The sequence below is a fragment of the Adiantum capillus-veneris genome, chromosome 16, assembly GCF_014529385.1.
Source record: "Adiantum capillus-veneris isolate H3 chromosome 16, ASM1452938v2, whole genome shotgun sequence".
Classification (NCBI taxonomy): domain Eukaryota; kingdom Viridiplantae; phylum Streptophyta; class Polypodiopsida; order Polypodiales; family Pteridaceae; genus Adiantum; species Adiantum capillus-veneris.
The window spans coordinates 74,995,626-75,067,714 of NC_140946.1; the positions used below are offsets into that span (position 1 = coordinate 74,995,626).

Below are 72,089 nucleotides of genomic sequence, written 5' to 3' on the forward strand. Positions count from 1 at the left end.
AACAAAGAGTAATCAAGGTAATACCATGCGATCCTGTTTCTAAAGCACGAGATGCCAAGAGGAGGAAAAGAATGAGGGAGATGGAAAAGAAAGAGGCAACTGAGAAGGAAGCACAAAGAGTGCAAGAAGAGCAAAGAAGACGGAGAGAGCAAGAGGAATGACAGAGAGCCGAGGTCAAGAGAGTGCATTTGGCACTTACAAGCACAAGAAGAGGCATAGAGAAAGGCGGGAGAGGATAGAGATCAAGCCACCCAACAAGCAAAGGCTGGGAGCTAAAGGCCTTCGAAAATACCTCAAAGAGCCAAGCAATGTGCAAAGGGAAGAAAGGACAAGGTAAAGCCTGAAGAACAACAATCCCAAGAGGAGAGGAGGAAAAAGTATAAAGATGATCCTACTCAATGGGCTAGGTAGGAGGCTCCTCCACCGCCACCAACGTCACAAAAAAAGAGGAGATGGAAGCCAGACACAGTTGCTTTGCGGGAGATTAGAAATATCAACAGGGCACTGAGCCAATCATACCCAAAGCAGCCTTCTCTTGGGTGGTGAGAAAGATAATGGACGAATATAGCGACTGTGTTACACGTATACAACGTGCAGCTTTACTGGCCCTACAGGATGCCGCCGAAAACATTTTGGTACAGTTGTTTCAGGATAGCGTTTCCTGTATGGTGCATGCTAAGCGTGTAACATTGAAAATATGGATTTAGCTTTAGCAATCAATTTACAAAATGAAGGATGTCTTCATCAGAAATAGTTTATCCCCTGACCTCTCTCTTGATGAGATTTATAATCTTTTCATATAATATAAAATGTCGAATTTCTACCATTCCGTGCAATTGTTTAACTTGATTTTGTACATTGTTTTTTATAAGTATTTGAATTTTTGGGTATGTTAAATTTAAACAAACCACCAAGGCACACGACTCGTCTGGCAGTGTCGACATGCACAGAATCTCGAACATGCAGCCACTCATCGGCCAGGGGTACATCTTGATGATTCTTTTGCAAAACCGGGCAACAGGGGGGGGCATACGGGGTCAACCGGACCACATATGACTACGACAGCACCCAACGGAGTTAGACGGGGCAAAAAAAGCCCCTGTACGCCACGACGTGCAGGGAGTAGATCCAACATTTTTTTTGGATCTGCTCCCTATGTGTCGTGGCGCATAGGGGCTTTTTTTGCCCCGTCGAGCACCGTCGTGGTCATATGTGGTCCGGTTGACCCCGTACACCCCCCCTCCCCGTCGCCCCGTTTCGCAAAAGAATCATCGAGATGTGCCCTCCGGCCAACGGGTGGCTGCATGTTTGAGGTTCTATGCATGTGTTGTAGAAATGAAATTTATTGGACAATATGGAAAAAAAAAAAAAACAAGTACTCAATGTTGACAAAAACAATTATTCTATGTTGATTTGGATATTACATCATGGTCGATTAGTTTTACTATGAATTACATCTGTGGGTATGGGGCAAATGGCAGACTTGACGCCAAGGAATTTTACAATTTCGTCTGGGTTTGTCAACCCTTGACCTAGGATCAAGGCATAGTGGGAGAGGACAGAGCCTGGGTGCTTGCCTGTAAAGGTGTACATGGTTGCTTCTCCGTCCACCAATATACATTTGTGAGCATTTAGGGTGAGGGAATCTTCTACGAATATGGCACTTAATGCTTTGAACTTTAGCAGCTCCGTAGAACCATTCTTGGAGAAATCTGTGTGAGAAACTCTAAGAAGCAGTGGCCCCAAGTGGCTCAAGTAGTGCCAAAGCGAGCTATCCCTACCCATGGGCACATTGTGTGAACCTCTAGTACGCATTGCAAACTTATCAACATGATATGCCGTTTGCAAAGCATTTTAATTGACTTTGACACTTGTAGTAAGGAATAATAGACAATCTACCAGGTTAAGATTTGTTTACCTCAGTTTCCTCATCCTTCTCTTCAAAATTTTTCTTTGTAAGATCGATGCTAGATCGATCATCTCTACCAATCACGATCAGTGGTTTGTGTGGATAAAAAGCGCTTTCCGGTACGCTTTTGTGGAAAGAGGCACATGATTTGATTTCCACAAGTGTACTTGCTACTATTTACACCAAGTTCTGTTTGTTTTCATTGGGGAGGAAAGAGAGGCTTGCTGGGAGACCTTGGTCAAAGTCAATTTGAAAATTGACTTTCTCTTCCTTTCCACTGGGATCCTTCATGCCCGCATAGATAGCAGGCACTGCGAGCAACTCATCTTCTTTGAGTCCTGATGTTTTGGCGATGTTGTCAAGGAACAGGAAGTGATGATCATTGACCACCATTGCATGCAAAGTGAGAATTTGGAGGTCTAGAACCTCCTCCAATACCTCATCTCCCTCTATCACCCAATCTTCCTCCTCAGTGGAGCTAGGATCTTGCAAGAGGACGAGTGCCATAGATGCTTCAGTCTGCTTATCGATCTCTTCGATAACTTCATTTGATTCCTCCACAATGGTTACAAGTGGTCTTTGGTTGACCTTTTTTTTTTATTTTCCCTTACCCATGCCCTCAAGCACAAGTAAGACCAGAACCATGTCCCAAGAAATGAATTGGGTGCCTATGCACCCCATGCCCAAATCTATGAGATCCTCTTCATCCTCTATCATGTAGTCCTGTTCCATGAGGCCTTTTAATAAACCTCAACAAGCAAAGGCGAAAGTTCTCGTCGATCACATAGAGATGCTTGAGGAAATCCACTGGCAACCACACCCTATCGGATCCCGCGAAGATTACGGCATATTCTTCCATGTGATGCACCATGTAGTCAAGAAAGCTTTTGAATGCCTCCTCATGAAGGTTGGCAATGGTCTGCATGTCAATTGTCCCCTTGAACACACTGAGTGGTTCATGTGCTCGATCTGCAAGTCCTACCTTTTCTAATTGTGTGAGAAGTGCATCAGTAGACGTTGCCATGGGTTCATTCGCGAAGAAGATGCGAAGAGAGCTTAGAGCTGGAGTTTTGTGAATGTGAGAAATGAAGTTTAAAACCTAAAAAGTCACTTTTTAAAAAGCACTTAAAATTAACGTCAAAATAACTTAAAACTATAATTTTTAAAAAAATCATGCGACAAAGCATTGAAAGACACCAACATTGAAAACATTTGTGCTCCATATCAAAGAAATTGCACGTTTCAATCGAAAACTTGAACAAGTTGAGAAGAAACAAGTATGTGCAGAAACGAGATTCAAAACACCGTATGTATTAAAGGGAGAAAAATCCTTGTCAGTTACAAGCTTTTACAAAATACATCGCGAAAACGGAATGTTTTAACACAGAAAGCTCTTCTCTTTTATGGAGCGAACAACCTTTTCATTGATTACCATTCTCCCATCGTTAGCTTCCATCTTCTATAGAAAAGACCATCGACAAGATTTGCTTCGCAATATGGTTTTTGAACACCACCACATTGTCATCAACTATACAGAGCACTTGATTCTATCTTCCTAGTGGTTGACCACCTTAGTTTCCCATCCAACTGCAAGGAATCCGTTGATTCATTATTGCTTGCACATCCACCTTGATTCTCCTTTTGGTTGCTACGATCAAGGCACTGTCTGGCAGGCCATTCCAAACTCTCCAAGCTTGGCAAGTGAACCAAAAATAGATTACCATACCCATTTTGCCTAGGTGTGACATACGTATGATTATTAAAAAAAAGTCACGTGAGGCAATCTCAGAGGATGGACAGCCATCATAGAGCAACTTGCCAAGCTCACTGTGGATGGCCTCAAAAGTTAGTGTGAAGGACTCTATTGGGTCCCACTCTACAAAATCAGATGGAAAAACATCTACAAACATGAACAAGCAATGGAAATCTTACAGTCATCAAAAGCAACACACAAGGCAAAAATACTAAATAGATGACCAAAAAACTTGAAAGAGGAGTAAAATTACAATTTGCAGGAAACCTCAATGGAGCCACTGCTATCTTTAGCTTTAGTTGTGAAGCAACATACACATGTTGCACCTTCGCAAGCCTCTTGCTGCCTTGTGTTTGCTTGAACTCCATGAATCTTCCCTTCCAATGGTGTGCTCGCAAAGCCATGTGTCTCCTTGAGACCTTGTGTGCACCTCTTGAGTTGGGCTGCATTGTCACCCACATCATTCATTTGAACTCCATCGTCACCCAATATCCATTGTCGTCTTGTACATTGCTGCATGAAATGGAGTCAATGACACTCCTAGGTCATCGAGTACTTGATGATGCTATGGGAAATGTGGCACAACCTGTAGACAAACACTTATGATTAGACATTGCACATCCATGTTCTCAACTGTATAAAGAGCAAGATTCTTGATGGTACACAAAGGTGAAGGATGCCACTTACTACTATACTGCTCCACCTGCTTGTTGGCTTAATGGGGAAGATAATGTTGCAAAGCTTGAGAGGGTAGTAGATCATCTCTAGAGAGCTTAATGGAGAAGGAGCAGGAAACATGTTGAGGAAAGAAAGAGGGATGATCTAGAAGGGGGATATGCTGCAGATCTTCATCTTTAGCTAGAGGTGTTTAGTGAGGCCCATGGAGAAATGAAGAACTTCACCTTGAAGAGAATGCATCCCTCAAGAATGCAGTAAGCTTGAGGAGGGAAAGGTGGTTCAAACTTCTGCTACAGAGCTTTTGGGAGGGAAAACTGAAAGGAAGGAAAGAGAAGCAACTTGCAAGGTGAAGTGAAGAGAAGTGAGAGATGGTACAATAGAGAGAGAGGGAGGGAATGATCAACACATTTTTGGAGGGACCCCTTTTAGGAGAGAGAGGGGGAGAAACTGGCAGCCACTAGCCTGATAGAAAGGATTGGATTTTACTCAACTATTTAGAGAAAAGTTTAGTTTTTTGAATTTATAAGAGATTTTCTCTTTATATTTTATAAAAGAGTACAAGTTTGACCACTTACTTTTAGGCCCTACCATACCCACCATTTCAATCCACATGGCATCCACCCATTTGTCCCTTCCATAATCTCCTTTTGAATCCCATGGCAAATAAAGAGGCCCCCTTAGACCCCATTCCCTTCCTAATGGGCTTGAGAACTTGAAATGGGCCATAATATCTTTTTGCTTGTTTAGCATAACAATTTTGGTAACCCGTTGGGGGTCCTTGTGTTCCCTTGCATGTAGTGAAACTTAGGCATGCTTTTGAAAACTTGCAATACCCAATCATTTTCTTTGAGGTTCAAATCTCGTCTTTGCTTATCAGCAGCAATAGCCTTTTGCTTTTGTTGCATGATGGATATAGCTTCTTTAATTTTTTGAAAAGATTCTTTAGGATCTTTGCTATACTCATCAGCAAAAAATATGTTCCCAAGTGTCTTTTTTGTCAATGGGACCTTGGGTCTTCCTTCAATTACCTCAAAGGGTGCCTTTTCTGTGGAAGTATGGACAATGTTATTATACGCATACTCTACTAAGGGTAAATAATTTTCCCATTGATCTCGTTGATATTGTACGCATACTCTACTAAGGGTAATTACTTTTCCCATTGCTCTCTTTGATCTACTTTCTTAACATAGGCTTTAAGTAGATCAACGATGGTTGAATTTTCTATCTCACTTTGGCCATCCGTTTGTGGGTGATAGGCCGAGGAGAAGAGACCCTTCCAAAAATTTCTAGTCATTCTTGTATCTCTAACAGATACTATAGATGTTGATAAACCATGTTACGTAAAGACTTGTGAGATAAAGAAGGTTGCCATATGGTGTGCTTTAATAGTCTTTTTGACCAATATAAAATGCGCTTGCTTGCTAAATCGGTCTACTATTGTACATATTCCCATATTCCCATGTATGGACTTGGGTAATCCAAAGATGAAATCCAAGGATATACTTTCCCATGGGAATTAGGTATGTGGCAATGGCTAGAGCAAGCCATGCTGCTTCCCTCTAACATACTTTGTCTTTTAACATAAAATGGATTTGGAAACATAATCTGGTATGTATGCCTTCATTGTTTGCCAACTAAAATACATCTCTACTCCCTTGAGAGTAGCTTCAATCCCTCTATGTCCCGCATACGGTGGAACATGAGATTCGCACATAACCTTTTCACGTATATTATCTGTAATGCATAGCCTATTTCCTTAGAGAAGATAACCATCTTGCACGTTGTATCGTTCCTCTTTCTTCCCTAGTGCAATAGCTAACATTACATCTTTGAAGTCTAGATCTGTAGCGTGCTCATCTACCATAGAGGATAGATCATTATGAGTAGCTATTGATATAGCATTCACCCTTGACCTTTGTGAAAGTGAATTGACCACTTGGTTGTGCTTACCATCTATATGAGCAATATGAAAACTAAACTATGAGAGAATATATTTCCATCTCATTTACTTATCATTTAATTTAGTTTGCATCAAAAAGTATTTGAAACTTTAACGATATGTGCACAAAACAAATGGAGTACCTAGGAGATAGTGCTTCCAAGCATCTAGGGCATGTAAAAAAGCTAAAAGCTCTTTTTTATATATGCCTAGATTCTTTTCTTGGTGGTCATCCAATCTCCTACTTTCGTGGCATGCCCTTTTTGAAGCAAAACAGCTCTAAGGCATTGAAGGGTTGGGTAATATTAGAACGGGTTAGGAGATAAGCTTTGCCTTTAAATTTTCAAAATATTCATTCTCTTTTGCATTCCATATAAATTTAACATTCTTCTTAGTCAAATTATACAATGGACTTGCTATAAGTGAGAATTTTTCTATGAAGCATTTATAGTATGCACACATCCTCTATAAAGCTTCTTAATTCATGTAGATTTGTTGGTATATGCCATTCTTTTATTACCTCCAACGTTGCAGGGTCCGTTCGGATCCCTGCTTGAGAGATGAGATGACCTACATGTAGAATCTCTTTTAAGAAAAACACACTTTTCTTTTGATCAATGTAAATATTATTATCTCTCAAAACTTGAAATATTACCTAAAGATGTTACTTATGTTCCTCAATAGTCTTTGAGTAGATGATAATGTCGTGAAAGAACACTCCCATGAAGCTTTGATGAGGTCTAAAGAGCCTTTCCATCATTTGATTAAAGGTATCTGGCACATTGGTATGTCCAAAAGGGAGTCAAGAATTCATATAGGCCGAAAGTCATTCGAAAGTCCATCTTATGAATATCTTCAGGCATTATCCATATATGATGATAGCCACTTTTGAGATCTATTATACTAAAGTAGGTAGACACTTGTAGCTTATGAAGTAGATCTTCTATCATGAGAATATGGAATCTTTTCTTTATGGTTATCTGATTAAGCGCCCGATAGTCCACACACATTCTATAAGTGCCATCTTTAGAGGCCAAAAGTCGTTCAAAAGCCCGTCTTATGAATATCTTCAGGCATTATCCTTATCTGATGATAGCCACTTTTGAGCTCTATTATACTAAAGTAGGTAGACCCTTGTAGCTTATCAAATAGATATTCTATCTTGGGAATATGAAATCTGTTCTTTATGGTTATCTGATTAAGCAACCGATAGTCCACACACATTCTATAAGTACCATCTTTCTTTTGTACTAATAGAATGGGTGAACAAAATGGAGATGAACTAGGCATGACCATTCCCTTTTTCCACAAGCTCCTTCAGCTGCCTCATAATCTCCTCTTGTTGAGCCACTGAGAGTCGATAAGGAGGCTTATTAGGAGGTGTGAGCTACCAGGTAGAAGTTCTATAGAATGATCATCTTGTCCCCTTTTGGGAGGTAGCTCCCTAGGAATGTCATTCGTAAACACACCTTGAAACTCATTTAGGAAACTAGAAAGTTTTAATTCCTCTTTACTTTCATTTTAAACTTCATTAGGAACACATGCATCTTTCTTAGACTCCTTGACAAAAACCATGTAACGAGAAAGAGAGCTTTTCATTACTTTGTCTAAAGCTTGAGACTGTATAAGGGGTATAGTGTTGCCTGCAATATTAACATTGCGGTGCAACATCCTTGCCTCGATAGAAAAAGAGGATTTTTCTCTCTAGAAACTTCATAGTGGTAACCATGCAATCAAACCATGGTGCCCTTAGGATAACATCTTCATGCTTGAGTGGAGAGATGAAGACATATTCTTTATCAACATAGCTTTGCACATGGAGCCTTAGCTTCCCAATCAGCGATGTGACTAAGATCTCTTGCCCTTTGAAAGCTCCATTTGCTTGTACCACATCTCCCATCTCAAAGTCGTGAATTCCTAGCTTTGTATCTAGCTGAACAAAAATGAAGTTGTGGGTAGAGCCACGGTCAAACAATATGAAAGCATCACGCTCTCTTATTTTTTCCTAAGTATATGAGAGTGGTGCTCCTTTTCAATGGCCTCCCTCTTTTAGAGCTTCCACCATGGTGGCTCTAGGAGGGTCATTATGTTTACTTCTCTTAGGACATGCCCCTGATACATGACATTGCTCTCCACACTTAAAACATTTGTTATCTTTACAATAATGTTGAACCTCTTCAGGAGAAAGTTTATTTTTACCTTTGTAGCCACTTTCTTTTGCCTTTCCTTTGTTGTTGTTGTTGTTAGCCTTGGGAGAATTCTGTATTGCATTGTTCTTCCCCTTTGACTCAAATTTTTTGGCTTCTCTTGGCTTTGAGCCCTTCTTGGTCCCTTGTTGGAAATGAATCCTCAAAGCAACTATAGTATGATGTATGAATTTCATAATAGTTTTAGGTCTTTGTGAGTTGATATACTCACTCATCTCCTCAGATAGGCCAACACAAAATTGTTGCTTTTATTCCGAAAAGCCTACATTTTTTAGACAATGGATTTGAGATGCAACTCCCAAAACTTATCCACATACTTTTGGATAGACTCGTACGGGGCCATCTTCAAGCTTTGCCATTCCATGAGAACTTTGTCTTTGGCATCACTTGGAAGGAATTTCTTGTAATGGCAATCCTCAAAGCTTTCCAATTCTTTGGAGCTTTACCTTAACTACGTAGGCTTGCCCAATATTTATGGAGTGACTGTTGGAAATGCATGGAAACATTTTAGAGCTTTGAAGATTCCGAGAAATCTTCATCTCCAAAAGCCGCATCAAATTGTTGGATAAAGGCCAATACTTGGTCAGTTGCTCTGAGGTGCCATCGTAGGTAAGAAAGCTAATGTTCTTTTCTCCTTCTTTGAATTTCTTCAACTTACATGACCTCTTCCATGCCGCATAGCTCCTCCATTTACCCCTTCCCTTCTCTCTCTTGGGTGGCAAGTTGATGTCCTCCAAGTCGAAAGATGGTGATGATGATGAAGAGAAAGAGGAGGAAGCAAGCAAAGATGGTGACCACTTTCTTTGCTTCCTCTTGATTGGATTTCTTTCTCCTTTCTTTGAATTAGCATGGGAGGGATTGCATGTTGACTTCCTCTTCATTTTGGAAGGAGTAGGTGATTGTCATGCCCACTATCTTCTTGGAGAAACATCACTTTCAAAGGTAGGTGGAGAGTCACTTTCATACCTCTATCTTGAAAGTACATGGCACATGTCTTCTTCTCAAACAATTTTCCTTGGAGGTCCTTCCAACATCTCCTCCTCATTACCCAAAGAGACTTCTCTTTTGGAGGTCTCACTAGGAGGCCTCATAAGAATTCTCTCTTCTCAGGCATTTGCGGGAACTTGAGCTTGAAGGGCTCGAATTTGGCTTTGAACCTCCACTTGTAAAATAGGGTTTCCCATTGCTTCTTGTAACTGATCAACAAGGTAGTTGAAAACTTTGTAACCATCATCAAAAGCTATACCATGAGCCAAATCTAAGCTGTCAATATTAATTACATTTTCTTGATTATGTTGGGCCATGATTAAATTTTCTTATATGTGTATGCTAAATCTTTCCTTGGCACTTCCAAAACTTTGACTACCACTCCTCTTATTCCTTGAAAATTAGCACTCGATTAACTACACCCATGGTTTAGAATATTATTAATTGCAAAGAGTACTGGAGTGGATTTAACAGTGCGAGGTTGACACCAATTCCTATCAACCTTGCTAATAGCTCCTATGAAAGAAGAGAGTTTTCCTTTAAGAGAGGGAGAGATATCAAGGATAACATAGGTTATGTCGAGCTAAATTCTTTGCACAAATACACATTAGAAGCACTTTAACCATACACATAATTCAAAAAGAATAACTAGTTGAGATTGATAACTCGATGAGGATTGGATTTGCTTGGAGCCGGTCCTCCCTTCATAAGGACTTGTTTTATGATCCTCTCAAAAGAGAGCTTTGTTACAATACATGTTTGTGCTCTTGCAAAGATTTTCTTGAATCAAGAAGATAGTGTCTTAAAGATTCCATGGTAAAACCCTCTTTCCCAAACCCTAAACTCCCTAGTGGGGAAAAAGGAACTATGGGAAAAAAGGAAGATGAAGGTGGAGAGAAGTATTTTTCAAGCAAGAGAATTGATATTCCATGTACACTTGCTCATGAGTAAGATCTTATCATAGCTTAGTAATATAATAGTAGGGATAGAGAAGAAGAAACTTCCATTGGCTTGGATATGCATCCACAGCAACGAGCTTGAGCATAGAGTCCGTCTCTAGAGCTCCCATGAGAGAGAGAGAGAGAGAGAGAGAGAGAGAGAGAGAGAGAGAGAGAGATCGCTTTGCCAATCTTGGGCACTTGAGAGAGTGTGTGAGAGGAGCAAGAGCCTAAAAAATGCAACGAGCCCTCTCTTTATATAACTATACAAGTATGCAACTAGACTTGAATTAGAATGCTTTACACTTGACCAATGAAGTGGGAACACCTCCTAATGTAACTTGATCATGTCCAACACTTGTCCCCACTTGCCTTGCATGCTAGATCCCCCCCCCCCCCCCCCCCCCCCAGCGTCCTGCCCCTTCTTGGGACTCATCTTGGCAAGTGTAAACACTACACACACTTGTCGAGCTCACTCAAAGCAAGTGTAGGTTACTTTGGACATGTGGCTTAGTTAAGCTTAGTAAACCAAGACTAGAGTCAACTTACTAAATGAGGAAGGGCTGCTCTAACCTTAGTCTTTAGCTTTTCCCTTTCATTTAATAAAAACCATGAACTTACCTTTTAATTAATTAACTCGGGTGCAAGACTTTTACACAAACCTTGGAGGCTTATGAAACTGATCCAGGGCTACAACCTATCTGCTAGTTTAGGACCTGCTAAATTACGATAAACTTTAGAAACAATAAAACTCACCCTTTGAGCTTTAAAATTTTCACCTCCTATGCAAAATCTTTGCACGCTACTTTAGAGGTGACTCCAAGATACTCCCAGAACATGCTAAAAGGGCTTCTAACAGCAATATTGATAAGGGTGATATCACGCACAAGAGCGCCACATGAGATCCAACCCATGTGCTAACAAACTCTTATGAATACTCTTTAATCCTTGTTCTTTGAAGTCATTTTAAGCATGCCAAAAAAATGAAATCAACATTGGGAAATAGCATTTTAAATTAAAAGAAAATGTTTTCTTTCTTTTCAATTTTTATAGGAACACATGCTGTTTTCATTATTGAGAAACAACATTTAAAAAGAATTGCTTTCTTTCTCTTAATTTTGAAAGGGACACAGGTCAAGCAAACAAATTTGAACGACTTTCACCATATGGATACTAAGACCTTTAGCGGGCCAAAAACTAAGGACCAAAAAGATAGTATCACCTACTAGCCTAATATGTACCAAAACCGATTTCCCAGGCCCCGCCCCGCCCCCCCCCCCCCCCCCCCCCCCCCCCCCCCGCCCCGCCCGATGGAATATTTAATTTGAGATCGTAGCACCTGCAGAATGAATTTGAAGTCGTCGAGACTCGACTGAAGTCGAAATCAAATCAATCATCACTCAAACGGAGAACGCCATATGCATGCGGCATAACGCAACGGTAACAGAAGAGCCACAGATTTCTTCCTTTTGCATCTTGAGGAGGATCGATAAGCTACCGTTCCAGAAAGAGTTCTGCGAGCTTATCCACCATGAAATTCAATGCAAGTGTGGACAAGTTGATGAAGGTAAGTTTTCTGCTTTTTTTTTGCAACATAGCCGAGAAAGAAAACGTTTAAGACTTGTGTTCGTTTGTTCTCGTCAGAGGATGACTGCAGATCATCTTGCGGGCGATATTTTGCTCTCACCATTGCGTGAACTTGTGTGTGAGCCTGTCAAAGAACGAAAGAGTGGAAATTCTGAAGTGGCATTAGTAGTGCCGCGTTCAAGAAAGGAGGCTCAACATGATAGCAAGCGGTCTACAAGTATCAAGAAACACAAGAAGGCCAGTGCTAAACACGCCGACAATGAATCACTTGTGACACATCGTATGGCTTTTAAGGGGGAAATGAAACTTGTGCAAGAGGATGCTATGGTTACTTCAGACATGAGATCCAGCCCATCACACCCAGAAACATCTCTATGTCCACCAACATGCAATGGGTTGATGAAACCTGCCACTAAAATGCCGATTATAAGAGTCATACAGCAGGAATGGGTGTGTTGCGACAGTTGCGAAAAATGGCGCCTCTTGCCTCCTGGAGTGGGAAGCGCACAGCTTCCAGAACAGTGGACATGCAAGATGCTTTATTGGCTGTAGGTTAACTGTTCCAACTTTTACTGTTGAAATGATTTATTTACAAATACAAAGAGTTTTGCTTTGAACAGATGGAAGTCCCCTGTTGATACATGTCTTTGCTGTCACTAACTTCACATATTTTTGCAAACAATGCCAGACCAGGTTTAAACCAGTGCAAGGTATCTGAGGAAATTACAACGAATTTAGTAGAGCCGCACTATGATGCAAATGTTGAGCAATCCAGACTACCCATTTTACGTTTATCACAACACTGTGGCAGAAGTCAAGACATCAAAAGGTCAAGAACAGAGCCAAGCAACAAAATTGGTTTCGACCCTGGTCTGAAAGAGAATGAGTCATTGACAGCCTCAATTCAAGCTACATCACCTGCAAAACTAAAAAAGCCATTAATTCGGGCAAAAAAGGTTGTCACAGATGACGGCCATTGGAGTGACACAGAGATGAGGGAGACAAATTTGATTGAAATTGAGGTTATAAAGCTTGAAGATGAAGAAGAGGCTAAGTGCTTACGGGGAAATGATGGTATGCTTCTCTTAATATCAATGTAGATTTTATTGTGATGAAGTTTATAATATGTTCTGGACTTCCTATATCCAACAGGGTTAGTTTATGATCACTCTTCTCTCGGGTTTACGTCATCAGAAGCAACTAAGTTGAAACAGCAGACCAGACAAGTATAAGAAATTAAATCAAATATTTTACTTGGTCTTTTTTTAAAAATTTTAGGTTATTTCTTTTGATGAATGCCTTCTCAATTATCATATATATGCCCTTTAAACAGGTAAGTGGCCCCATTGACGATAAGGCACTTTACATGTACATGAAAGCTGCAATAAGGTTCCTTCAAGCGGCCGCTTTATTAGAATCCGGTGGTGCAAAAAGTGGCAATGAGGAGCTGTTAGTGAACATCTACGTAGAGGCAGCCAGCCTTAGCCAGTAAGCCAGATTACTGTGACCTATTCAAAATGTTTTAGGCACTTGGTAACTTAATTGGTTTGTGAGAATCAGGACGTTGTGGGTTTGTTTGTTATTCACTTAGTTGATGGTTTCAGATCAATTTATCACTTGCTATCTTTATGATGTGGTTCAGAACTTGTTTGACGTATTAATCATTTTTGCAGGCTATGCGCCGATATGTATGAAACGAATGCAGAACTGGCAACTGCCATATTGGCTCACAAGTGTATCTCTTGCGCTAATTTGAACCTTATACAGTTGATTGGCTCTTTCGTACTCTCTGATGCTGATAAGCTTCATTCGTTACAACAGCGAGATACATCAGGTTACTAGCTTGCGCATCTTTCGCAAAGCAGACAAAGACTTCATACATAAGAGAACAGTGTTAGATCTTATTAATATGTGTATGAACATGCTTGTGCTTTTTGTATATGTCTGGTTTGATTGGTAACAATGCCTACTATGAATTAGTTTCAGCACATTTTATTGAACACAGGGGTTGCTTAAGCTGATGTTTTGTTGGAAACTCGCTTTAAACTCCTCAAGCCTCTTGAAACTAGTAGCCTCTTAGTTCAAAACAAAACAAGGCGTCTCGAGACAAACATAGGGACTGCCTTTCACTCTGGGTGGGTAGAGAGAAGGGAACTTTAACTGCCGTTGTCTTTACAATGTCACAGCGCCGGATTACTTGGCATTATTCTCAACGGCCCTGGTTCATACTTTGTGACTCCAACATACCACCTTAAGCTTGGAGTCCTTGTACATATGTTTTGATTTGTACGGCTCCTTGAGGAGAGGCTGACCCAAGCATCTTCAAAGAGCCACGGTACTCTTCAATATAGACATCTCATTTGTCCAAAAATAAAAGAGAAGAAAAAGAGAACTTTTAACGTTGTAGGAACTATCCCAAGAGACCTCAAAGATCTATCCAGAGAGAGAGAGAGAGAGAGAGAGAGAGAGAGAGAGAGAGAGAGAGAGAGAGAGAGAGAGAGAGAGAGAGAGAGAGAGAGAGAGAGAGAGAGAGAGAGAGAGAGAGAGAGAAATGAAATGTTATATTAACGTCTTCAAAAGGCCAAAGTGACCTATGAGACCAGAAAGTTACAATGTGGTGGATCTGATACAAAGTCAGAGTAACAAGATGACAAAATGACAGAAACGACAAAGTGACAAAATAAAATACTATGGAATCTCGCTAGGTGTGAACTAAGCAGCTAAACAGCTAGCTGGGATAGCTAGATCACAGGATATCCAGCATTGGTCGCTTGCGGATCTCATCAATCTCCTCCATGGTCAGTAGTCTGACCGGGCGTTGTGCATGTCGAGCCAAAGTGATCCGAATCCTCTGATGCAGCCTCCGTCGATGCTATGTAGTCCTCCACAGTCGTGGGCGTCTGGAGAGAGCATCTCTCCAGCTTACGGAGGGTGGTTTTGTGACGAGGCCCAGATACATGGACACCTACTTGTCTCATGGGATACGATGTGCTATTGGCCAGATACGCACATCCTTGCACCACAGAGAGAGAGAGAGAGAGAGAGAGAGAGAGAGAGAGAGAGAGAGAGAGAGAGAGAGAGAGAGAGAGAGAAATGAAACGAAATGTTATATTAAATGTCTTCAAAAGGCCAAAATGACCTATGAGACCAAACCGATACAATCTTGGTGGATCTAAAACAATGTTTGTACAAAATTAAAACGAAGTAAAGTGAAAAACTAAAATCTTAATTGCTAGATGTGAACTAAGCAGCTAGCTGGAACCAATCTACTAAAGGGAAATGGCATAACCAATCTACCACACTTGGGTGATAAAAAGGTTATAGCACTTTCCTCTTTTGATTAACACACTCACACACACACCCGAGAAGAAGAGAATTTTTAACGTCGTGGGAAACTATCTCAAGAGACCTCAGAGATCTATCCGACAAGAGTTGAACTCAAGACTTGTTATTCTAGAGGGAAACAATCTACCACACTTGGGTGATAGAAAGGTTATACCATTTTCTCTTTTTATTAGCACTCACCCCCCCCCCCCCCCCCCCCCCCCCCCCAAGAAGAAGAGAATTTTTAACGTCGTGGGAAAATATCCCAAGAGACGTGTGTGTGTGAGAGAGAGAGAGAGAGAGAGAGAGAGAGAGAGAGAGAGAGAGAGAGAGAGAAAGAGAGAGAGAGAAATGAAATGATGTATTAAAGTCTTCAAAAGGCCAAAATGACCTATGCGACCAATCCGTTACAAACTTGTGAATTTGGTACCATGTTTGAGTACAAAAAAAGAGACACTAAAATGAATCTAGAAGTGCTACTAGCTTGAATTGTGTGGGGTATGTGTGATCACTAATACAATGGGTGCCCAATACAAGAGAAAGATACAATGGGTGATGAATCCATCCTCATCTTTACTTTGGATGTCCAGATAGTATGGTTGGGATCCTCTGTTATAGTCTCTGTCGATGCTGTGAAGCTCCTTTTCCTCAGTCGTGGGCATCTCGATCTCCCTAGCCTCAATGCTCGGTCAATGAGAGTACAGCGGGTGTGAGTATGAGCTGAGCTTTACAATGGTGGTTGCTCCTCTATCTGTCCAATTTTTGGTGTGAAGAAATCAGTAATCTGTTCGTGGGATTGTCTCTCTCCAGATCTCCTCAATAAACTCTCTGTGTGTCTGTGTAACTCAAGTAGATACAGGCCAACACATCTCTGGTCCTGATAGCTCATGACTCTCGAGAAGGATCCGAAGCCTTCTTTGAATAGACAGTGGAAGCGATCCCGTATCTCGTAATACACTGTGCACTGACATATATAATGTGTCTCGGTCTCTGGCTCTGTATGGCATAGGCGACATATCTTGCTAGCTATTGGTATCCCTCTGAATCTACCAGTCTCAATCTCAAGATGGTGTGAACTTTGAAGGTATGGAAATGGCACACCGTAACCCATGGGATAGATGTGTATCCATATAGCTGGGTCGAATCACAAACCCATCCCCTGCCAGTTGGAGAAGATGCTCTCTATAGAAAGCCATCTTCGTGCCCAACTCCTGTGTCGGCTCTATCCATGTCCTCCTGGTGTCCAACTAGGTTAGGTCCTGGCGAATGAGTCTAGTAATCTCCATGTCACAAGACGGGCACCACGTGCCAATAGAAAAGACCAGACTGAACAGACTTTAGCACTTCAATAACAACTGAACTGAAAGAGAGACGACACGGAGTGGCGGAATTCCACCCGATAGAGTATTGGCCCCAAACCTTGGCGCCCCTTTCTGTATTTCTTTATATTGCATCATCAAAGTACAAGCCGGTACTCCAGACTTTGCACCTTCTCCAGGAAGCATGCCAGAGAATGAGCCCTAGCCTCATATTTAAAGGCTCTTGGCCTAAAAAGCAGTTACAGTAAAAAGCTTTTAAAACTCAAAAGCTTCTGGTCCAAAAGCAAAGCCAAAAGCTGCCAGCGCAAATCACGGAAATCCGTACAGCCTGCCACGTCATCAGCCAGCGCAAAACGCGGAAATCTGCCCTTAGGGTTAGGGTTTTTGCAATTTTAGGGTTTCTGGTAGCAGAATTAGGGTTTGCAGGTTTTAGGGTTAGGGTTTCCAGAATTAGGGTTTCAGTAGTTAGGGTTTCTGGCAGAAATTAGGGTTAGGGTTTCTGCTCTCAGGCAACCACGTCATCACTTTGTGACACTTCTTCTGTTACTTGTTCTTCTTAGTGTTTAAACTTTAGGCCCCTCGGCCGGTAGCTCCGTTCTTCAGTAGGTCGACACGTCAGCAGTTTGTTACATCTCCCCTTCTTGAAAGAGAGTAATCGTCCTCGATTACAACATATCTACAAAACAACTCAAGTTAGCTCAAAAATTTTCGAGGGTCATTCCGAGGGACAATCACTTTGCTCTTTTTATTAAGGAGTTAGCTTCTTCTTTCTGCCCTTTTGATCAAGGGGTTAGCTTCTCCTTTCGGCTCTTTTGATCAAGGAGTTAGCTTCTCCTTTCTGCTCTTTTGATCAAGGAGTTAGCTTCTCCTTTTGTCCAGATTGGAACTCTTGATATTTCGGCGTAGTAAAATTAGCCATCACACTCAGACCGTACTGATCTTCCACGGTCTTGATGCACTAAAAAATTACATACCCAGGCAATCTCATCCAATTAGGAATATTCAGTAATTGACACATCACAATGCAACACAAATGCTCACATATGCATGTTACAAGACATAGAAACATAAAGCCGCCGATGAACACTCTCCCCGCAAATAACCATCCAGGTCCGGGCCATGAGCTGTTCAACGACTTCCTCATCACTCCTCCCGCAAATAACCTAAAAAGGTCCGGGCCATGAGATATAGAGGCCTTTTACAACCAAACGCCCCCCAGACCGTAGCCTGTGTCGTTTGGAGGTGCTGAGAGTAACCATTGTTAATACTCCTCCCGATAACCATCTAGGTCCGGGCCATGAGTAACAAGAACAATACTCCCCCCGTAAATAACCACAAGGGTCCGGGCCATGAGTAAAAACAACACTTTTCAATCATTCAATACTCCCCCCGCAAATAACCACAAGGGTCCGGGCCATGAGTAACCACTGTCACAAGATGAGACCACGTGCCAATAGAAAAGAACAGACTGAACAGACTTTAGCACTTCAATAACAACTGAACTGAAAGAGAGACGACACTGAGTGGTGGAATTCCACCCGATAGAGTATTGGCCCCAAACCTTGGCGCCCCTTTCGGTATTTCTTTATATTACATCATCAAAGTACAAGCCGGTACTCCAGACTCTGCACCTTCTCGAGGAAGCATGCCAGAGAATGAGCCCTAGCCTCATATTTAAAGGCCCTTGGCCTAAAAAGCAGTTACAGTAAAAAGCTTTTAAAACTCAAAAGCTTCTGGTCCAAAAGCAAAGCCAAAAGCTGCCAGCATAAATAACAGAAATCCGTATAGCCTGCCACGTCATCAACCAACGCAAAAAGCGAAATTTGCCCTTAGGGTTAGGGTTAGGGTTTCTGGCAGCAGAATTAGGGCTTGCAGGTTTTAGGGTTAGGGTAGGGTTTCAGCAGTTAGGGTTTTTGGCAAAAATTAGGGTTAGGGTTTTTGCTCTTGGGCAACCACGTCATCACTTTGTGACATTTCTTCTGTTACTTCTTCTTCTTAGGGTTTAGGCCCCTCGGCCGGTAGCTCCGTTCTTCAGTAGGTCGACACGTCAGCAGTTTGTTACACTCCACCCGTGTAAGAGACAACGATGGTGCATCAAGGGAGTACTGGAAGGGAGGCAAGCTGTCCATGCTAAAGCCATGTATCTGGAACTATGATGACATCTGTGCACACCAGCATGATGTGTCCTCCTGTAAAGCTAATTGTCTGGAGGACTCAAGTGCCTGGTAGTATCCTATAAGCTGTGCATAAAGGAGACTGATCTGGTAAGCGCCTCTATCTCCATAGGGGGGGCCGCTAGCTCCGCTCTAATGATCTCGGCATGGAGGCCTTGGCTCTAATTAGTTAAGAGATCATAGATACCAAAGGCCTCTCCATACCTCTCCACCTATCTTGGCACATAGAGTGTCCCCAAACCTGAACCCCACAGAGCATAGCTGAAGCCACCAACGTATCAAAGAGCGAGAGCTTTGTTCGGGGTTCTTGGAACTGAATCTGCAAACACATCCTCTCCAATCTTCCCAAGGCCACATATGCTCTGGTCAGTCTAGTCTCAGCTGCTCTCTTCAAAGAAAACTTTGGCCCATTGAAGACTACCCCAAGATAAGTGTATGCATCTGAGAGACGTATGACGTCTAGGATTTCGCCTACTTTTCAGGTCTCAATCTCAAGCTGGTGTGAAGATGTTCGTATTTGACCAATGGCACACCGTAACCCATGAGATAGATGTGTATCCATATAGCTAGGTCGAATCACAAACCCATCTCCTGTGATTTGGACAAGATGCTCTCTATAGAAAGCCATCTTCGTGCCCAACTCCTGTGACGGCTCTATCCATGTCCTCTTCGTGTCCGACTGGATCAGGTGTGGAGAGTTGGATCAGGTGTGGAGAGAGAGAGAGAGAGAGAGAGAGAGAGAGAGAGAGAGAGAGAGAGAGAGAGAGAGAGAGAGAGAGAGAGAGAGAGAGAGAAAATGTACCTTTAAAATGGCTAAGGGTAATCACGCTGTACATGGCTAAAACTCCCTCGGCATACAGCCTCCCTTTTTGCTGAAAGGCAGTGCCAAGTAAAATGCTTAGATGTCATCAGCCCAAGCTTTGACTCTACTGTAAACGGATAGCGAATCTTGCATACAAAAAAAGTAACCAACATTTACAGGAGCTAAGAAAGGATTGAGATTGAGTAGTGGGGCGTTGGCATTAGAGTTACTAGGGAAACGCGTTCCCTAGGGTCTGAAACGCCGGAACGACGTTCCGGCCAGTCACTGGTGCCGGGAACGTCCCCGAACGGCAGGGCGTTCCAACGGACAATTTGATACCGGAACGGTTGGGAGGGAGGGGAACAAGCCGGAACAGGGTGGAACGGTCGGAACGGCACAAACGGACAGATTTCCACCAACGATCACAAACGGGCAGATTTTAGGGGGTTTTGTTTTTTGGCAGTCCTTATAATTTGTTCCCCCCTCACCACTTTCCTTTACAAATTCAACAAGCCTCAAGGCTCTCTCTCTCTCCTTTGCTCTCAAGCTCTACCCTCAAGCTCGCAAGCTCTGGCTCCCTTGCTCTCAAGCTCTACCCTCAAGCTCTTTCTCCCTTGGGCTTGCCCTCAAGCTCTATTTCCCTTGCTCTCAAGAAGTGAAGCCTCTCTCTCAAGCTCTCTATCTCAAGCTCTCAAGGAGTCAAGCGGCAAGCCTCTCTCTCAAGCCCTCTCTCTCTCTCTCTCTCTCTCTCTCTCTCTCTCTCTCTCTCTCTCTCTCTCTCTCTCTCTCGGATAATCCATGGCCTCTTCTTCTCGTACAACCCCTTCCGTTCATGCAGGCAACACTTAAAAGACGAAGGAATGGTTGTGGTGGGATGAAGTGACTTCGGAGGGCATCTTGTCGGCGGCGGGAAGTGCTTGTGCATGGGCATGCAAGCTATGCTCTTACACGCGGAAAGGGGGGCATGACAAAGTGAGGGCACACTTTCTTCGGGTGCCGGGACATGAGGTGAGATTTTTCACCAACATAAGCGTCGAGAAGAGGAAGGAGCTTGAGGAAAAGGATTGGCAATTCAACCATAAATCCAAGCCCACACGCAAAGGTATCGACCCAAAGACCCTCATTTTCCCTTCTTCTCCTCTACCCAGTGCCGGTGGCAGTGGATCTTCATCAGGTTTGATTCGTTGCCAAAGGACCCTTGCCGCCTCTTGGGACCCAAAGAAGAACGAAGAGGTGGATGCCGTCGTGGCCCGATTCTTCGATTACGACCATATCCCATTTGTCATGGCTTTGTAAGCTTTATCGATCGTCTCTCTCATTTCTTCCGTTATCGTCGTTTCCGCCACGATGATCTCTAAATTTAAACTATGAATAATCATACTAACCTCTTCTATGTGTGATCGAAATAGGTTGGAGTATTGGAAAGGTATGGTGCAACGGATAGGAGAGTATGTCATTGGCTATGTGCCGCCATCTTCAAAGGCTCTCCGAACCACTTTGCTCGATCGAGAGAAGGCGATCGTGGAGCAAGCAACGCTTAATATTCAACGGCTTTGGGCAAAACATGGCGTTTCCCTCATTGTCGACGGGTGGAGCGATACAAGGAAGAGATCTATCCATGGCCTCGTTGTTGGGTTTGGAAGCAATGGGCTCAAGGTGGCTTGAAGGTGAAGGCAGCCATAGCTCAGACAGTTAGAGAGAGAAGAACACACTTTTGAAAAAGTGGACTCAATACACATAAAAGCTAGTAATAATACTTTTGCATAGTGTATGTACAACATAGGCTCGGGCTTTATTTATGCATAAAGCTAGAGTGGCTATCCGGCTGATAACTCTCCATGTAGCGCTTCTTAGAAGCTTACAACTCATAGGCTAAATGTCAATAGCAAAAGGTAAGCACATGTAGAGGTATTTCCCATAGTCGCTGAAGAAGGACATGCCCATCTCAACATTCCTCCCCTTAGGCATGGACTATACTGAAGCAAGCTGGGTTGAGACTCAATGCCACACAGGCAAGCAGTCACACAGACTGGGTTAGTCACACAGACTATGGCAGTCACACAGACTTAATCATGGTCTCAAACAGGCATGGTGTCACACAGACTTAAGGATTCCTCTCCTTAAACATGAAAGGCGAAGGATAACCATATCTATAATTTTCAGTGTCTACTCTTAGTAGCACCTCCCCTTGCTCCTAGTCGTCTTCATCATTTGATATGGTTTGCTGCTGCCATTGCTGTAGCCTGTGCATAAATTGACGATAGCTTCACCTTTGGTTTAGTGCTTGACAAAGACATTCAGCATACATGACAGCGTGCGAATGATGTCAGCACGAGGGATTCTTTCGAGGAAGGTCTTACCTCCAGATATAATTGGGGCAATGTCTAGTCCTCTCATATCTCTTGTAGATAGTTTCGGCAGACATAATGAAAGGCAAGGGTTTTTTATCATGCCTTGAGTGCAAGAGAAAATAAAATGCATAATAAAACGAGAAGTATGCAATGCTTTTGTACAGATGCAAAATAAGCTTGTGCAATGCTTTCGAAACGATTGAGATTTGAGAGAATGCGCGAAGTCGAAAGGTTTCAAAAAACTTTGAAGCTCGATTGTGTGCCTTGAGTCGAAGCTTTTAGCCGCGCATACTTTGAAGTTGAGAATTAGACTTTGAAATTTTCGAATGTTCGATGCAAGGTTGTGCAATTGTATGCGGGTCTGAGGGCTACTTGCTATGTGTTGCGGAGTTTGTCGAGGTGTCACGAGATGAGGATTGCCGTTTGCGAAGGACCTTTTGGCTTTGCAATGCGCAATGCATGTGGGACACGCCGCTTAAGGGGGTTAAGGGAGCCAAGGGATGGGCGGCTGCCGACAACTCTGTGTGGGAAGAAGGGTCTATTATCTAAAAAATTACAAAGCATAGAAAGAAAATTAAAGCCAGCGAAGTCAGTCGATTTTCAGAACGAGGAGGAGCCATCCAATGCTTGGGAGTGAAAGCTTAAGCCATTTCGAAAAGTGAGAAGCTAATTAGGAGTGCTTTGCTGCTGTGATTGCATCCGCGAAGTCGGATTGGAAGAAGTCGTTGTCGATCAACCAGCTTGTGTGTGTGAGAGAGAGAGAGAGAGAGAGAGAGAGAGAGAGAGAATAGCGCTGCAGTAGTGAAATAATTGCTTTGCATTGTGTGTTGTATGAAGCAATCAAGTTCCTGCTCCTGCTCAATCCGACTCTGTTGTAGCTGGTCGACCCCAATGGAATGTGCTTTCTCAACTCGATTTGCCCCAATGAAGTAGCGTTGTCCAGTCTGCTCCCCATCTCCAAGCTTCAATTCGATTTGTGTGCTCTCTCAACTCGGTCTTGCTGCCCACTGTCTATTGCAATTGAGTGTGTGTGTGTGTGTGTGTGTAACCAACACACAAGCAACTCCCTCCAAGCTTCGTTCTGCAGCTCTATGCCCGGCCAAAGTGCTACAATTTCTACTCGCTACCCGACCTTGCTCTCAAGCTCTCAAAGCTTTTGTTCTTTGCTTAGCTTTTGATTCGATACTGCCTTGAAGCTCCTTGCTTGGTTCTGTATTGCCCGACTGCAACTCGGTGCCCAATTTGTTGCAGAATGCCTTTAAGCTCGCATACCCGACTCTTTGCAGATCCACCCCAAGCTCTAAAGATTCCTACGGATGTAGTCGGGGATGCCGACAAGCACAGCCTATGATTGAACGAGTGGCAAACTATTGCAATTAGCCAAATAGGATATTGTATCTGCGGTCGAGCTGCATGCGTCTATTAGAGCTCGATTCCTTCAATTTGATACCTATTGTTGGTATCGATGGAGGGGGCAAAAGCTTCGTAGGTGCTCGATTAGGGGTTGTAGGGGAGGGGTGTTTTTTTTTTGCTTTGATTGTGTGCGGGATTGCTAAGCTAATGGCGGTGCTAACCGGCTCTGATACCAGTTGTTGGGTTTGGAAGCAATGGGCTCAAGGTGGCTTGAAGGTGAAGGCAGCCATAGCTCAGACAGTTAGAGAGAGAAGAACACACACTTTTGAAAAGGTGGACTCAATACACAAAAAAACTAGTAATAATACTTTTGCATAGTGTATGTACAGCATAGGCTCGGGCTTTATTTATGCATAAAGCTAGAGTGGCTATCCGGCTGATAACTCTCCATGTAGCGCTTCTTAGAAGCTTACAACTCATAGGCTAAATGTCAATAGCAAAAGGTATGCACATGTAGAGGTATTTCTCATAGTCGCTGAAGAAGGACATGCCTATCTCAACACTCGTCGCATACTCGAATGGAGGGATGTACTCTGTGCACTCTCATGATGCCACCGAGAGTGGCAAATCTGCCGATGTCCTCGCTGCGAAGTGGACAACGGCCATAGAAACGATCAGTGAGCAACATGTGATGGATGGCCTTTGTCATAGATGGGGAGGCATCAAACAGGGCAGCAGCAATTATTGTAGAGGACTACTATCCGCATGTGATAGTGGCACACTGCTTAAACAACCTTCTAAAAGACATCGGCAAGCTAGAATGGATCGCACCAGTCATTGCAGATGGAATGAAGATCGTTAATTTCATCAACAATCACAACTTCATTCGGTGCAAGTACCTCAAAAGGTCGGCGGCAAAGTGCTTCTAAAGTATTCAGACACCCGCTTCGCATTCAACTTTCTCCTTGTGCGTAGGTTGTCTGAATGTCAAAAGCGGTCCGACAGATCTTCATCAGCGATGAGTTCACCACCCTCCCCTATGCAAAGATTGTTGCAGGGATTCTGTGCAAGGAGAAGGTAGAGGATCTTGAGTTCTGGAAGGAGCTCAAGAGTCTACACGCACAGTTAAAACCGGTGATTCATTCGCTTCGGGTTGTGGATGGCATGGACCCTTGCATTGGCAAGGTTTATCAGGCAATGGACCGCATGATCGAGCAGCTTGCACAACTGGAGTCGGATGCAGAGCGACATGATGAGATCCATGCGCTTTGCAACTCGAGGTGGAATTCATGTGCCTCTCCTTTACACAGGGCAGCATACATGGTGGATCCAAAGTTCTAATGTGCAAGGCAAGAGACAGATAGAGAAGTCATGAACCAATTTATAGAGATCTTAAACAAGCTGGTTCTAGATAGAGATGGGCGACGCATTGTCAGAGATCAGTTGAGACAGTACATGGAGATGCGGGGGTCATTTGGTAGTCTAGATGCTCAGATTGATCTCAGGAAGATAGGTTCAATGCTATGGTGGGAGGACTATGGCTTGATGGCTCTGAGCTTCAGAGATTGGCGACCCGTATTCTCAGCCAGTCAGTTAGTACCTCATGCTTGGAGCAATTGTGGAGTACCTCTAGGCACATTGCTTCAAAGAAGAGGAATCGCCTTGGATTAGAGAAGGCAAATGATCTTGTCTTTGTCAGTGCAAATTTGGGAATGCTTTGCAAGAGTACAAGAAAATAGACAGATCCTTTACACAGTAGGAGATGGAGCAAGAGGCTCCTCAGGCAGGTGGAGATACAGACGTACTTCCTTCATGGCCGAGGTCGAGCCGGGCCTAGAGCTCAATGATGAGGAATGGGAGGATGTGCATGACATACTGTAACAAACTGCTGACGTGTCAAAGCTCTGAAGAAGGGGGCCAACTTGCAGATGTTGGTCGAGGGGCCTACACCCTAAGAAGAACAAGTAACAGTAGAAGAAGTTCTACCAACTTATGGGGACCCCGTCCGATGGGGCCCCAAGTGACATAAAGGATTAAAATAAAGCAGAACCCGTGCACACACAAATACTGATGATGTGGCAGATTTTCGAAAATTGCGCTGACATGATGACGTAGCAGGTTGTACGGATTTCGGTGTTTTGCGCTGACTGATGACGTGGCAGCTGCTAAGCGCCTTTAAATATGAGGTTAGGGCTCATTCTCTGGCATGCTTCCTGGAGAAGGTGCAGAGTTTGGAGTATTGGCTTGTACTTGGTTGATGCAATATAAAGAAATACCGAAAGGGGCTCCAAAGTTTGGGGCCAATACTCTTTGGAGTGGAATTCCGCCACTCCGTGTCGCATGTCGTCTCTCTCTATTTCAGTTCAGTTGTTATTGAAGTGCTAAAAGTATGTTCAGTCTGTTCTTTTCTATTGGCACGTGGTGCCCGTCTTGTGACAGTGGTATCAGAGCATAAGGCGTGTGCTTTTTTGAAAGCATACCGGTCCTACAAAAGAGCAGACAGAGCTATTGGATTTTTATTTGAGGTATCTTCGGCCTCCAACCCAGGCTTATTAGCCATTATGCGAGGTATCTTCGGCCTCCAACCGAGGCTTATTAGCCATTATGCGAGGTATCTTCGGCCTCCAACTCGGACTTATCAGCAGCCTCCAACCCGGACTTATTAGCCATTATGCGAGGTATCTTCGGCCTCCAACCGAGACTTATTAGCCATTATGTGAGGTATCTTCGGTCTTCAACCCAGACTTATCAGCCACTCCCACCCTTACTTTATCGTGCATCGGGCGCGCTCCCGTCTTCACTGCTCATGTCTTACAGGGCATAAGCCATTAAGATCACTTGCAAGAGAAGGATCCAAGATTTGTTTCGAGCTGCTGTATTTCTCAGAGACAGTGCCATGCAGATGTTGATATCTACAGCTACCAAGCCGCACACTTCCAAGGACTTGGCAAGCTTTCAAGAAAACTTTTGCCCGAAGTTATATGGTTTCTGACATCTTCCTTTGGAGTGCAACTTCTGGCAGAGTGGGGTATCCTGAAATGCTTGCCATGGAAACCCTAGCAGATTATAACTTGAAGTTTCTCGACATCTCCCAGTAGATGTCTCTTCACGAGCAGATGAACTTGGAGATCCAATGTGATTGCTATCTTGGGACTACCATCGTCGCCAAAGAAAACACTCTCTGTCCAACAGTTGATGGACCATGTTGTGCTCGGCTACGACCTCATGGAAGGAACCTAACCCTAATTTTTGGTGCTGGTTTCAGGATGGAAAGTAAGTCGACTTTTCGAGCTCGACTGATGTCGAGATTGCTTTTTAAGTTTGAAATGTGTTTGAGAACTTGTTTGGTGATCCTGTTTGGAATTTGTTTGAAATGGATGGTATCTGTTTTGAACCTGTCTGGGTGCCAATTTGAATTGTTTGACTCTGGTTTTAATACTGGTTTCAATGATTGGTGATTTTGGAGTAGTGAGAAATAGTGTTTGAGAATGCTTGTTCATACTCATGGCCCGGACCCTTGTGGTTATTTACGGGGGGAGTATTGAATGATTGAAAAGTGCTGTTTTTACTCATGGCCCGGACCCTTGTGGTTATTTACGGGGGGAGTATTGAATGATTGAAAAGTGCTGTTTTTACTCATGGCCCGGACCCTTGTGGTTATTTACGGGGGGAGTATTGTTGTTGTGACTCCCGGCCCGGACTTGGATGGTTATGCGGGAGGAGTATTACGAAGTCTGAGTAGTGGTTACTCTCAACATCTCCAAAGACGTAGGCTGCGGTCTGGGGGACGTTTGGTTGTAAAAGGCCTCTATATTTCCCGGCCCGGACCTTTTTAGGTTATGCGGGAGGAGTGATGAGGGAGTCGTTGAATATCTCCCGGCCTAGACCTTGTTAGGTTATGCGGGAGGAGTGTTCAATGGAAACTTTATGTTTTTATGTCTTGTAACATGCATATGTGAGCATTTGTGTTGCATTGTGATGTGCCAATTACTGAATATTCTTAATTGGATGAGATTGCCTGGGTATGTAATTTTAGTGCATCAAGACACCTGTGGAAGATCAGTACGGTCTGGGTGTGATGGCTAATTTTACTACGCCGAAATATCAAGAGTTCCAATCTGGACAAAAGGAGAAGCTAACTCCTTGATCAAAAGAGCAGAAAGGAGAAGCTAACTCCTTGATCAAAAGAGCCGAAAGGAGAAGCTAACCCCTTGATCAAAAGGGCAAAAAGGGGATATTGTTGAGGAGGGGATATTGTTGTTACTTACATTCGGAGACATCAGGATGGGTGCCTACAATATGTCCGGTCAGTGTGAACCGATCTTGCGTGTGAACGCATCCTTAGTTGAAGGGAGGTTAAGTAAGGCGGCTAAGAAGTCCTATAAATAGGACTATGGTCTCATTTGTGAGACATCTTGTGTGATCACCACATTTGGACTCCAGGTCCTTGGCAGCTCTTCCCACACACCCGCTTAGTGTATGGGCTTGGTGGTATGGGACACCAACCCTTGCAGTAGAGGCTGACCTGCTAGCTGTTGCTAATTGGACTATTTTCTTATTTTTAATGATTAATCTCTTTTTTAGGATATTTTATTGTGTGCACTAAGAACTGTTAAAAGATTGTAGCTACAGGAACTGCCATCAAGAACGGACAACTCTGATGTGTCATTTGATGGGTGACGGTAAACATCGCGAAGGAGTTTTCGTAAGTTCGGTGGAAAGGGCCGGGTTACGAGTGTCCCTGATGCGTCACATGACGGGTGCATCAGTAAGGGGGCATCGCGTAGGCTAAGGAGGAAATCCGAACTGAGTAAGAAAATACGCGTAAGAACGCAAGCACAAGAATAAAGATGGGTTCAATGAAGCTTTTTACGAAAAGCAGGAACAATCGCGGGAAGGCAGACGCTTTCCCGCGAGGAATCTATGTTTGCATTGCATTTGTGCATGTGGTTGCATCCAGGGACGCCTGGGAAGTGTTGTTAAATGCATTGGTTTTAACTTATAAGGTTTTATTGAGTTTTTGGGCAGGTTCAGACCAATTTTAAAATATGCCGGCCGCCCACTTAATAAGTGGGCAGCCACTTAGAAGATAAAGCAACAAAACTAGCCAGCGAATTCTCTCTCCCTATTTCGGGTAGAACAGCGCAAAAAAAAAAAAAAAAAAACGGCCGCGATCTCTACGCGAGTAGTTATTCGTGCCGTGGCCAGGGAGCTATAAAAGCACCACATGCCCTCACTCACGGGAGGTACCAACATCAGCAAGAGAAGACTCTGCCGCAAGAGATCGCGAGACTACGAAGCACGGAAGTCGCTTTTCCCGCGCAAGAGCGACAGGTATCTATTGTGGATTCGCCATACGAATTGTTGTCGCGTGTTTGTGTGGTTTGTTTTGCAGGAATCTGCCGTCTTACGGGAAGGTCCTTCACGGGAAGTACGGCTTCACGCCTAAGTCCTTTACGGGAAAGTACGGCTTCGCGCCTAAGTCCCTTACGGGAAAGTACGGCTTCGCGCCTAAGTCCCTTACGGGAAGGAACGGCCTTGTGCCCAAGCCCTTCACGGGAAAGCACGACCTTCGGGTCTAAGATTACAGAGCGGAGGGGTTTCCTCGGGTTCTTGTGCTTGTATACGAATTCTCCCTGAATAAAAGAATACTCTTAACGGGGGGGGGACCAGCCCATCTTCTGGTTCCCAATACTGTGTCGATCTTCTCCCTTCTCTCACATTTGCAAAGTATTTTAATTTTTAGATTTTCAAGTGCTCGTGTACGCTCCCATTTTGTGACACTAGCTGTAAGCTCCCAGGCTCGGGGGTGAGGCGTATTGGCTCTATGGCTGGCAAGTGAGTCTGATGTCTGCTCTCTATGCTTGTCTTTGTGTGAATATCGTTTGTGTCATGTCATGTATGCAGTATGGATCCGGCAAGGAACTAACATTGTTACATCCTTAGACATCAGGATGGGCGCCTGCGATATGTCCAGGGATGTAACAAATCTCGTGCTACAATCTGTATCCTACTCTATCACTCCTGTATGAAGAGAATGGCCACTCCTCTAGTCCCTCGGGAAGTGTTCTGGCATGTACACTTCGGTGGGTAGACTCCCGCTAGAATCTGTGGATCCCCTCTCTGGGCTCTCATGTGTCTCTTTGAGTAGAACAATGTCTCGACTGCTCATCACCTCCTCTAGTTGCTCTGGGTGTGTCCATTGATCACCATTCCAGTTCCAAACAGCAAGGTGAATCTCCTCATGCTGTGTCCCATAGGTTGTTTTCCCTATGCAACGAACTTGCCATTAATGATAACCCGGCCATTGTGGTATGATGCCTTCTTCCCTTCTTCACATGCTTTGAGCGCCCTAGGCATGCATGCACGTCTGTGTCCTACTTGTATCGGTATGAGGTCATCTTTGTAGATTTGGGGGAGGCGTGTTTTCTCATAGAATCCCTTTTTCTAATGAAAGAGGTCCTTGCCTCTTTGGAGGAGGATCGGAGGATGAGGGCCCTCTCTCTCGTTAGGCTTTGTTGGCTCTCCAAATCTTGTTGAAGGGGGGTGGCTCTTCTTCTTTGTCCCCAAGCTTGGTACATAGTTCTCTACCATGTCGGGTGTCACATGTGCTCCTCCTCAAGGGTATGCGAGTAGGGTTTTCTTCTTCTTGTTGTCCACTTGCCTCTTGCTCCGCTTCCTCCTCGTCCTCTTTCTTGATATTCTGTGTCACTACCTCCACCCATCCTTCTTTGGTAGCCTCCGTATCTTGCCCCCAATGCTCTCAGTAGTTGCTTTTGTAAGCTTTTCTTTGATGGCTTCTTTGTTCACCTCTACAATCTCCCCTTCTTCACATGATGGGCAGGCTCGGAAGGAGGCGATCTTCGCCTTGAGAATGTCCATCTTTTCCTTCATTGTGTCTCTCCTTGTTCCACTCCTCTTTAATGGTCAATGTGAAGTGCGCGTGCGAGAGCGTACGTGTGTGTGTGTGTGCAGCAATGGAGAAGAGAGAAGAAGAGAGGAGACACAGGTTTGGGCACTCATAGGCATTGGGTAGATGATCACGGTCATTGTCTACTTGTATTGTATGCATATATACATTGTCACCCCAACTTAAAGGCACATTGTCCTAAGTGGGAGGTTGTTGGGGTGGTAAAGCCCAATGTGCCGCGCCTAAGTGTTGGGCGGCTGGAGACTAACCGGAAACTAACACTGACCATTCATTCTACATAAAACAATAAGGACTCATAACCCTAACACTATTGTGTTTGGAGTCTACCCAAACATGTATCACCGAAAGGATCTCCACATTTGAGAATCCCCCAGCTCAATAAAACCTTACCTCGACCCTCAACAATAGGCTTTGCATATTTCCATCACAATACGTAAATTCTTTTTTGTAACCGTTGGGGGGTTTGTCTGATTTAACAGACCCTCAAGATCTTGCATCAAATATGCATGTGACAGAGATTGCAGAAAGAGTTTGCAACAAATTACCTATACGGAGAAGAGCCAACGAAGGTAGACCACCCTGCTGTGTGAACTAAATATCTCTCAAACCATTCAAAATTTGCAGAAACTTCTTTCTGCAAAGTTGTAGACCACGCGAAAACGGTTGGGAATCGTGGGAATGGATATGAAATGAGTTGTTTTTACAAGTCAAAACAGATCTGTAAAAATTTGCAGCTTGTACTTTACGACCTACAGGTAGTCTGAGTGACGTATCTCAAAATTGGTGAAGATTTGAGAAAACTTTCTTCTGCAAAGTTGAAGAGGACGAAAAACTGGTCAGGAATTGCGGGAATCGGCTTGAATGAAGACGTTTTGATAGGCCAAAATAGATCTGCAAAAACGTGCTTCAGGTTTTGCTGCTTCTCTGCTGAGCTCCAATGGTGCTCCCAATCCCTAAGCTCTGATACTAGTTGAAGTGCGCGTGCGAGAGCGCGCGCGTGTGTGTGCAACAATGGAGAAGAGAGAAGGAGAGAGGAGACCCAAACACAATACTGTTAGGGTTATGAGTCCTTATTGTTTTATGTAGAATGAATGGTCAGTGTTAGTTCCTGGTTAGTCTCCGGCCGCCCAACACTTACGCGCGGCACATTGGGCTTTACCACCCCAACACAATGCACAACGTTTTCCATGTTTCTTTGTTGAAGTTGAAAATCTCCTAAAGGAGATTCTTGAAGAGAATAAACTTACGAAGCTGAAGTCATGGAGCCAAAGAAAATTTTCTTGCATTGCTTTGGGTACGGCTCAGAGAAGCAAGCAAAACATCCTTTTTGAAGTTGAAGTATCGAGGACCCCACGAAGCTGTGTGGGTCGACGAAGATTTCTTCCTAGATTAATCAGAGCTTTTGATAGACTACAAGGAAACCATGGAGCTCAGTATGAGTATCTCACCTTGAAAAGGAGATGTCACGTGCACATCTAACCCTATGTGCATGTGCATAAGCTTACTTTTAGGATTTAGGATAACCTAGGAAATGTTCTTACACCTTTGTGAGCCCGTTCGCAAGACGTGCATGTCCAAGCACTTTAGAGTAGTTGCACATGAGAAGTGTAGGCAGTGGGGAGTGGTCACATTATAGGACCCTAGCATTAGTAGGCACTTTCGACATCGGCATTAACATTCAACACATAACCTCGTCATAGTTACCGATCCCAGCAAAGTCTACTAGCGTTTTCTATTTTCAACCCTTAGCCTCTCAAACCCAAGCATCCATAGCTAGATCCCATCACCATCTCAGCATTTAATCCATTGTATTAGCATTTGTGCAATCTAAAGCAAATACCTTTCTAGCAATTCGGGGGAGGGGGTGTCGCCTTGGAGGGGGGTTCGAGACCCCATCTGGTGTTAGTCTTCTTTCTCTGTCTATCAGACACAGAACCTTCACTCAATATCATTCTCTCTTCTCTCTCTGTACTACGTGTCGATTGAAAAGAACAGACTGAGACAGACATTTAGCACTTTAGAAAATTGCACTTCAGAAAACTGAACTGAAAGAAAGAGACTTCACACGAGACACGGAGAGGCGTAGCTCCAACCCCAGAGTGCATTGGCACCAAACTATGGTGTGCCTTTTGGTATTTCTTTATATTGCTTCAACACGGTACAACAGTGGCGGCCGTGCTCTGCATCCCTTGTAGGTGGACTGCCTGAGAGGGAGCCTTGAGTTCATATTTAAAGGCCCTTGGCCATCCAAATTACATGAATAGCATTAGGTGTAAAAGCATTTGGTCCCAAAAGCTAGGGCCAGGGGCAGCCAGTGCGATTTGCGAAAATCCGTACAACTATCACATAAGCATGTCAACAGAAATTGCGGACGTCCATACAGTTGTCATGTCAGCATGTCAACGTGTTTTGCGGGCATCTGTGCAAGTATGCCACGTCATCATCCTTCACGCTAGGTCTTCAGTGTGTGTCTGTGTTTGCGGCTTTTATTTTAGGCCCCATCGGATGGGGTCCCATAAGTTACTAGGGGTGAGGATTTTAATCCTAATCCATGGGCCACTTGGCAAGGATGTGTAAGTTGGTGAGGACTTCTTCTTCTTTTGCTTCTAGAGGTGGTGGTGGGGGGTTGAGGGAGGAGGTGGTGGCAGACGGTGGCAAAGGCGGTTGCATTGGATCAAGGTTAGACGGCTGTACCATGTTTCTGAAAACTCTCCCCATTGGAACAGAAGGCTGAGTGGGTTGTCGGTTAGAGGCTCTTGCACTTTTTGGTGTTGGAGGAGGTGGTACTGCCTGAGGCATCAAAGGAGGCAACATTTAATTCAAGAACTGCTGAAAGCTTTGCAGCATCGGGAGATTCTGGTGAGGATGCCACGAAAGTATGTCGGAGAGCTCATCGAGGAGAAACTGCAAGCACTCTGTAGAATCCAGAAACGCCATCTTGCCCTGTTTGTTCTTGGAAGAACCGGTATGCTTTCAGAAAAGCACACGACTAGAGCTCTAATACCATTGTAACGAGACAAGCACCAAGTGCCAACTGAAAAGAACAAACTGAGACAAACGTTCGGCTCTTTAAACAACTGAAGTGAAAGAAAGAGATTTCACATGAGACACGGAGTGACATAGTTCCATCCCCAGAGTGCACTGGCCCCAAGTTGTGGCGCCCCTTTTGGTATTTCTTTAGATTGCTTCAACATGGTATAACACTAGTAGCATTGCTCTGCATCCCTCGCAGGTAGACTACTAGAGAGTGAGACTCGAGCTCATATTTAAAGGCCCTTGGCCATCCAAAAGCAGTTTACATGCAAAGCATATGGTCTCAAAAGCCAACGTAATTTGCGGACATCCGTACAGCTGCCACGTCAGCACATTAGCGGAAATTGCGGACATCCATACAATTGTCACGTTAGCATGTCAACGCATTGTGTGGGTGTTCGAACAACTGCCTGCCATGTCATCATCCTTCACGCTAAGTCTTCTGTCACAAAGTGATGATGCAGCATACCCATCTGGAAGAGAAATTTCTGAGTGGACAAGAGAAACTTAACCGACCAACTTAAAGAACTTATGAGCATAGGCTGAGGGGCCTAACCCTAAATATCCCAAAGATGGAAGTTTGAGGCTTTTTTTCATAAAACGGACTGACATACTGACATGGCAGTCCATACGGATGATGACGTAGCAGGACTGTATGGATTTTCTGCTAATTGTGCTGAGGTTTCCACATGGCAATGTTTACAGATTTCTGCAAATCATGCTGGCTGTTTTTGGCTGATTTCAGTGCTAGCTTTTGGGAGCAGATGCTTTTGGGGCATCCCTTGTATTGTTTATAAGCACCCCTGGGGCTTCACTCTGCAGAGCGTCTGGACACAGTTTCTGAGAGCAGAGGACCCTCGGGAGTTGTACTTTGCAGCGAGCAATAATAAGGAATGCCGGAATGGGTGCGAGTCTTTGGGGCCAATGCGTCTTGGTGCGGAACTCCGCCATGCCGTGTCGACTCTCTCTCTCTCTCTCTCTCTCTCGTAAAGTTCAGTGATTTTGCAGTTTCTATTTTTGTGTCGCTATTGATTTCTCGCTTTGAGTGTCCACGCCCCTATAACAGTGGTATTAAAGCTCAGAAAGATTCTTCTTCTACAAAGGATCCGATCTCTTTTGCAGTACACATGGGTTCTCGTCACGAAGAATTTGACAAAGACAACACCTCTCAACGGGGAGGTGAAGAAAAGTTGAAATCCAGCAGGGGAATTAAAGAAAACAATGAAGATTTGGGCAAATTTCCAGTGGGGGGAGTACAAACGTCAACCGCAAGTTGACACGTGTGTGAAAAGACTGATCAAGTACTCCAGAGACCCGAAATTTGCGAAACACCTGAAGAATTACCCGATTGATGAGATTCACTTGAGATGGCGTGAGACCATAGACTCTCCTCTTAGGTTGGGAAGAAAGCTGAAAGGACAGACAAGTGCAGAAAAGCAGAAGCTGTACTCGCAGGATGAGCTGGACAGAGCTCTTGAAAAGAAGAAGAACCAGATAATGAAAGGCTTGAAGCACTCTCGGAGAGGAAATCAATGGATTTCCCCGGTTATTTGGGCTGATTCCCCGGTTATTTGGCTTGGAAGTCGACTTTCGAGGTGGCAAGCAGATTCATGAAGCATGCTCGTTTTGAGGATGACCTCGATTTCTCTCCGTCTTCAGAGAGTTCCAACAGTTCGTCATCCTCTAGTTCCAGTGAGGACGAGAAAAGGCGGAAGAAGGGGAGAAAAAGCAAGAACAACAGATTTTTGGAAAAAGTCTAGAAGGCATGGGAGGCCATCTAGAGCTCGTCCTCTTCCTATAGTGAACAAATGAGCAAGAAGACCAAGGACTTCAAGGAAAGAGGTTAGGCCGTCAAGTTTGTGATACATTTTAAGGCTACCGGGACACCCATCGAGCCCTTGAGTTTGCCTTCTCTGGAGATCGGTTCTTGGAACGCTCCAAGGTGCGAAGGGGCGGCACACCCATCGAGCCCTTGAGTTTGCCTTCTCTGGAGATCGGTTCTTGGAACGCTCCAAGGTGCGAAGGGGCGGCATCTTACTTGAAAGAAATGCACAGACATGGTGGTCTACTCTGTTGTTACACAAAGAAGCACCTACGACATGGGTAAAATTCAAGAGAATTTTCATGTCAACTTGGATAATCAGACGAATATGAAGAAGATGTCTTTATGGTTTGGCATCGTCTGAGGACTAAGAAAGACTACTGTCGGAGGTTTTGGGATACTTATTTGCTAGTGTCCTCGTTCGAAAGATTACTTCGAGGGACCCGATTGAGCGATTTGCTGTGGTTTTCCAAAAGAGATTCGACAGTATTTTCTGGAACAAAAGTCTGACTCTATTCAGAGACTTATGGAACATGCTAAGCAGGGATTGGAATGCATCTCGGCTCATCGACTTATCCAAAGAACAGGATAGTATCCACCTCAACAAGGCAAGAGTCTTCCAGTGAAGTCCAAGCATTGGATACATTGGGCTTGCGGCAGGCCTTAAGGTCAATTTCCAAAAATCCGAACTCTTGCCTCTTGATGCACGTGAGTGGCATTATTTTTTGTTGCCCGGGGATATTCTTGATCCGCATGTGATTGTCCGACACTCGGGCTATCTTAATGGCTGGAAGGTAACTAATACTCAGCAAGTGGATTCGGTTATGCAACGCATGAATGTCAAATTACAGTTTGGAAACTGTCCACATGGCCATTACATGTTCAGCTCCATATTGTCCAGAGCATCATGATGGCATAAAATAGTTCTACTTGCCATTGTTGCCTTGGCCTCATCCTCGCCTCACATTGCTCATGTCTGATATTTTATCTCATTTATGGCGTACTAATTCCCGAAAGAAAGGGCTCCGTTTGTTATCAATGGAGAAGCTTTACACTTTGAAGGGTTTTGGGGGGACTGAATATTTTGGACCTTAGCCGCCACGCTCTTGTGAGGAAGGCCATGTTATTACCTACTCTTGCACAACAATCTCAGCCATGGACAGTCATGATTGCCTCACTATGCTAGCATGTTACCACTTCTGCCTTCTTTGGTCACTGGCAGACCTCCCTCTTGGAGATTGTGTTCGGCAAGATGATCGGTCATATTCTTGGCTGCCCGGTTTCCTCTAGTTTACTCTTTGCTTGGAAAGCTCTACGGCTCATCTTTCATGGCATGGCAGACAACAACCAAATGGGAATTCCCTACGCTTGGAAAGCATTGATTGGAGTAGGGCATTCTCTCTTACTCCTGTTGACTGGTCGTCACACCAGGCATGCTTCCTTTCTTGCCGAGGCATACGCAGGGTGGATGATGTGGTTGACGTGTCTAGGAATATGCTTCATTTTTCTCAGGCAGTTGCATGCTTTGGTGCATTATCGTCAAATTTGGAGCGCGCTTGAGCACATGCTGGCTGTTTTCCTGCCCATTCCATCACTGGCCAATGGATGCCGTATGTTGGACTGGACTTTATGGGACACACCTTTTGTTGCCAATTCTGCCGGCAGCATCCATACTTCTCTCCTTCTTTGCATAAATCTGATCTATGGTGGAGAAAGGCTCTTACTGCAATTTGGAAGAGCCATTAGCATCTGAAGGAATGTCTGTTCCTATGGCGTTGTTTGCTGCAAGTTCTCGTTGTGTCAGCAGATGTTCAGCCTATGATGAGACTGTCAGACACCTGCTTTGGGATTACCTTCACCAGGGCCTACCTTGACCGCATATCAGCTTGTATGTGCCTCTGCTTTCCCTCAGCATTTTTCTGCTAACTGTTCTGGGCTTTTGGCATTCTCCCAACTTCCTCTTCAATGTTTTGTGGTCTTCTTCACATGGGTCAGACTTTGGGCTATATGATCTTTGTGGTATCAACTCAATTTTCGCATGTTTCATCAGCATGCTGTGATCCCTTTACTTCACTCAAGATTTCACATAGGCAATTCTTACATTTTGCCCCTGATGATTTTGCCCTTGATGCTGGGGACATATCCTGAATCCTACAACTCTTCTATGTTTTAGCGCCTTTACATTATGGAACACTTCTGCGCTCTTCCTATTGTATCTGATCTTTTCCGATGGGTTTTCCTCACTTTGACGTTTCCCACTTGTAAATTAATCAAAAAAATATTACAAAAAGAAAATGTGTGTGTGTGTGTGTGTGTGAGAGAGAGAGAGAGAGAGAGAGAGAGAGAGAGAGAGAGAGAGAGAAATGAAATGTTATATTAACGTCTTCAAAAAGGCCAAAGTGACCTATGAGACCAAAAAGTTACAATGTGGTGGATCTAATACAAAGTCAGAGTAACAAGATGACAAAAAGACAAAATAAAATACTAAGGAATCCTAAACTGCTAGGTGTGAACTAAGCAGCTAGCTGTGACAGCTGAATCACAGGAGATCTAGCATCGGTCGTTGGCGGATCTCATCAATCTCCTCCATGGTCAGTAGTCTGACCGGGCGTCGTGCATGCCTGGCCAGAGTGCTCCGAATCTTCTGACGTAGCCTCCGTCGATGCTGTGTAGTCCTCCGCAGTCGTGGGCGCCTGGATTTCCCCAGTTCAGTCGCTCGGTCGATCAATGTGCCTCTGGTGTGAGACGAGGGGGAGCTCTGCTGTGGGAGTGGCTCTTGCGGCTGTCCCGTGTCTGTTCCGAAGAAGTCTGTGATCCGTCTTTGAGACTGGCTAGCCTCGCCACTCATCAGGCTGTCTTTGTGTCTGCACAGCTCGAGCAAGAACAAACCCAGGCATCTCTGATCCTTGTATCTCATGACTCTTGAGAGTGGTCCAAAACCCTCTGAACAAGCAATGGAAGCGGCCTCGTATCTCGTAGTAGACGGGGCAGCGGCATGTATAATGCAACTCTGTCTCAGGCTCCATGTCACACAAGGGGCATGTCCTGGCCTCTGCTGGTACTCCGCTGTATCCCCCAGTCTCAATCCGCAGCTGGTGAGAAGATGTGCGTAACTGGCCAATATCCCATGAGACAAGTGGGTGTCCATGTATCTGGGTCTCGTCACAAAACCATCCTCCGTAAGCTGGAGAAGGTGGTCTCTGTAGAAAGCGATCTTCGTGAGACAAGTGGGTGTCCATGTATCTGGGTCTCGTCACAAAACCATCCTCCGTAAGCTGGAGAAGGTGGTCTCTGTAGAAAGCCATCTTCGTGCCCAATTCCTGTGCTGGCTGTATCCATGTCCTCCTAGTGTCTAGCTGGGTCAGGTCTTGGCGGATGAGCTTGGTGATCTCTGACTGTGTAAGAGTGAGAGATGGTGCATTCAATGAGTATTGGAATGGTGGCAGTCTGTCTATGCTGAATCCATGCGCCTGAAACCATGATGCCATCTCCCCATACCAGCATGTTGTATCTCCTTGCATGGCTAACTGTCGAGAGGACTCGAGTGCAATGCGAGCATATCTGTCTCTAGGAAGTTCCCATGTGCGGTTTATTATGGAGATTGATCTGGTGAGCGCCTCAACTACTAGTGGGGGGGCCGCTAGCTCTGCTCAGATAATGGCCCGTGGTACTGATGCCTTGGCTCTAATGAGCCGCGAGATCATAGAGACGAGAGGTTTCTCCATGTTCCCCCATCCATCCGTGCGACCCGGTCTCCCATGGTGATCTAATGAAGGTCCCCATATCTCAGCTCCATAGAGCAATGCTGAAGCCACCAAAGTGTCAAAGAGCCAGAGCTTCGTCCGGGGTTCCTGAAACTGAACCTGCGAACACATCTTCTCCAATCTACCCAATGCTGCGTGGGCTCTGATCAGTCTGGTCTGTGCTGCTCTTCTGAGTGAGAATGCAGGTCCGCTAAAAACCACTCCAAGGTAAGTGTAAGCATCTGTGTACTCCATAGTCTCCTGGCCGTATGTGAATGTAGGTGCTGACCTCCTGATCCATTGTGGGGTGGTATTAAACACCATAACCTTGGTTTTACCAAGGTTGACAGACAAACCACTTTCGTGGGCAAACCTATGCAAAGCATCCAATTGACGTTGCATTCCCTCTAGGGATTCGGAGATCAACACTATATCATCAGCATATAACAAGAGTGGAATCCATGTCCCTGCCAACTGTGCACCTCTATCACCATCGCTCTCAATGTAATCAGAAACCTCATCCACATACATACCGAAAAGAGTAGGAGAGAGCGGACAGCCCTGCTTCACCCCAATAGTGGAGTGAACCGGTGTAGAGAGTCCCTCAAGGGTGCGTGCATGCCCTACTACTGATCTATACAATGCCATGATCCCCCAAATGAGCTTTGTGGGTACTCCCATTTCCTGTAATCTACGCATCAATCTAGCTCTGGGTACTGTGTCAAAAGCTTTGCGGAAGTCCACAAAGCTACAATAGATCCGTCTCCCATGAGATCTGCCCTCCTCAATGATGGCCCTGAGTGTCAGGATATGGTCAAGAGTAGAGAAGCCTCTCTTGAACCCTGCCTGCCCAAGTGCACGCATTCCTTCCCTCTTTGCCCATCTACTCAGCTGTTGCTCAAGAATGGATGCATACAACCGTGCCAGTGTGTGTCCAATCATGATAGTGCGATAATTCCCAGGCTCGACGGGGTCTCCTGACTTGAAGATAGGTACAATAGTAGATAGGCTCCAGGTGTCTGGTAGACCCTCACACATGGCACGGTTAAACATAGCTGCAAGAAGCTCTGCTAGTAGGTCTTTGGCATGCATGAAATGCTTAGCGACTAAGCCATCATGATCATATACCCTTCCAGTCCTCATCTTGTCAATGGCTTTCTTCACCATCTCAGCGGCGGTGAAAAAAGCACGTGTGTGGGCATGGATTGGGGGGGTTGGGAAGGGAAGATTGTCCAGGTGCTGTGTACAAAGATGATGCGTACTGACCCCAGGTCTCCTTGGAGGCAATAGCAGGGGGGGGGGACTGCTCGTGAAAGAGCCGCCACGCATCACGTGAGTCCCGACTCAAGAATAGCTGGTATAGATCCTGCTCGAGTCGAGCCAAAAAAGCCCTCTTCTTCCGCCGCACCAAGCGTCGGAAGTCAGTCTGTGACTGTCTGGGAGTGACGTCCCCCAAAAGCACCTCCCTCTGAAGTCTAGCTCTAGTCTGGCGGCACTCCACATCGTACCAACTGTTCTGAGGCATGCTCCTTGATCGGCATCTCTGCTCAGGCTGGGTGTGTGGGTATGCCTCTGCTGCTGCATCGTGTAATGTCTATGTCAGTATAGTAGTTAGCTCCTCCAGAGGTCTCCCCGGGTCCTCAGTGCATAGGCGTCTGTAGATCCCGTCCATGTATACAAAATCCGTCTCCCGTGTGAAGGTGTAGCGAGTAGGGGCTGCTACCCGTGGCCTGTGTGCTACACTAAACTGGAAGGAGATGTTCATCGACACCAGAACATGATCCACTGCCACTCCGACCGGTCTGAACTGTGAGATCCTGGATACTAGAGATGAGATTCGGCTGTGCCATGACATAGTCCACTGTGCTGGCTCCATGTCTGTGTGGGAAGCATGTAAAACCTCCCGCAACAGGAAATCTCTGTAGGCCATTCAAGATGGCCAATCCATGTGCGGTGCCCATGTCTATCAGGTGTCGCCCATACTCAGTATATTCTACATCGTGTGATAGTCTGGACAGGCCCGTCTCTACAACATCTAGCTCTCTCGGCATCTCCTCTGAAGTATCATAAAACACTATCTGGTGATGGGCAGTCCTAGCATTGAAGTCCCCTAGAATGATAATGTCACCATCTCTAGAGAACTCCCATATGTCATCATCCAAAATAGAAAAAGGGGGACTGTCCTCTGGGTGATGCATAGACTAATGTACTCGGGGGAAAGTAGCAAATAGCAATGTAAAGATATCTGCCTGTCTCTGTTTTCAGTCTCACCCACATGTACCTAGCCTGCTCATCCCTACGGGCTATATGTAGCAATGGCTGCAGATCTTCTCTAAATAACACTGCCACTCCCCCGAGCCCCGTCCTCTGTGCTCTGAGCGTGTCTCCTGTCTGTAGGCTGTCTCCCACCTGTATCCACTGATGTGAGGCATGGATTGCCCAGGGGCCTGGTGTGTCTCAGAGTAAAAGATGATGTCTCTTCCAGTAAAGCTATCCTCAAAAGCACCCACATCAAGACGCATAGATCCATTACAGTTCCAGGCAGCCACTTTGATTGTGGTCCCATAAGTCTTGCACCGTCATGTGGAGCGTTGTTCTAGTATTACTACTCTTCCATCTCGGTAAAAGGCAATCTTGCCTTTTCCCCTTGCCGCTCTAATCTCCGGCATTACTTCCTGCATATGAGCAATCTGCGAGAGGGTGAGATCATCCCCGAGAAAGATGCCCGTCTCTTTAAGAGTAGGTCTTTTCTTCAAGAAGGACTTCTTCGCTTCCATGGAGGGAAAACGGAGGATGAGTGCTCTTTCTTTTTACGTTTCCCCACTGCTTCCATTTTTCTTTATGTTGCCCACTCTCCATGCTCTTGTGTGCATCGGCTCATGAACCCCCATTAAGGCCATGAGTTCTTTTACCTCTTCGTCCACATTGCTTTTGTCTTTAAGACCGCAAATTCTCACATGTAAAGCGCGCACCCGTCTTCTTTGCTCCTCCTCTAGTGTCTGATTAATGATAGTGGGTGTGGACGTGGGCGTTATCTCCTTGCCTTTTCCTTTCTTGGCCACCTTGATATATTTCTCGGCTTCATCCGCCTTTTGTTGAGTTTTGGTAAGAACATCCACCCAAGAAGTCGTCATCTCTTTGTGTTGCTCTTCTCCCTCTTTGATGGCCCTCACTTGCTCCTTGATCGTGTTGATTTCTTCGAACACTGAGGGTTGCAGTTCGCCCTCTTCCAGTGTGTTTTTTGATCGTGCTTCGGCGAGGTCTTTCTTGAGTGACGCAATCTCTTCATCCTGAGTCTTCACTCGATCTTCTAACGTATTTATCTTGCTCTCTTGGATCAGCACGCGTCCTTCGAGCATGTTTATTGTGCCCAAGAGATTGCGGTTCATCTTGGTAATGGTCTCTGTCATTTCTTCTTTGCACTTTTGAATGGCATTCTCTAGGGGGTCGGCTTTATCGTTCAGCTTCCTCATGCTTGATCGCCGTCCGAAAAAGAGCCACTAAGCGCACGTGTGCATCCACACTAGCAGCGGACGTGGTGGCTGGGCGAGTGGGGAAACGCGAGGAGGTATGGCAAGGGAGGGGCCGCGAGAGAGAGAGAGAGAGAGAGAGAGAGAGAGAGAGAGAGGGGCAGCACAATAGAGTTAAAAAGGGGGGTTAAAAAGTTAAGACGTTAAAAAATTGAAAGCTTAGGGGTTGAAAGGTTAAAAGGTTAAAAGCTTTAAAGGTTAGAGAGAGAGAGAGAGAGAGAGAGAGAGAGAGAACGTGCGATAGACTCATCGCGATAGAGAGAGAGAGAGAGAAAGAACGCGCGATAGAGAGAGGGAGCGGGAAGGGGGGTGGGGGGGATGGGGCGCAGGGGCAGGGCCAGGGGGTGTGGTTGCTGGGCGGGAGAGGGAGAGACTCAAGGGGGTGCAGGTGCGGGGCGGGAGAGGGGGGGAGATTTACCTGCGCAGGGGCAGCATCGGGGGGCTAGGGGAAGCAGGAGCGCAGTGGCAGCAGCGTGGGGCAAGGGGCCAGGGCGGGAGCGGGGGCGAGGGGCAGCAGCGGCAGCGGGAGCGCAGAGAGAGAGAGAGAGAGAGAGAGAGAGAGAGAGAGAGAGAGAGAGAGAGAGAGAGGATCTTTTACCTTTTTGACAGGGGGAAACATTGTCATACCTCCAGAATCATGTGCGACTTATGAGCATGTTATGGATTATGTGAGTGTTGAATTCCATATCTCCTGACAGATGAATGTGTTGTGCAGTTTGTGAGTGTTGGTTGTACAGCATTTTCTGTGCAGCAATATGTATGTGCAAGATTATCGAGATGTAAAGTGTGCATTTCTTCTGTGCAGTGCTCATCAGTCATCTGATAAGATAAGTTCTATACCAACCTAAATTGAGCTTTTGCAGGTGGATTTGACAAATTCAGCTATGGATTCCATTAAAAAATCAAACAGTTTGTTGATGACAATCAGAGAAACTTTTACTTTGAGTGCTAATATTTTAGTCTTGCTGGAAAACGTTTTGAACTTTGACGTTCAAAATGTGGGAGAGTTGATGGAGCTTGTGTGTGAGGCGATGCGATTGCTCAATGTGAAGTAAGATAAAGCAGGTAAGGTCTCTTTTATTTCTGATGAAACATGCGTTCATCTCATAAGTGTATTGGTTACAATGTAGGTCACTAGCTGAGTCTGAACAGTCCAGTGTAGTGGTTTTTAGGCAATACTCGATGTATTTTCTTCAGTTGGCCCTTTTGATACTGATGTCCAACAAAGAAAACTCATATCAGCTAAAGGGTCTCTTGGATCCATCCCACTGGGTCGCCCACTTACCAACTTGCCTATTGAAATAGCTGGTTGAGTTTGTGGGCCAGTTGTCTTGCCTATTGATTTCTAGAACTCTGTCTACCTCCTTATAAGTCCAATACAGCAATGCAGACTCCACAGCTATGAGCTTGCTATGCCAAAGTTTGTAGGCTCAAGAAGTCTAGCTTTGGACGCTCAGTGTCAGGCCACAGCCCTTGATCATGCTGTCACAAAGGTGGCTTTCTTGACCACTCTTGAGCTCTCATGGGGCTTCGACAGCTGCCGAAGATAGTATGTATGCACGATAGATGTTGCAAACTCATTATGATGTTTGAGAGCGCCTCTGTAATATACGCATGGCTTTCCCCCCTGCTCTCCTCCATGTTTGCGTGCTTGGTTTTTGCCACATCAAGGCATGCTCAAGGCAGGTGGCCCATTTTGGCCACACAAACTATCCTAGTACTCTTACTAGCTGGTTGAGTGTTCCAAACAGCCACCAAGTTCGGATGCATGATGGTTTTAGCAGTGATAGTTCATGCCAAAAGAAGCTTAGCTGCATTACTGCCCGAAACATTGTGTGTCTTTTTTAATTTTCATTAAAAAGAGCAGAAATTGCTGGTACCTTATATAAGGGGACACCCTTTGTGCCTCACAATTGTAGTCATTTCGAAATTATCTACGGAATTGAAACCTAGTAAAGATTTAGGGTTACCAATATGAAGCTGATGGCTACCTTCTCATGTGAATTCATCTCGGTTTTATTTCTGAGACATAGTTCTGGTACTTGATCAATTTGTCTATTTTCGGTTACTGATGAAGTAGCTTACCTTGTTTGGGTGGAATACGGATTTTGATTTTGGACACTCGACCACAAGATAAAACATGCGATTTTAGGATGAGCTTGCAGTTATTAACTAGCCAGAATCTTGGATTCATTGGTAAGTTTATCCATGGATTCATTTGACAGCACATGGTTGAAAAGTATGTTTTTTCAAGGCTTCGACAAAGACCTTGCAGATCTAAGTCATAAACCTTGTTATGCATTATTGTTTTTGAATCAGAAGTTACTGAGAGAACCCCGCCGGAACAATTGCCACCATTAATTTCGAGCTTCAGCTCTACAAAGGTATTGAATTGGGCCCGAGTGAATGAAAGGGCAATACTTCAATTTTATATTTTTCTGTTAGTTGACCACGTGTGTATGCCAGTAAATTTTTTAAATGATTGTATAAATGCATACGTATGTGCAAATTACATGATAGGCACCACAAGTACAAACTGTTGATAACATTTTACTCTGGAGGCTGGACTACTGTATATTGAATCATGGTTTGTCATGATGTAATGAAATAGCTCAATTTAACTGTATAAATACATACATGCACACGCACATTCATGCAAAAGTTGCACGATAGGCTCAATACAAATTTTGAAAGCATTTTACTCTGGAGGCTTGACTACTGCATTTTGAATCATGAGTTGATATGAGGTAACGGAGTAGCTCCTCGACTCCAATGCTTACATTTTTGTTGATTTTTAATGTCTCAAATCCTTTCAATCTTTGGCTTTATCCACTTTAACAGCAAGAGCCTGCTGCAAAAATGGCATTTCCTATGGATTGGCTCTATCCCTTAATAAAGACATTGGTGGGGTCCTTGTATATTACAGAGTCATCGTGAACTCGAACGTTGAATCGTGAAGCAGGGCATGATGTTTGTACCATTTCTTTGGTGTAAGGATACAAAGTTCACAGCATTTTCAGTTTGAGGCACCATGCTTGGTGTATTTTGTACAAAAAGAAGAGCATTGCATTCTACTCTGGGAATGTCAAAACAGGGCATGACGTTTGTACCATGAATGACGCTAGTTGCCTCGACAACGGTACGGATTATGATCACAATTGAGACACGGATGATTGGACCCTTTTGAGCTTATGGTTGAACTAGTCCAGTCATCCAGAAAGAACTCGTCGCAATGACATTATGAGATAATTGACTATCCCAGCTTGTTGGTTATGCTTTCTGAGCTATCGAGTGCCTTACACAACCGAAAACTTTTTTGTTTCAGCTGGAAGAACCGTTCCATCATTTGTTTAAGCACCCAAGGGCATCAGTGGCACACCATTCGGCATTACGGATTTGAATGCGTCAACGAGTCTTTCCCAATCTCCATATGTTCAGTATGCATACAAACTTTATGTACCAGAAATGAAGTCCTGTTTGCAGAAAGCTCTCTTTTGTTTGTTCTCTCTCATATTGGAAGTACTTGGGGCTTGAGCTTATGATGGAGACTCTGTACAGTCATTATTGTTTGAGGAATAATCCAAATTGATGCATTAAATAGTCATCATGAAGCAGATTCGCACATAGGCATTTGGATTACGGTCACGCGGTGCAGTTTTGATGAAGAAAGAAAACAAAACAACAGCAAGAAGCAAGTGTAGAAAGAAATGTGTCAACATTAGCTTGATACCACGTGTCCTTGTTTTGATTTTTTTTAATTAAAAAAAGGCATTTGCCAGTGCTCGAGAAAACCTAGGTTTAATGTAATCTCACCTACACATTTTGAGATTTAGTTTTAAATTTGAAGGTGAGACCTACAAAATATGGAGAAATTTAGCGTACAAGCCTTTAAATATAGTCAATTTATCTCTCATATGTAGGTTTTTCAAGTTTTGGAAAAATATTTTTTTTCCAAGCACTGGCTCTTGCATCTAAACGAGAATCTTGAAAATTCCTTTTCGCCCACCTTTTACACACTTACCATAACATTCATGAAGATAGTCTCCTTGGAATTTTGAGCTTGGTATTATAAAGAATTGGAACCATACAAAGTGACAATGTTTTTGAGGAATAGGTACCTAAAAAACACATGATGGCATGCTTTCCAATGCGACCGAAAAGACTCAGAATCGCCCTTGTTGAAACTTCAAATTTTTCACACCACCATTCTCATTGGACATACCTGTCCTGCCACGGCATATACCTGACCCACCCTCCCAACCATGTAAGACGAGGCTCTCCTCAAGCAGACTTTGTACGTGCTTGATCACCCACTGAACAACCGTACATATCAACACACCCTTCAACCAAGACTCACATATCTCCTTTCGCAGCAAAGCCACCACCTTGGGTTCTTCTTCATTCACCACATAATATGTATGCTGCACTGGAAGCTCCACCATCTTTGGCTCCATGCTCTCCTTCTGACATGCAATGCACTCAATGCCAACATCATTAAGCCCTTCCTCGTCGATTGGCCCTTAAAGGTCGATTAACACCTCCTTCTGCCTGTCGGTTTCGCTTGCCTGCTCTCCAACCACCTCTTCTACTGCTACATCATGCTCCATCAAGGAAGAGAGGAACTCTCCCCATACCGCATCATCCTGGTCTTCTTCCATAGTCAAGGCCACCTCGTCCCTTTTGACATAATTTTGTACATGTTTGACCATCATAGCACATTCCACTGCCACTTTGACAAGCATGGCTACTAACATAGCTCTACGTACCATTTTTTACATGAATATCCTCATGAGTAGGCATGGACTACTCCACTTGGTCTCCATCAAGCATACCGGCTTGCACTGCTCCCAGCTCTTCACACAAATTTACCACAACTCCATGCACTTGCAAAAGATCAAACTCTTCATACCTTGACTGGGACGATTCAGTTTTCCAACTCGTATTTGCATCCATAGAGCTACTATCACTCGGTTCAATCTCATCCTCTGTCTCGAGATCCGAAATTTCCTTATCAAGCTTTACCGCTTCGACTTCATCTGCAAACCGCACCCTTTGATCTCTAGCATACTTCAAAGGAGTCTGAACAACCATACCTTGACTTGGCAGTGCATCTCTTGCCCGATCTGGAACCGTTGACACTTCCTCTACATCGGAGCCGCTCTAATGGAATCCTCGGCATCGACGAAGCCGCTCTAAAGACATCCTCTGTAATCATAAGACCCTTGGTTCCTCTCACACATGCACATCCCTTTGCAACGACTTTCGCTCTACTTCATCAATTTGCTTCAGCATCACCTGACTCGACCAACCGCTTCCTTGTATGCCATCGAGCCATCTATCTCCACTTTGTCTCGCACTTCCTCATGTAGGCAATCCATAAATTTGCTCAATTTAAGAAAATCAACATTTTCAACAGGTGTTACCTTGATTAGCTTTCCCCCAAGGACTTCTAAGTTCCATTCCAATGCTTGAAATTCTCCTTCCAAGCTTTGCTTTAACCTATCAAGTTTTTGCTTTACCTCATTCAGCCTTGCATCCACTACAAATCTGCTTCAAAAAGACACTTTCAAAGCTTCCCAATCCATCTTCTCTTCTTCACACAAACCATTGAACCATCTCTTCGCTTTACAACGAACCAGGAGCAAGGAACACTTGCATTGCACCTTCTTCCCTCGACACACTGCTCTGTAGTGGAAACAACCCATAGTCTTGGAGCCAAGTTTTTGCATCTTCAACCCCAATAAAAATGGGAAAACTGGACCACATCTTCTCTAGCAATACCTGCTCTTCATAACTCGCACCATGGGCATCGCCAAAATCACCACTTCAACTTCAAATAGGAGCAACCAGACACTCCTCAGTGGGGGCACCAGAAGATGGAAAGGGGGAAAGGGGAAGACACCCAACACACACCAAAAATGCCTCTCTGTAGCCCAGGGTTTCCATAGCACCCCTATCCACTAGAAAACACTCTCAAAACACCACAATTCTGCGAGAAAACCATCTTTTGCACATAACCCGACACATACTCGCTGCAACACCACAAACGAACGCAACTTTGCACATCTCTCTCTCTCTCTCTCTCTCTCTCTCTCTCTCTCTCTCTCTCTCTCTCTCTCTCTCTTTGCACAACACATTATCGAGGGGGCACACCTACCAACTCACACTCGAAAACACACGTACAAAATCAAAAAAGAGAAGGGGGAATGGGGAATCGACACCAAGATGCGGCAATGATGGCTTCACTTCGTTCAAAACAACCATATACAATCGGCTACAATCCAGGCTCCGTCGGCACACACATCGACAAGCTCATAGAAATTGTATCAGTAGCCCTTGTTGGCTTCGCCTAGAACCCATGGACGAAAAGCCCAAACGGCAAAAAGCCTAAAAAGAAAAATCCCCTTACAATTCTAACAAACTCCTCTTATAGGAGGTTGTCAAGTTCTTGCTTGTGCAGCTCCTCTTGAGCTCATTTTAGTATTTTCTATGCATTCCACACATGTGGCACGTCACTTTTAGTATGCAGTGCATGGTTGGACACCTCGATTAGCTCTCCCTCTCTCTCACAGCTCATGACATGTGGCACATCACTTTTAGTATGCATTGCAAGGTGGGACATTGCGACTAGTTCCCCCTCTCGCACAGCTGATTGCATGTGAAGGCCCCCACCCCCCAAATCGGGTTGTCACGGCGTCGTTACAAGGGAAGAGGGGGCGGGCACCTTGCTCACATACAAGATTTGAGATTTTTTGGAGCGCCGTAGGAACAACCACCATCACAAGCTACTAGGTCAGCACCTGCTTTGAACTGTCGCCGACGACCGACATAGTCGTCGCCTACGCCCTCTGTGGGTCCGCAAACAGCGCCAGGGCACCACCCACACAAGGCCACCAAAGCCAAGAGCTACTTAAGCTCTCCCTCTCCCAATTGATGCTCTCAAATGTCTCCACGTTATAGCCTATGTATTGTGCCCCTTTACCTCCAAACTTCGCATATGGGATCATTTCCCCGCAAGGTACTTTCTTGGTTTTAAACTGGTTTCCAAATGGCATATATCAGCTTGCAGACTTGGATGGTACCCCGCACAAAACACGCCGTGTGAGAGTGTGGCTGATTATGAACATAAGTCACGCGCATTTTGGACCCCCCGTTTATTTGTAAATTTTTACATATGGACATGACACCCACTGTAATAGGGCATGCTCGGAGAATTAGCTATCAAGCCGTAAAGCACCACTTGTAGACCCAGTCCTCGGGGGGGGGGGGGGGGGGGGGGGGGGGGGGGGGGGGGGGCGGGGGGGGGGGGGTTCAAATCCGTACAGACCTTGACACTTCTTGAATTTTTTAGGTCCTTGAACGACGCATGCCAAAACTGGAAAAATTTTCCAAATCCCCACAACCAACGCCAACTGTCAACTTCAACAAGCCATATCTTCGTGTTCAAAACTCCAATTACATGCCGTCACTTCCAACTCGTTCCATACACTACATACTATCTTTTGCAAACCCTCGAAAGATACCTGATGGCATGCTTTCCAATGCGACAAAAAAGGCTTAGAATCGACCCCCGTTGAAACTTCAAATGCTTGTATCTTGGCAACCAAGACTCCCTTTGTCGATCCGTCAAGACCTACATGCTCCACACTTCAAGCACTTCACCCATACACTTTAGGATCTACTTTGCCAAACGTCACTTCATACCTACTTAATTGCCCATGCATGCACCTATTAGACCATACCTACCTGCTTGTGTCCTTTGCTATGGTATACACACTTCGGTTGCACCAATGGTACCTTATTCAATTCAAATAAGTAAGGATACGAGCAATAAAAGTAAGAAAAAACTCTATCCTTTTTGTAGTGGATATTAAGATCCTACACCACAAGCCAAGTTAATAACCCAAAGGTTATCATAAGAGTTAAATTTTATTTTCACTCGACTAATATCATAACATACATAGAATCGATAAACAACATAATTTTTTCCCACATTTAAAATGCACGATTGCCATCCATAACACCCTAGATATGGTATAAGACTTATTCTTAACTATCAACTAAATTTGTGAGAAGTATTTGACTAGTTGCATCCACCTATCCGTAGACCTAGTCCCATTTGGATAGTTATCTCCCAGTTCCACACCACAAGGCCTTCTTATTCACTAACTGTGAAGCCAGTAATCAAAACTTTTTCTACTGCTAACTGCTAGGGATTCTCACTCACAGCAAGATGTAATTACTGCTAACCACAACTTATTATCCACTAGCTGCAGTATTTATTTGCTAACCACGGGTTTTATTTGACGAGAATATGCCCTATCAGTAACTTCCTTTCCAAGGGATGGCTTTCAATAATCATCAAACATATATACCTTAGACCAACCAATTTTTTTGCTAAACAATTTCTTCAACTTAATTTAGAAATAAAGCTTGTCTCTCGTGATGATAATCACATTTTTGAAAATTGACTTACCAAAATAGGAATGGGTGTGACAAAAACGTGTCGTTGAGGATGGCCATCGGCAACTTCATTCTATGGTATCATAGGTTGGGGATTCATTGGAGGTTCATACAGGGCATTTGGAGCTTCACGTTCTCTTCCTTGGTCCGGCCATCTCTCATGCAGTATACATAAAAGGTAAAAGGTTGTAATACTAGAATCAATTTGAACCATGTGGATGTTAGTTACAGTGAGGAAATATACTTATAAATCATATGTAAAATACATAAGAATGTGACTTTAGTGCAAGGTTTATGCATCTATTTACCTAAGAACACATCCAACCGCATACACAACGATACATAAAAAGGAAACCATACTCTATATTTTACTTTCAAGTAATTTTAAAAAAAATTTAGGGAGGATTAATAACATATGGAGGGTGATAAAGGTAATCATAATAACACAAAAATAAGGGATCCTATTCCCTAATTACTAGTGCATATATCTAGAATATGCCCATATACCTCCGTACTTAACTAGTTCTAAATATTCCTTCATATGCTTAATTTTCACATGGTTTAGCTTAAGTAGAAAAGAAACTCAAGCTTTCTCTTGATGATATAAATAACAAAGAAGTTTAACTCAATAGCTAGTACCTTGTACTTAAGTGCTCTCCGTCAAAATAGTAGTGGGATGGGTGACCTCCCAAAAAGTTTTGAGTTCTTGTCCCTCGCATGCAACCAACGATGCCAATGAATATTTTGTAGCTTTGTTGCAAAGTATGTCAAAGATTATTTCTTGGTCATCGCCTTAGTCGTCGTAGGAACTAGTGGAGAGACACATTAATGGCCATACAAGGTACAAATGGAGATATACAAAAGATTTGATGGTGTGAAGCATTGTAGGCATACTCTACTAGAGGTAGAAATCAAATCCATCGCTTAGGCTCCCTACTACAATAAGTTATGATAATATCTTCAATGACTTGGTTGACTTGTTTTATTTGCCCATCCGATTAGGGGTGGTATGCAGTGCTAAAGTTATAGGAAGGTCCAAAATTTTGAAGTAAGCTTCATGTCTTGATAACTTACAATCTGTTTGGGAAATCCATACAATCTAAAAATCTTCTTAACAAACAATCAAGCAATGTCAGAGGCAGTAAATATTTTCTTGACTTGAGTGAGATGTGCAACCTTAGTGAGCAAGTCAAACCACCATAAGTGGATTATATCCTTGGATTGTAGGAAAGCCAATGATAAAGTCCATCCTTGTACACTCTCATTTCATTTATGATGAAGCTTACAGGGGAGTGCCTGAATTTTTTGGCATGTCAAGCATTGGTGAACATAGCGTTAAACATCCACCTTTTGCCCAATTCAATAGAAGCTTTTGCACATGCACTTGAGGGTCTCTCAATACCCACACTATCTTGAAGTAGGACTATCAAGGGCCTCAACCAAGATAGCCTTTTTTTAAGTTAGTATCGTTTCGTACACATAATCTATCTTTATAATAGAGACAATGGTCATCGTACAAGAAGTGTTGCATTGATGGTATATTCTTTGATTCTCTAGTCTCAACCAAGGACAAGTTGCCTTTGATACTCTACATCTCAATGATGCAGCTTCCATGATCCTTTCAATGATCGAGTTGTATAGATATAAGGCTCAAAAAGGGTTTTTTTCTGAGTGAATCTACAACTGAGTTGTCTTTTCTTTGCGGTAGATAATGTCAAAGTTGTATTCTTGCAAAAGCTATACCCAACATCTTTATCACATATTCAAGGTTAGTTGTGCGAATATCCACATTAAGCTCTTATGGTCGGTTATAATTCATAAATTTTTCCTGATACTTAAGTAATGCTTCCATAGCTTTAGAGTGTGGATGATTGCAACAATTCAAGGTTGTGCGTTGGGTAGTTCTGTTCATGCATCTTAAGCTTACCTGAGGTGAAATCTTTTGGTCTACCTTCTTGAACTAATACTCCGCCAATTGTTATGCTACTAGCATTAGTGAGACAAAGGTCTCATTGAAATCTGGTAGCCTTAGATAAGGTGTAATAGTGGCATACTATTTAAGTTTATCAAACCTTTTTTTGTGTTGTGTTTTACAATTAATCTTCACTCCTTTCTTCAAAAGGTCAATCAAGGGAGAAGCAATTGTAGCATAATCTTTTATCAAGATTCTATACTAGTCTATATTCCCTAGGTATCCTCTAAGCTTGCTTACATTAGATAGTTGAAGCCATTCAACAATGTCTTGAACTTTAGCACGGTCCATTGAGATGCCTTCCTGAGAGACAATAATTCCCAAGGATTCGATCTTTGGAGAGAAAAATGAGCAGTTTCTCATCTTAGCATATAGCTTGTGTTGTCAAAGAAGATCTAGCACCTTTCTCAGGTTGTCTTTAAGTTCTTCCTCATTCTAATTTACTCATTATTTGAGTAAACTAGAATATCAACAAAGAAAATAAGGACAAAATCATCTAGATAGGGTCTGAAAATATAGTGCATCAATCTATTGAATGTAGTTGGTGCATTAGTTAGACCAAATGACATTACTATAAATTCAAAATGTTGATATCAGGTGTTGAAGGCCATCTTTGGGATATCTTATTCCTTTATTCTAATTTGGTAGTAACCAAATCTTAGATCTATCTTTGAGAAGACCTTGGATCTGTATAGTCTATCCATAGCAATCCATCAATGCCTAGTATAGGATAGTTGTTCTTAATGGTTGCCTAACTTAGTCCTCTATAGTCAATGCAGAGTTGAAGAGTTCCATCTTTCTTCTTTTCAAAGAGTACTAATGCTCCCCAACTTGATTCACTTGGTCTAAAAAATCCTTGTTCTAAAAGTTGACGAGCTACTCCTTCAATTTGATGGCCTCTGGAAGCACCATTTTATAAGATCTCTTTGATACAGGTTCACTTCTTGGGAGAGATTCTATCTCATGGTCAATTTCTCAATTAGGAGGAAGAGTGGTGAGGTCTTTGGGAAAGATGTCATAATACTCATTAACCCATGAGGGTTTTTAATTGCTCGCGTCTGGATCAACCTTATTCAATTTGACCACAAATATATGTTATCCAGCTCTCATACCCGTGAGTAGATGGTTTGCTTTGACTAATCGAGTTTTTTGGAATCCCATTCTTCCACTTCACTTTCACTTGACTTGCATGATTATCTGTAAAGGTCAAGCTGCCTTGGTCACAATGGATGCTAGTGTGATTCCTAGATAACCAATCCATCCAAAGAATCACATCGTGCATCCCAACTGGAAGGGTACTTAAGAAAGTTGGGGTAGCATGTCCTGCTAGTTCAAAATTAAGGGTTCCCATAGAATGTCAGGATACAATAGTTTCCCATTAGCCAATTCTACTATCATGGATTTAGCTTGTTTTTATTCAGGTTTAACTTTTGCAAGCATTTTAGGAATATAAAGGAATGAGTACTATCACAATTCATGAGGAGATTAAAACATTTATCTTGATGTGTAGCTCGTGCTTGAATAACAACAAAGTTTCTTTGTGCTCTAGTATTGTCAATAGTTGCATAAATAGTTGCTCTCTCTTCGTCTTCATCGAGATTAGGCTCTTCTATGATGTGCATGGGCATATCTCTCCCAAAGGCCCTTGCTTCTCTTCCTTGCCCTCTACCTCCTCCACCATTACGTCTCGTAAGGTGGTTTTTTTGGTATGCCTCAAATGCCACTATTGCTCTATTGGTCAAACATGGGTATCTGTTGTTGTAGTATCTCAACTTCCCACATTCAAATCATATAAAATCCAATTGTGGAGGATTTTGGGCATTAGTACCATATGCTCTTTGTGATTGTCTATCATTGGGAAATCTTCTTGGTTGCCTAGCATCGTCAGATCTCTAATTTTGTCTAGCTCTCCTTCTAATCCCCTGCTACTTCATAATGGGCTTAGCTTGTAGTAAAGAATCTTGTACAGTGGTGGGTTTCATGGCTTCTAGTTGTGAGCTAATTGGATCCCTTAAGCCTTGACATAAGTGAGCTAATTGATCCTCTATGGTAATTGGCGGTGCATAATATCTAAGCCTTATAAACTTTGAGTAGTAGTCTTTCAGGGATAAGTTGTATTGTTTTAGGCTAAAGAATCCATTCATCTTCCATGTCATGGCAATGTTTTTCCATCACAATCTTTCTTTCCCTGAGAGGCAAAACTTTCCCAGCATAGCTTCGTATGTAAGTGGAGTTTAACTGGATTCAGTGTTCAGGAAAGGATTGCCTTAGCTTAGCCTTGAGCCGGTTGAAAATCGAGACTAGCCGTATGCAAACCATGGTAAAGGGAAGTAAAATGGTAAAATATGTGAGAAAATAGTTCAAAAGACTTACAAATTTATGCTAGTATTTCCGGTTATGAGGAGTAAATGTGGCAAATGGCTGCTTAATAAAAGAGACTTTCTCGAATATTGATTAGATTTAATTTATAGAATGCAAGAAAAGTCAGGTCATGTGAGGCTATGAAATGAAATGTGAAATAAAAAGAACTCATCAGTGTGTGTGTGTGTGTGTGTGTGTGTGTGTGTGTGTCTATAGAAATTACTAGAATTATGCAAGGTGAAGCTTCACTTTAACATTCTAAAACAATAAAATGCAAGAAAAGTCAAGCATGTCAGGATGTGAAATGAAGGGTGAAATAAAAGGATCCATTGACTCTTTTAAAACTAAAATAGCATTTAAGGCAAGTCTCAATCATCACTGAAAACATTGAAAGTATGCCCAATCCGACACTCCTCTAAGACTTCTTTTAGAAAGCCAAAAAGTTGTTGAGGATGCCAATCAATAGTAAAGATGAAGAGATGGGTTGAAGAGACTAGGCTAATAATAATAAGATGAAATAGTCTCAAATGGTTCATTCTATATAAACTCTCTATCTCTTATCTGTGTGAACGCTTTCATGAAGATTATAATGTACCCTTTTATTTATAAACTTGTAATTTATTTTTTAAATAAAATCTTTTAATTATGTTTTCATGTAAGATTTTAAATAAAAAATATGCTTTTATTGAACTCTCATGATGTCACATTTTTCTCCCTCCGAGGAAATAATAGGAGGAAGGTGTAAACGGTCGTCGGTGGGAGACAAGGGCATTGAAAAACAAGGTGAGAAGGCACGAAGACCTCCTAAGTTAAGGGGGAAAATGTAATTTATGGTTTAAATGAGTGCCTACAATATCCACATGATATTTTTTTGTGTTTTAATGTAAAATTATATTATCCATTATACATACTCACAAATGGTTTATATATTAGGAAAAGCTCTACTTAAACAATTGAAAGGGTCACGACGGCTTTCAGAAACAATAAAAAAGTGATAAAATTGTTACGTTGAATTAAATTGGTATCACTGTTTGGTTGGGAAAGGATTGCCTCAGCTTAGTCTTGAGCCTATTGAAAATCGAGACTAGCTAGCTGCAAACCATGGTAAACGAAAGAAAAAACAATGAAATATGTGAGAAAGTCATTCCAAAATTCTGCAAATCTCAAAATTTTTGCTAATATTTCCAGTTTTCTTCTTTGTGAGGAGGAAACTCGATCAACAGCCACTTAACAAAAGGCACTTTCTCCCACGTTAACTATGACTAAAATCAAGATATAAAATGCAAGAAATGTAAAGACATGTGAAGTTGTGAAATGAAAGGTGAAATAAAAAGAACTAATCAATATATGTGTGTGTATAGAATTTATTAGAATTATGCAAGGTGAAGCTTCACTTTAGTATTCTAAAATAATAGAATGAATAAAAACATGTGTGTGTGTGTGTGTAAAATTTACTAAAATTATGCAAGGTGAAGCTTCACTTTAGCATTCTAAAATAATAGAATGAATAAAAACATGTGTGTTTGTAAAATTTACTAAAATTATGCAAGGTGAAGCTTCACTTTAGCATTCTAAAACAATAGAATGCAAGAAAAGTAAAGATATGTCAGGATGTGAAATGAAAGGTAAGTCTCCATCATACACTAAAAACAATGAAAGTCTCCCTAACCCAACACAACACTAAGGGTTTCTTTTAGAAAGCCAAAAATACTCGAGTTGAGCCATCGAGTTGAGCCACATTAGGAAAAAATGTGGTTGGGCGACGTCAAGTTGAGCCACATTAGAAAAAATGTGGCTGGGCGACATCAAGTTGAGCCACTGTGTGGGAAAAAATACCGTTTTCAATTTCAAAATGCCGATTGGGGGCAAGGGAAAAGGAGAAATTCTACCCCAAAATAGAGGAAAATAGTGTAAAAACCTGAAATAGTAACCTAATTTTCTAAAATTTTCTCCTGGCAAATTCAAGGGAAAAAAATTTGTATGTTCGAAAAAATGATTTTTCCAGAACATTGAGTTGAGCGTTACCACCACCAGCACCATAAAGAAGATAGGCACCTCTAATTGTTGAATAATCTTTCCTTACCTTTTAACTCTTATTTAATGTTAATCGTATATACATAATATCAAAATATTTTTATATGCATGGATTAATAAGAATGTATAATTCATTTGTGAAAGTGAATGATGTTGAATGTTTGTTATATTTTTGTAATCTTAAAGTCTCTTGGTAGTATTTGTCTTGTTGGATTCTTCAATTGCCTCACATGACATTAAATATGTCAAGGGGCTTGGAAGGTGAGGAACATATTGCTATTTTAAGGCTGATTTGAATGCCTCCTTTGAGATATCAGATTCCTATAGCTTCGGTTTGCAAAAGTTTTGTGTAGGATAAAGGAGCTAGCTTGGTTGGTCGAGCACTCGACTATCGTGACCCAGGTCATGGGTTGGAGTGCAGCCAAACGACCCTGGTAGTGCTCACGATTGTGTTTGTTGTTTTGCAAGAGATTTGTGCGATCTGCCAAAAGAAAAAGGGATATATATTGAATATGTTATTTGAGAAGATCACATTATGCTACAAAGAGATATTAGAGGCCATGTAATTTTAGTTTTATGACAATTACAATTGAAAAGGTATGGAAGGTAAACTATTTGTAAGATCATGGGTACTAGCATGCTGATCTCCACCCACAGATCTTCCTTAAATAGAGCTCCTTTGTCAACTATTGGGACTCCTTGGAGTGCATGCATTACATGTGGCTCCTAGCCAAGAGCTCCTCAAAGATGACCTAAGTACGTGATTTACATCTCAAAAGTAAGCTAAGATGACGAATCAATAGTTTCTTGAAAAAAAAGGTCTTGTTATAAACATAAACCATAACAGGACATGAACATCATGCCTAGGTTCAACAAATAAAACATTTTTCTTCACATTAAATAGATTTTACAATAGGTATGTATGTCTCTACATTATGAGATTCCTCTAGCCCAACCCTCTCCGAGGTGTTACCATATATATGTTGGTGATATTCGTGAAAACACTTAGGACCGACAAGGCACTTTATCCCTTGCTAGGAGGTTTTTTCCCCCATGTATTATATATACACCCATCACTCTAGGGCTATCTTATCTTTCTGTTCGCACACTAAGCAATATACTCTTTGTTGTGTGCTTTGAGTCAAATCCATTAATCCTCAGCTTGGCGTTGATCAACCAGCAGTCATATGTGAATTGATCAAGCAGCACTCTCTCACTCTATATTGGGGTAGTGCACCATAATCAGCTATTTGTGCATCGTAATCCTTCACCAGGCCGTGAGCTGTCTAGATCACAAGAACTTTGTCAACGGCAGCCCGTCAAAGCGGCTCCCTTGCTCTGCTAATGTCATTGGCTGATGCACATCATCTGCCCGCATTTACTGCTTCCTTAGGCTTAGCATCACATTGATTGCCACATGTTGCATCCTCACTCGCCGCCCTTGGCACTTGGTAAATCCATTGGCACGTTGTTGAGTTGTTCTCTTGCTCAAGCCAACACAATTTGCGATCCACTCCTCGTCGCCTACAAGCTCAGTACCTGCATACCATTCCCTTTTGCTCGCACTTTTGTCCACATGCTATGAACCTCAAGCCCTTAACAGGTCCCGCGTTCCACGCATAATACGACAAGCCTCAAGCTTCTTTATAGGGGGCCGTTCTTGCTAATTGTGGCCTAAAAATCTTAAGGGGGCGTAGGCTTGGTGCTTCCTCTTTGTCAAGTAGAGGTTCACATAGTAGAGAAGCAAGGGAGAATTCTTGTAATAACAGGCAATCAGTAAGAGTCATTCAAATCGCAAGTTAAGGCGCTTTCAAAGCACAAGGTCTCGAGCTTCCAAAGAAAGTAGGATTTTTTGGGCACTCAAAAAATCCTTCACAAAGCAAGCTCAAAAGCACCACTAGCACCATGCACAAGCACAAAGCACGCTTCAATATGAATTTTGTGCACGCTCCAATATGAATGCATCACATGTGCATAATGCTACGTAGTAAATGTATGTAAAATTTGTGTCGAAAAGCACTTTATACCAGTTAAGACACTGCATATACATTGTCAAGGGGAGTTAAGGTGAGGGGCTCTAAGCGCACCCACTATGGTTCAACCCCTAAGACATGCGGGTGTGGGTGAGTGGACGCAATCCCGTAAAACTAGTCAAAGAAAAGATTCGAATGGCAAAAAAAAAAAGACACTACCTATACATCACGTATAAAGTAAGACCGTCCATAAGCATGAGCACATACACAAAATGAAATGTATGTGTGTTATACACCATTGTCAATCAAGTTTGCACTTTCAACAATATGGACCAATGAAGATCAACATCAACAAAATGACATGATGAAGATGACGGCAACAAACAACGAGACATGAAGAAAATTTTTGAAGGGGATACACACGAATACCCCTTCACACAAAATGAATGAATGGAATTTCTTGTATTACCTAGGACTACTAGTGAGCCTACTAAGTCCCACTTGGGAACCATAACAATGAATTTGGTAAAGAAGCACTATGATGTATCACAGGACATTGAACCATGGTCGTTGAATCCTGTGAGAATCACCATGATGTATTCAATTGAGAACCATGATGTGTTAAATCTAGTGAGTAACGCCATGATGTATCAGGTAGATGAATCATGTTAGCTTAGGAGTACACCATGATACGAACACATGAGTCAAAACCCATGAAGTCTTTGTAAAACCCCAAGTTTGGCTTAAGGAGGCGATTGTTAGGGTAAGACAAACTTGTGGCACTTTATGGAAAATCCCTCTAGCCACCTCTAAGAAAGATAAATGATGACATGGTCCAATAGCACGAGGGTGCAACCTCTCTAGCCAATGATTGTAAATCACTAAGCCTATTTTAGAGGCTATACTCTAATCAGTTAATTGCACTTTGAACTCTATCATTGTGTCTACTCTCTCTCTCTCTCTCTCGCAATTGATGTAACCTAACCCTAATATATCTCCATTTCTCCAACCCTAACCCTAACACCATGGTTAAGCTAAGGCTTCATCCACCATAATCTAATGCTAACCATTAGCAATTAGGGAATATGATTCCGCATCAACTAACTCATCATCTTGGTTTTGCGAGATGTTGTATTTGTGGAAGATTCTGTTCAACCTTTTTTATCATGTACCAGAGATAGTAATGTACGCTCACATGACATTTATGATACATTGTTGCCTCTTTTTAACGGTAAAAACTTGAATTTAAATTTCAATGAGCCACATGTACATCCTATGGGGTAAAGGGCTAAGAATCAATATGCTAAGGGTATGCCAAAATGGTTGGTGCATACTTTTTGTGATAGTAAATTGGATACACCTATATCTAGTCACACTCGTTCAGGTTCTCGCCATGCATCTTATGCGTTAGATTGTTGTGCTTTTGATGTTCCTAGTTTATGTGATGAGGAGGAACCTCGAATCACAAATTCAAAAAATTGGATGGTTGCCATGCAATCAGAATATGATGCATGTATAGAAAACGACACATGGAGTTTATGTGATTTGCCTCCTGGAAAAAAGCCCATTGGTACGAAGTGGATTTACAAGTTGAAATGTAAGCCGGATGGTGAGATTGATCGCTACAAGGCTAGAATTTGCAAAAGGTTATGCATGCCAAAAAGGCATTGACTATGAAAAGGCTTTTGCTCACACTTGTCGTATGACTACTATTTGTTTCTTATGTGCATTGGAAGCTTTTGAATGGAATGTACATCAATCAGACATTGCTACTTCTTTCTTGAATGGTGACATATTTGAAGAAGTATATGTAAAGTAGCCTCGGGGTTTTTTCTAGAAAGGACAATAATATCAAGTGTGTAATTGTAAGAAAGTTTTGTATGTGTTGAAGCAGTCTCCTCGTGCTTGGTATGAGAAAGCTAATGCTCGTTTGGTTAAACAAAGAACTTTTAATAATTCAACTGAGAGCAATTTGTACATCAAGAGTGAGGCTAATATATTTCTCATCGTTGTTCTAAACGTGGATGATTTGCTGATTACTGGTCCAAATGAGACACACAATATTGAATTCAAGATTGAATTGAATGTCACTTTCAAGATGAGAGACTTAGATCTTTTGCATCATGTCTTGGGCATACAGTTTAAGTAGTGTGATGGAGGGATTGTTGCTTTGTGTCAAGCAAGATACATAGAAACATTACTATGTAAGTTTGGACCCGAGGACTACAAACCTATTGCTACTCCAATGGAAACAGGTTTAAAATTGATTCTTCATGATGCTAGAGATCTTGCAAATGTCACACTTTATCAGTTGTTGGATGCCTTATTTATGTATGGATACGAGGTTGATATTCACCTTGCAGTCTCACACGTCATAAGATTTATGCATAGCCCATGCTCTAAGCATTGGCACAGTATTAAGAGAATCTTTTGCTATTTGAGTAATACATTGCATCTTGGGTAGTTTTATCTCAAGGGGAAATCACTACCACCAGATTTGCATGCTTTCAGATTGGGCTGGTTATTTTGTCACGCTGGTGTCCATAAGTGTTTTTTGTTTCATGCTGAGCTGTTCATGCATATCATGGTTGATCAAGAAGTAATCAATTGTGGCAAGTTCCAGTTTTGAGGCTAAGTACATTGCCATTTTCATAGCTATGGTCGAGTGTGTACGGCTTAGACACCTTATGGCTGATTTGGGTGTTGGACAGGACACTGCCAACATCATCTACACTGAGAGTTAGAGCACATTGACAATTGCAAGAAACCCAATTTTTCATGCTGGCACAAAGCACATTGAGGTGCATTATCACTAAGTCAGAGAGAGAGAGAGAGAGAGAGAGAGAGAGAGAGAGAGAGAGAGAGAGAGAGAGAGAGAGAGAGAGAGACTCTACAAGAGAGATCATCTTGGTTTATGTGCCAACACAGGACAACCTTGCAGATCTGTTCACAAAGGCATTGCCTCGTGAGAATTTTGAAGCTTCCAACAAAGCTTTGGGCTTGCTTCCCTTTGTGGATTGATCATGTCTTCAGGGTATGGCACTTCCCTATACACTATGTGTCAACTCTCATTCACCGCATCACTCCCAGGGAAAATTTGTGACCACATATGTGGTGGTGATGTGTGTGAATACACTTAGGACCGCCGATACACTTTTTCCCTGACTAGGAGGTTTTTCCCCTTGTGCATCACTCTAGGGATATCATATCTTCTTATTTTTACACTAAGCATATACTCTCTGTCGTGTGCCTTGAGCTTCTTCATCTTCTCCAAGTTGTGTGTGCATTTGTGCAACCCTAATTCCACCATGAGGTTGTCGTGCTTCCAAAATTTGGTTTAATAAAAAGACAAAATCATTAAAAATAATTTATTAACAAGCTTTTCTTGATATATAATAATTTTGGTCTCTTTAATTGTTATTGATGCGCAAGGGTAGAGTACGGAAGCTCTAAGACGTTTTTGATAGATATAGAGAGGGATTCTCTATAGGTGTAGTCCCTTATGCTTGCAGTTTGAGGTATGTGGCAGCATGCAAGGCACTAACATGGCAGATAGGCATTAGAGGCAATTGAATTCAATTCTTCTCAGATTCTTCGGCAATACTCAAGAAAAGCCATGTGCAGTGATCCATTAGATGAAGCACATTGGTATTGATTTCTCCATAAAGATTCAAGAGTCTTGCAGATGTACATATGAGAGGAGGACTACACTGTCGCATCAACTATTCAAAGAGAAAAGGAGTTCAAGTTTGAAAAAAGGGCTTAATTGCATCAAGAAGTTACTAGACATTGCATGATCTTTGTCCCCTTTTTTATAGTCAATGTACCCCTTGGACTTGAATTCATGATTCCTTGACAGGTATGCCCAAGTGGACAGTGTTGTGGATGCAAAGCTTGAATGATCACCTATGACTATGCAAGATGCATTCACAATGAGATTGTTAGTCAAGGCATGTTGAATAAGAAAGCACCAAGAAGCTCAAGGGTGTTTTCAGTGGATTCAAGAGGTTGATGCTCAAGAAAGTGAGATTATGCAAGATGTTGATGTGGACAACAAATTCATGCTAACATTGTTAGTAGTCAAAGGTGGATAGGTATGATAAATACAATACAAAAAAAAGGATACGTTAAGTATAAATAGACGTAGATATCTACTTAGGCATGGTTACATACACGTAAATATGCATGCATATACACACATCATGTGTACTGATAAGTGTGTATAAGTAACAACTAGTATTTATCATACGGTCTGGAAAGAATGATGAACACAAGTTTGGAATGCAACCTTGCGTCCTATTGCCAAAAAACCAACGTGCTTGGCAATGCTTTTTGTTTAACATCAATCCAATTGAGGTCAACAAAAAATTATCAATGAGTGTTCCTCTCTAGGTGTGGTCTCTTGGAATACATTGATTGCAGATTTACCAACATGGGCAAGGTGTTGAACTTGCATTTTGAAGGAATGTGGCATTATGTAGAATTCTTACATACGCAAGTAAATTCATGACTGTAATGGTAATTGAGGGTGACTACAAAATATGTCATGTTTGGCAATGCTTTGGTCAATATGTATGCCAAGTATGGTGTACTTTCAAAACAACAAGATCCTTATAAGCATTAGGTCCAAGGTGAGGTCTTTTTCAACGAATCGTTGTAGGATATACCCCAAAGGGAGAAAACCACGAAGGTCTAGGCTCTTTTCAGCAAATGCAAAGCGAGGATTTTTCTTTGGATGTAGTCTATTAATGGCAGGATAGTTACAAGTGGTGGCATGCAAGAAACACAAAAGCTGGAGCACACGAGATTAAAATTTGCTCAGAAGCTACCTCGACATAAATTTTCTTTTAATTCCCATTAGAATGTTTGTGAGACATGAGGCAATGACATATAGTGTCATCATACAAAGCATTCCCTTGAAGGTCTCGCTCCTCCTAAATCAATAAACCAAAGGTCAAAAGTTTGCAAACCTGGCCCATTTTGACCATACCTTGTGTGGCAAAGCATTATCTTTTGATATGCGTGTATGGTCAATTTCAACAAGAATGTTTTTTTTTGTTTTTTTTTTTGGTGAGGGGGGGGGGGGGGGGATATCAAACAAGAACCACACGTAGCATGTGCTAAAAACGACAGAGAGAGCTCGTAGCAACCAACTAGGAACCTCCTCCACAAGTGACCCACCCCAAGAGGAGGATGGTTCAAGGGCAAGAGCCCTAGCCAAGTGAGCACAAGGTGTTCCTCTAGAGGGGACCCAATGGGGAGTTAGAACCTACAACCCATAGGTTGAGAGGCCAAAAGCCTTTACCATTAGACCAACTCTTTGGGGACTTGCAATAGCCAATTTTACAGAACTGCACCCACAATTTTTCGGGTACCCACACTTACAAGGATTTAACCATAGTGGGCACAATTAAAGCCCCTCGCTTTTACCACTAGGCCAACACCCCGTTTGATTGAGAGAGAGAGAGAGAGAGAGAGAGCCCCTCGCTTTTACCACTAGGCCAACACCCCTTTTGAGAGAGAGAGAGAGAGAGAGAGACTCTTTTTACATCATCACGAATAGGAATTCATTCAAATCAAGGAGTGCTTTCGCATCAAAATTTTAGGCAAGATTTAAATAAACCTGCCCAAGCATTACCAATTAGGAAAAAACTGGTGAATCCAAAGAGAGAGCCAATGGATCTTGTGCCTTGCCTTTTGTGTCCAAGTTAAGGACAGTATATTTGGACCACTTAGGCCATGCCCTTTACTAGTCTTAGTAATAAAATCACAGCTTTCATAGACAATGACCCTTAAAACAGTAGGTGCTACCGTTTTTGAAAAAGAAAAGAAGGGCGAATCTACGCGAGATGTTGCCATGGCGAGAGGGCGGGTGTGGCGAGGAGGGAGAAGAGATCCCCTGTGGCGCAAACAAGAAGGAAACGGAATGGGTGCTGCAGTATGACAGGCTGGCAGGCACATGACGACCAACGGGAGAGGCAAGGCAAAGCGAGACAGGCGGCAGCGAGGCGAAGGCGACGGCCAGGAGGGCGCGGCGCCAGGTGGTACTGTGCGATGGCGACAGCGAGGCGGGGGTCACACCAGCTGTTTGTTGTTATTAAAAACGCCTTGCAATTAGCAGCAGGTGCGCATGAATGCCCGATTGGTTACGGGTACCTCCAATCTTGAGACTCCTTATTAAAGGATAATAGGAACCGGAAGGCTATGAGGCTTATGCAGGCTTAAGAGGTAAGCCTCAGATGGAGGAATCTCGTAAACTAATGAGTAAATCCAAAGCGGAGCCAAATCACTACTCTAAACTTTCTCTAGTAGTAGTAGATGACGAATCACTACTCTAAACTTTCTTGCAAAGCTGCACCCAAGAAACAGATGCGAGACGAAACATGAGCAACTACTACGACTGCAAAGGAAAATAATAAGATGATCACAAATTTCCAATGCCCAATGAGACCGACCATCCATACAGAGTGCGACAACATGTGTTCATCTTCGCTGGGTGCAGAAAATTGCATCTTATATTTGGCCAAAATCGGCACCACAATGGACCTTATCAAGGATAGTGTAATGCCCATCATAAAATCAAAGGAGCGAGCCATATACAACAATGTATTGATGCAGTCATACCACACATTCTTAACACAACCAAGTGCTTTCCAACATTCATCCCAAATAGTGCTCATGTAGACTGCATTAGCAAGCCTGACGAGTTGAATCTGCTCTAACATGAGCTATTCTTCCCACAACAGAAAAATCCGCATCTTTTGGTAGAGCAAATCCATCTTAACCATTGCCTCAATACCATTCGCACAGCTGTCTGCCATTCCGCTACATGGGCAGCCAATAGATATCCAGCATGGATGCTGTACATGCTTTTGCCCTAGTACTAAAACCATTAGGAGTATTAGGACTTACCTGAGCAATGTGTCAATGGCAAAAGGCTCATTGTGATCACAGCTTCCTAATTCTCGAGAAAAGCTCCAGCATGAGAGAGACAAAAACACAACAGCAGAGTTCACTTCGTGCACTTGCCTTGCATGGTGTGCTCTGTTCCACCTCACTCACACGTCGAGGCCAATAGAATAAATTTAGGACTCCATCAATATCGAAACATCTGTACGCCCAGCTTTAGAATTGCAAATTTGACAGAATTCGGAGCATCCAAGAGCTATTTCGAGCTGAACAGGGGATTGGGGGGGGAAAAGGATATATCAACAATATTGTACAGCATAAAGCAAACAGGATCATACGAGAGGTGCGGTAACCAAAAAAGATGAAACCCAGCAAGAATAATACAAGGTAGGAAGGAAGATCAGGTCCATGACAGCCTAAGTGTGCCTTCAAGTAGGCACCAGTACATTTGAACCCTCCAAATGTTCCACATATGTCGTGAAGCCTGCAACAAAGAGCCCAACAGAGATAACAAACACAAAGACGTAACGAACTTTTCCCCACAGTCCTGAACACAAATTGCTTTGTTTTTTCTGTTGGGAAAGCATGGAAATTTTGAGCTCCACATCCGGCATATTGCCTTGACCACCTGCATCATGATGTGAACTTAAGTGCCCCTTGACCTTCTCATAATCGTCACATGTACTTGAATGTCTGCTCAATGCATGATTCTGATGTTGCTTTGACTTATCTTCTTCAAAACATGCCCCTGAATACATTAATTCAGACAGCCTCACTTTTTGCAATATAGAAGAAGCATGATGCCTGACCCGTCTCTTCACCATGCTGCTACTGTCTGCCGAATTCAAGTTCACTTGTGTGTCTCCTTCAGAGAACAAGGCACAACTTTCCGAACCAGAATTGCTTTCTGTAGAAATTCTGCTGATCTTTGAGTCAGCATAACAACTGCCCTCCTCGCTCTGACATGAAGCACCCACAAGGCAACGTGCATCATCTGGTGTTCCAACATCAGATGATTCAGAGAGAATCTGATTCTCTTGATCTAAGTTTATCTCATACTCGTAATCGAACTGAAGGGTGCGCACTAATCTTTGAGGGGTCATCATCAAGTCCCCATTCAGCGACAGATTCTGCAAGAATAACATCAGTGTTAAGAACCATCACAAAAGAATAAGAAGAAGAAGGGGACTTTTGACGAAGTACGAACAGTCACAAGAGACCTTAAAGATCTATCCATCGAGTCTATCTCGAAGATCAAAGAGGTACAAGTTAGGCCATCGAAGAAAAGTTTTTCCACACTACCTGCATGTTGGAGCCGTGATCTGAAGCAATGCTGCTTTCACAATCACTAGCACTCTCCTTGTCCGGTGAGTAGATGCCTTCTGTCCCACAGCACAAGTCTGTCCCTGACGAATCAACTCGACTGCTTCCACCGAAGTCTTGATCAAATGAGTTGCAAACTTCCCCATCATTGCAATGTTCCTCTTCTTGGTCACAAATCTCTTTCTTAACAAAGCTCGCCACATTTGATGTGTTATAGCCCAATGAGACATCCATTTCATCTTCAAAGAGATATTTTTGCTTCCCAAAGTGTTTCTCCAGCAAAGTAGTCACGGAAGAATCTCTCTCACCAAACTCTCTTTCCCCTCGAAATGGAACAATTGGTGTGTGTGGACTGTCAAACAAGCTCCAGTTCTCCACCTGAGTTGTCCTTGATGAAATCTGTGGCCATAACAAGGGGGAGTCTTTCTTGGGCATCCATGTTTTGCTCTGCTGTACATCCCTGGAAGCTGGGACTCTAATATTGTTAGCCGGAGCAACATTCTCTTTGTATTCAGAAAGCCTGGATGCCACATGCCGCTTGCGTGTAGGCACATCCGAAGTAGAATTTGCAAGTGAAGATTGCTGCAGAGGCCCAAGAGGCAGACGCCTTAACCATCTATCAGACTTGTGTAAGGATGGTGTAGATGCAACCAGAGGACCATGGCATGGCGTCCCATTTAGTGGAAGCCCTCCATCACGTCTAGCCAGAGCAGGGGACTTCATATGAGCATTATGGGCCAACCTGCAGAAGCTTTGCTGCATGCTTTTTCCTGTAACCGTAGATGCACATATTTTGTCACATGGGTTGGCATATGATGCATATGAGTTAGCTGTTTTCAGAGCATCGGCTGCAGCCGTACGCACCCCGGCTACTTCATCTTGTTGGCATTCCTGTAAAACCCCAACAATAGGACTGAGGTCCAAATCAAGCAACTCTGCATCTGCAATTTTCAAAATGCTCTCCAGAAGCTGTGCTGCAGCTACACGCTTCATTGTGCTACTTGAATTCTGTAAGATATCCATGCCAGCTGCTAGCAATGGTGCACCATAGCCCTGTATGACCACACCACTGCTTATCGAAGCCAAAGACCGCATTAGGTCCATGTGGGCAACTGTCTGTATGCTTTCATCTACAAGCCCCTGCATGCCCTTTGCACACACAAGCTCCTGGAGATCAAGAGGAGCACATTTCCATCTGTCAGATTCGACCAAGCTTTGCAAGCAAGAGGCAGCACCTGAAGATAGATGCAGAGGGTCAGGGATTAAGAGAGCGGAGAGCAGAGGGCGGCAGAGGCTTCGAAGCGTCTCTTCATTGGAAGCAGGATCACGGGAGGAGTCGATGGTGTGGATGGCGAGGGTGGAGACAACCTGCATGCAAGCCGGATGGAGCTGCAAGGAGGAGGATAGGGAAGACAAAACACAGGACATGATACGGGGAAGGTATGGGATTAAGGAATGCTTGTGGAGCTTTGCAAGCGTGCTGTAGACATGAATGGCGAGAGGAGAGGAAGCTTCTCCATCAATACGCGGCGGTGGAGGATCAAGATAGCCGGATAAGGCGTCCATACCCAATTCTTCAGAAAGATGGCGAGCCTCGACCTGCATAGCTAGCAAGGTCCACTACTCTATGGGCGTTGGGGAGTCGTATTTCTGGAATATGGCGGGCCTCGACCTCCATAGCCAGCGAGCTCTGCTACTCTGCAGTCGTTGTGAGCAGCACAGCTCTCCTGTCCCTCCCTCTCCCTCTCCCTCTCTCACAGATTCGAAAATGAAAGGAGGGGGAACTCGTCTGCTATCGAGACTCGCGAGAACCCACATGCTAGCATTTTTGAATTTTCAACGATTGAATTGTACATGAGCCTTCTCGTAAGGCAGATTCCCACCCTCCCTACTATATCATGGGGGAGTTGTTTAGTGAGCTCAAGTTTGGGGGTAAATCTTGGGCATAGGTGACTCATGAGCCACTCCACCGCTGATCTTGTGTCCCTACTTCACCAATCCTGCCCCTTTCATATCCTTGAATCAGCACACAACAACACCGAACGTAGTTCAATGAACACCACTAGTGCTTCATTAGGATCCATCCTACACACATGACATGACAAGTCAAACACCCCCCTAATAAGGCATGTCGTAAAATATCTAAGGCCCCGTTACACCCGTACGGATGTCTCCTTCTCAGGTTGTGTTGGACCAATCCAAGAAGTCGCCTTGGCTTCTCGTTCTCACACAAGTCTGGAGGACCCTCCCCTCTTTGCATCTCTAGCGTGCCAGCTGATTGGCATGAAGCCTTCAAGGTTGGGTGACCCCCCCATGCTACCTAGACACATCTAAGAAGCACGTGAACATCTTTGATTTTTCAATTCGCTGCAGCATTTGGAGTATTTTTTGTCTTTTTTTTTATGTTTAGAATCTACCCAGTCTGACTAGACAAGCGTACCCTTTTCACTCAAGGATGGGCACCTGCCTCAACTCTGCCATGCCATTGGGCACTACCTATGTGGGACACAAGCCTATGGCTAGGGTGCAGACTTTGACCTGTATAGTCCATGTGGCATTGCCTAGTTATACATGGACCACTACATCCCCACCATTGTCGGGTTTGACCACCTTTGTTGGGGAGATTATTCTCTTATGTTTCATCATTATGTGCTAGCCCTAGATGCTACCTCTCTCAATATAAAGAAGCAAGCATGTACACACTTTCTTTTGTCGTGCAAAGCTAGTTTATTTTGAGTCTACATTGTTGTCTCCTCTTAATTAAAAGTGCCAATTTGATTAATCCTCCATAGTCTCTATTAGGGCAATGGTAGGACCAGGGGGCACGGCCCTAGGCTAAGCATATGTTGTCAAGGGTCTCATAAAGAGGGGCCACGTGGCCTATAAAGGAGTATGAATGGGTGGAGATGAGCAAGTATAGTTTCCTATGGTCGTTCACTGGTATCAGAGCAGTCAAGGTTCTAGGGAGGTGAAGAGCCAAGGGTCGTGGAGCTTTTGCATGCTATTGCATGTTACATGCAAGGAAGTGTTAGGAAATAGGACGTAGCTAAGTAGATATTAGAGTGGTTTACTTAATGGAGAGAGATAATTTTCATACACGAGAGATTATAGAGTATAGAGAGAGAGAGAGAGAGAGAGAGAGAGAGAGAGCACACAATATACGTGGTTCACCCAATGTGGGCTACGTCCACAAGAAAGCAGCCACTACGTCAAACTAGAAGTAGGTTACAAAGGGATTATACCCTTAATGGAGCTCCTGCCTTGCTCTCTCACCATCTGACATACACCTTGATTCATCAACTTCAAAAATGCACCACAATGCATTTTGTGTGTAGAAGAGGCCTCCTTTTATAGGCCAAAAGGGCTGACCTCTCTCATGATAGACAATCGTGTGTAGCTGCTGCCCTTGTGTAGACAAGTCCAAGTTGGACTCTCCAATGCACCCATGTGTGGCCGCCCTTGAGAAGACAAGTTTGAATTTAGCCACCGGCCAAAGACTTTCGCCCACCGGCCAATCGGCCAACCAACCGGCCGTTTTTTGAACACTTTTCAACCTCCGTCTGGCCATAATATTCCTTTTAAAGCTTGAGACTAGGCATGAATTTTTGGTTTTTCAATGAGTGGTTTTTCAATGAGTGGTTTTTCTTACGCACTTCTCCTCATAATGGGGGCCTTACAAATGTGCGTTTTTAAGACTAAAAGTTACAAGGGGTAAATCAAGCTCCATACTTAACATTCTTCCACTTGGAGACTGATCACCACACCAAACATGTGACTGCTTTCCATCTTGGCTTCTTATCCTTGAATGCCGATTGAAGATGAGAAAAAGCTCAACTTATCCTTGTTGACCACCTTTGTAAACATGTCTGCAAGATTCTCATTTGTGTGCACCTTTCCTAGCTTTAGCTATCCCTCTTCCAAAAGAGTACGTATGGAGTGATATCTCATTTCGATGTGCTTTTTCCTTGAGTGAAAGGCTGAATTCTTCGCAAGATGAATGGCGCTTTGACTGTCACTGTACAAGACACAATTGTCTTGCTTGCGTCCAAGCTCCTCCAAGAATCTGTGAAGCCACATAATCTCTTTACTTGTCTCCGTCATTGCTACATATTTTGCTTCCGTGGTAGAAAGTGAGACCGATTTCTGTAGCTAATTTGAAGCCCAAGTTACTGTTGTGCCTCCAACTATGAAGACATAGCTAGTAGTGCTCCTTCGAGTATCTTTGTCACCTGCCAAATCTGCATCAGGATACCCTAAAACAAGGGGATGATGACCATCTCATTGACCTCCTTCTAGGAAGCTCACCGCCTAACAAGCCTCCTTATCGAGTCTCACAAGCTCAACAAGAGGAGTTCATGAGGCAAGTACAGGAATTGGTAGACAAAGGGATGGTGAGGCCTAGTTCCTCTCCCTTTTGTTCACTAGTCCTTTTAGTGCAAAAGAAAGATAGTACATACTGTATGTGTGTGGACTATCGAGCACTAAACCATATCACTATCAAAAATAGATTTCGTGTGCCTCAGGTAGAAGATCTGTTTGATAAGCTACAAGGCTCTACCTACTTCAGTAGGATTGACCTTAAAAGTGGCTATCATCAAATAAGGATAGTGGATGAAGATATCCTAAAGACCACAACGTTTGGTCTTTATGAATATCTAGTCATGCATTTTGGCT

At 43.3% G+C, this 72,089-nt stretch overlaps 2 protein-coding genes across 2 annotated transcripts; one reads left to right on the plus strand and one right to left on the minus strand.

Moving 5' to 3' along the window:
- Nucleotides 1–11,777: 11,777 nt before the first annotated feature.
- Nucleotides 11,778–46,252, plus strand: LOC147439289 (uncharacterized). Its single transcript, XM_086485158.1, has 13 exons — nt 11,778–11,978; nt 12,056–12,546; nt 12,687–13,072; nt 13,151–13,224; nt 13,332–13,486; nt 13,672–13,832; nt 42,990–43,048; nt 43,244–43,431; nt 43,511–43,652; nt 43,730–43,929; nt 44,458–44,576; nt 44,700–44,764; nt 45,307–46,252. Exons 1-13 carry the CDS (start codon nt 11,943–11,945, stop codon nt 45,328–45,330), a joined length of 2,100 nt encoding a protein of 699 aa, XP_086341284.1. The 5' UTR covers nt 11,778–11,942; the 3' UTR covers nt 45,331–46,252.
- Nucleotides 46,253–65,302: 19,050 nt separating this feature from the next.
- LOC147439290 (uncharacterized) lies at nt 65,303–69,225 on the minus strand. Its single transcript, XM_086485159.1, has 2 exons — nt 67,395–69,225; nt 65,303–67,222 (listed from the first exon to the last, which is right to left on the minus strand). The coding sequence occupies exons 1-2, from the start codon at nt 69,018–69,020 to the stop codon at nt 66,521–66,523; spliced, it is 2,328 nt and encodes a 775-aa protein (XP_086341285.1). The 5' UTR covers nt 69,021–69,225; the 3' UTR covers nt 65,303–66,520.
- Nucleotides 69,226–72,089: the final 2,864 nt, after the last annotated feature.

Excerpts from the sequence above, each read along its gene's own strand:
- LOC147439289 (XM_086485158.1), top strand. The coding sequence starts at position 11,943 with ATGAAATTCAATGCAAGTGTGGACAAGTTGATGAAG. Across the intron at positions 43,049-43,243 it reads ATGAGCATGTTATGGATTAT|GTGGATTTGACAAATTCAGC; the intron begins GTGAGTGTTGAA and ends GAGCTTTTGCAG. Across the intron at positions 44,577-44,699 it reads CCAGAATCTTGGATTCATTG|AAGTTACTGAGAGAACCCCG; the intron begins GTAAGTTTATCC and ends TTTTTGAATCAG.
- LOC147439290 (XM_086485159.1), bottom strand. The coding sequence starts at position 69,020 with ATGCAGGTCGAGGCTCGCCATCTTTCTGAAGAATTGGGTATGGACGCC. Across the intron at positions 67,223-67,394 it reads ATCACGGCTCCAACATGCAG|AATCTGTCGCTGAATGGGGA; the intron begins GTAGTGTGGAAA and ends TTATTCTTGCAG.